Below are 72,089 nucleotides of genomic sequence, written 5' to 3' on the forward strand. Positions count from 1 at the left end.
CATATCTGCTTATGGTATTTTAAGAGTTATTCAACACAACATTTTCTGCATTTGATATTACTGAAATCATAATGATTCTCCAGTGAAGGCAGCAATTGCTGCAAGCCTCTGCCTACTTTAATATTCCCTCATGTACAGTTGTGTCTTACCTTTTCTGTACTGAAATACAATGTTTAGAATTATTTTTCTTTTAAAATTTGTAAACTTTATTAAGAAAATGAAGAGATTTTAAAATTATGAAAGGGGTTCCAAATCATAAGGATAATCATGTCACTTTATAATCAGTCACCTTACAGTTGATTAGATTATGATAATGGACTCCTAACTAATCACAAGAATAATCAAGATGATTAAATTCCTAAAGTTGCAACTCTCGACAAAGGGGTCCCACCCAGTCCGGATTCATTTATATATGAGTTCTGTTTGCTGTCACTCACTGATTCACCAAAAATTGAGTTAATAATAACCTTGCTTGTTTTTATTAATTTTTCTTAAATGTATGTATGGCTCACATTTATTTCAATGTAAATCAGATCAGAGACATGACTTTTGTCCCTGGTGCCATGCCAAAATGTATCTATAAAGCAATATATTGTATTTTTCTATGTCCTTCTTAAGGTGATTCTTACATTGCAAATACAGCAGGTTATCAAATAACATCCTTTTTTTTTTCTTTTTTCACTTTGAGACAGGGTCTCACTCTGTCACCCTTGTTGGAATGCAGTGGTGCCATCATGGCTCACTGCAGCCTCAAACTCCTGGGCTCAATCATTCCTCTCATCTCAGCCTCCTGAGTAGCTTGGACTACAGGTGTGTACCACCATGCCTGAATAACTTTTGTATTTTTTGTAGAAGATGGAATTTTACCATGTTACCCAGGCTGGTCTCAAAAGCCCAGGGGCTCAAGTGATCCACCCACTTCAGCCTCCCAAAGTGCTGGGATTACAGGCATAAGCCACTGTGCCCAGCCTCACATAACATCATTTTATTATAACATTAATGAGAAAATAATTTGACTTCTGGTGGGGCACTGTCTGTGTGGAGTTTGCATATTCTCCCCGTGTCTTTGTGGTTTTTCTCTGGATACTCTTGTTTCCTCCCACATCCCAAAGATGTGCACATTAGGTGAACTAACATCTCTATGGTCCTAGTGTGGGGTTGTTCCCTGAGCTCCAGATGGGGTCCTGTCCAGCGTTGGTTCCTGCCTCACACCTTGAGCTGCCGAGGTTGGCTCCAGCCACCTGCCACTCTAAAGTGGAATCAGCGGGTTGGAAAATGAACAAATGAGTACAAATTATTGAAAAATAAAAATTCATAAAACGTTGGGTAATCATACAAATGCAAGACAATTACGATGAGAGTACAATATAGATCAGCCTGCCATGTCTGTCATTGTTGGTTTTTAACTGTGTAATAGTAGGAAAAGCTCCTTATAATTTTTTCTTTGCAAACATTTATTCCTTGATTTAACTTACCACAGTTGCAGCTGCTGTCACTCACTGATTCACCAAAAATTGGATAAATAATAATCTTACTTGGTTTTATTAAGCTTTCTTAAATGTATGTATAACTCACATTTATTTCAAGGTTTAATATTCAAAGTGTGTTGAATCTTTATTTAGAAATTTGGTGATGTTTTTGTGACTCTTGTTCATATCAATTAACCTATGATAAAATTGATTTTATTATACATCATTTCACTTGAAGTCATTGTTTTGAAGAACCTATTGACCACAGTTAGTGTGTGCTTACTGTATTTTTTAAATCAGTAAACACCTTCAAGTTTCTCAAAGTGTGTGCTCAGACTAGCAGCATTAGCATCAATTGGGAGCTTGTAAAAGAAAATGCAAATTTGGACCTCAAAACACAGAATCAGAAACTCTAGTGGTGAAGCCCAGAGATCTGTGTTTTTCAAAGTCTTTCTAATAATTCCAAAAGCCAAAATTTTAGAAGAACTTCCCTAGAGATTTTTGAAACTTGACTAAACATTAGAAGCACCTGAAGAACTGTTAAATGCACTGCTTCAGGCATAGAGAATGAACAGGATTTTCTTGCAAAACCAAATGAGAGGAAACATTCAACATAAATGAAAAGCTAGTCAGATCTTAAATATATTGTGAAATGTCTTATTAGACTCAATGACTGAGACCTAAAGAAATCTAACAAATGAAAAAAAGAAAAATCTCAGAGACCAGCTGTAAGTGTTACTGAAAAGGAAGATGTTTTGAGTGTTCCAAAATAATTGAGAAACAGTGTTAAACCAAACCTTGAAGACTGGTACACAAAGTGGTTGCACATAATTTCAACAGAAATAAAAGGATAATACTGGGAGGATCAGTATGAAATACTAAATGTATCATATAAGTGAATTTCTACTTGAAACATGTATTAGAGGTAGTACTATGGGCACTGGCTATGTCCTCAGGGGAAATGTCAAGGGCTTTTATCATGTTCTGCCTCCAAATGAAGGCACAAAGTGAGACAAACAAAAAAATCCAGGGAAACAGTATGTGGTTAATTGGATTAGATGTTGAGCTGATGGTAGAGTACCAACTCAGAGACATAAAAGTAGACATAATTTATTTAAACACTAATTGCTTTTCAAAGCACCAGACTTCTTGCCTACATAAGTCCAAGTATAGGGGAACACACACAAGACAAAACCTGGAGAAGTGTGTTAGAAAAACAATGTGACGTGACAGAGAAAAATGTTTCCACTGCTATTGCGATATCACAAGTTATTCAGGATCTGAACAAAAATAAATCTGAACAAAAATAAATAAATCTCAAGATTCTGAGGGAGAACATGGCAAAGGTATTATGGCTTCTAGGCACCTCGAGACATGGGCGTCAATAACAGTTCCAGTTCTGGAATCTGCTAAGAGTGATTTTCTAGTTCAGTGGTTGTTAACTGTGGCTGGATGTTTCAAGACCTTTCTACCAAACTTTTATAAGATGCCAATGTCTGGGACCTACCCCAGATCAAATGAATCAAAATCTCTGGGCATGGATTATGTTCATTCTGATTTTATTTCTTATTCCTGTGATCCCTTCACCCAACCACATTTCAAAATTTATTTAATGCTAGAATTTAGTCCATACGCATTTGGTGTAATGACTTTTTTACTGTACATTCCTTGCATCTTGTTTATTTTATATTGTTATTTCTGCCCTTGGTTTTTATCAAGTTGTTATATACTCCATTTTGTACTTAACTTGAAATTCTACTTGGATTACCCACCCCATTAAATTGTTACCTGCGCTTTCTCTGCCTTCCTGATCAGAACACATTTCTCTAGTACTTATTTGAAAAGAAGAGTTTTGCAATGCTCTTAATTCTTTTTCACTTTTCACTGATCCCCTATTCCTAACTTCCAGGTTTTGCCAGGATATTTTGTTAATTTTAGTTCAATAGTCTTAGTCAAATGTATCTCACAGATAGTTCCTTCAATTTCTGAGTCCTTATGTAAAACTGAGAATGAACTTTACCTGAAGTCTAAACTTCTTTTTCTGTTAGACACATAAGAAATTATTGAAATATTTAGTCCCAGCCTCAGTAAATGCCTCCATTTCCTTTCTTTTCTTCACGTTCCCACCAATTGTTGTTCAGGTTCACATAAGAGATAATGTTTGGAAAGTCTTCTCTCAAATAGGTTTCTCTGTTGGGGGCCACAGGAGATAAACTGTCTGAATTGCTGTGTATCTTTCCTTCACCCTGACAGAGGGGCCACATCTCGGCTGGGTACAGGATTGTTGGGCTGTAGTCCTTCCTCTCAGTAGTCCTTAACTGCTATGCCACTCTCTGTTCCAGCGTTGGAGATAAAAAGTCTAATTCCAGCATCATTCTTCTTCTGTAGATAATATGCTCTTTTTAACTGTATGTTTATAAGATTTTTCTTTCTCTTTAGAGTTCAAAATTTGTACTGACAGATGCCTCAGTGTTTCTTTTTTCTCATCACTCTAGTCCAGTATTTCTCCATTTTTTATCAACCCCCACTTAAGGAGCCTTCTTAGACATTTTTCCCTAATTGCTTCCCCATAAAATTTTAATAGCATAGATATATTGTGTATTTGTTTATGCACAGCATCTGTGCTCTGTACATAAAGGGAGTGAGATTTCTGTTCACTCCCCCAAGAACCAATTTCTGCTCCATTAGGGACATTATCACTCCTGTTGAGAAAGCATGGTTTAACCTGAAACAGCGAGCCTTTTATTACATTCAAGAAATAATCTACTATTCTTTAATTATTGTCTTACTTCCACTAATACCTTTTACTCCTTGTGAAATTTTAGTAATTTACATTTTATTATTCTTGATTTATCTGCCACATCCCTTCTTTTTCCTCATGGTTTCTTATATTTCTGCTTTTTGTTTTGAATTATTTGTCATATCAAATGTGGATCTCAATTCACTCACTAAATTGTTTATAAGAGAAATCGTGTTTTGGCCTCAGAAAGTGTTGGCCCCTCAAATTTTTTTTTAATAGAATTTACTTTTTGTCCAAGTTGTCATCTTTCTCCCCTCCCCTCTGCATGTCACTGGTAAGTGTTCAGTTTGTTCTGACTGATCATTGCTGACTGCTGGGCCTGCTAACACAGAATTTTTATCACTGAGGCTCAAATTGCTCCTGAACCCCAAATGGGAGTGTTACAGGTAGTTAGACAGACATGAACCAGGCAGGACAGGGCTCTACCCCCAACCCACCAGGAATGTCAGGCGACCATCAAGTGATGGTTGGGCAGTTACCACACTGCCTCTCTAAAAATGAGAACTTGGCAGCCAGTGAGGAAGGACAATCTCCTGATGGTCCATAGCTGCCACACTAAAGTGTTAATTGAACTCAGGCACCAGGGAGAGGCAACTTCCCAAACAGATAAAAACACTTGAGATTGGTAATCAGCTTCCAATAAAATCTCAGGATTTGGGCAAGTGAGTCCAGGCATGTGCATTAAGAGACAAAATTGCAGAGTATGACCTTCTGGAGGCATTCCACCAGAAAAGGAAAGAAAGCCTCAGATGGACATGAGTACAATTTCCTAAACACACTGCACATGCTCACTTCCCAAGCATAAGGAGGGTGTTAGCAGGTGGGCAGCCTACCCTAAGGGAAGAATCATAGGAAAAAGGTGCAATATGCCAAAAATGGGCCAGAATATAAAGTCCCAGGATCAAGATTAAGCAGGGCACTTGTCCTTCAAGTCACCCACTGGAGTCTCTTCCAAGTGTACTTTATTTTCTGCTCTAAAGCTGTTTAATAAGCTTCCACTCCTGCTCTGAGACTTGCTTCAGTCTTTTTTTGCCTTATGCCTCTTAGTCGAATTCTTGCTGCTCTGAAGAGATAAGAACTGAGGTTGCTGCAGATCCATATGGATTCACCTTAGGTAACTCAGATACATTCTTCCCCTAACAGGAGCAGTCCCAGAGATGCTAGAAGACAAAGTGGTCTCTATTGGCCCAAGTCTGGTAGTGAAGAACAAAGCAAGCAACAGATCTCTTCAGATGCACCTAAAGAAAGCCTTCAAGTTTCCTGGTCCCCTACAACCCACTTCAGGATTTCACTTTGGCTTCCTGGGTCCATGAAGAATCTCAGGATACCAAAATCAGCCTCTCTCCTCTTCCCTCCTCAGATCACAAGCCCAGGGCCTGACAACACTCATAAAGCACCCCCTACCACTTCTCCCTTCAGGCCCTCAAGCAACCAATTTCTCTTGGGTGAGTACCTAAGACTGAAATGTCTGGGCTATAGGATAAATATATGTTGAACTTCCTAAGAATTGCCAAATATTTTTTTCCAAAATGGTTTAATCAGTTTACATTCCCAGCATCAGCGTCCCCATTGTTCCACATCTTCACCAACATTCATTCTTTCTCACCTTTTCTATTTTAGCCATTTAGTGTTTGAGTGGAATTTTGGGATTTTAGTTTGCATTTCCCTGATGACTAAAGATGTTGAGCATCATCTCATGTGTTTATGAACCATTTGTACATCTTGTTTTGTGAAGTCTTATTTATAATAATTTATAATAAAATTTATTTTCTATTTTGAAGATTGTTATTTTTCATTTTATGTATTTGTGCTATTCTTCTCAACTCTCTAAAAAAAATAGATTTGCTCCTGTTTCTGTTTTGTTTGGTGTTGTTTGTTGTTGATGTGTTTCAAACAACCTGGTATGTTACTGTTTGGCAGGGTTGTCTCCTAATAGACTGCAAACCCCTTTAGGGCAAATGGTAGACTTCTTTATCTGCCCTTCCAGATCCACCAGAACAGTTCCTAGAACATAGTAAATGCTCGGTAAATGTTTCTTGTGTCAGTATTGACAGACAATGACTTCCTATTACAGCTCATTGCTGACTCTAGCCCAGCAAGGGGATTGTACTAACTAGGCCCATGCCATTATCTAGGCTCCTGTAGTGTCAGGGGCATGATTACATCATAAAAATTACAACTTTGAGGTTATCTTTAATAGTTCTATCATCCTCATTATACTAGACTCAATGACCAGAACTGTGCATATTCATCTTGGCTCACTGCTCATACAGTACCTGGACACTTTAGGAATTCAGTTCTTAATTTTTGTTTTGTTTGGTTTTTAGAGACAAGGTCTTGCTCTGTCACCTAGGCTGGAGTACAGTGGCACAATCAGAGCTCACTGCTGCCTTGAACTCCTGGAATCCAGTGATCCTCAGCCTCCTAAGTAGCTAGGACTATATGAGTGCACCACCGTGCCAAGCTAATTTTTTTTTCTAGAGATGGGGTCTCACTATGTTGGCCAGGCAGGTCTCAAGCTCCTACCCTCAGGCAATCCTCCCACTTGGGCCTCCCAAAGCATGGCTTGCCAGTTCTGAATTTTTGAACCAAGTCTGCAGCACTGTATGTAGACAGGGGAAGCCAGAAGGCATAGTTTATTATCTGAGAAATGTATACTATAAGAAATTTTGGAAAAATACAACAGATGTATCATTTTCCTGAGATAGCATGGATTGAAAAGGGTAAGCCTAGAAGCAGAGACCAGTTAGAAGTCAGGTGTGATCATCCAGGTGACAGAGGATAAATCCTAAACCAGTCCCTTGGGGCTTTGGGACACTTGTGGATAAGCAGAAGCTACATCCAACATCTGAGCACAATGGAGGAGCCTGTACTAACCTTCCGATCAATAGTAAACATAGAAGCTAGGTAAAAAAGCAACTGAAGTTGTTAAAGAAAAAAACAGTCCAGGTGGGACTTGAAGGGAAGATTGCTGGAAAGAATGTACACTAGTGCAGCTATGCAAGCCCCACATCTGCCTCTGCTTTTTCCCTCAGAGCATTTGCTAAGTCCTGGCATGTGCAACAAAGACCAAGTTGAAAGGCAGCAGGAGCTTGTAGCATTCTCAGTGTCAGGCCTCTGAGCCCAAGCTAAGCCATCATATCCCCTGTGACCTGCACGTATACATCCAGATGGCCTGAAGCAACTGAAGAATCACAAAAGAAGTGATATTTAAATGGCCTGTTCCTGCCTTAACTGATGACATTCCACCACAAAAGAAGAGAAAATGGCCAGTCCTTGCCTTAACTGATGACATCACTTTGTGAAATTCCTTCTCCTGGCTCATCCTGGCTCAAAAACTCCCCCACTGAGCACCTTGTGACCCCCACTCCTGCCCACAAGAGAACAACCCCCCTTTTTCCTTTACCTACCCAAATCTTATAAAATGGCCCCACCCCTATCTCCCTCCGCTGACACTCTTTTTGGATTCAGCCTGTCTGCACCCAGGTGAAATAAACAGCCTTGTTGCTCAAGCAAAGCCTGTTTGGTGGTCTCTTCACATGGACATGAATGAAATTTTGGTGCTGTGACTCGGATCGGGGGACCTCCCTTTGGAGATCAATCCCCTGTCCTCCTGCTCTTTGCTCTGTGAGAAAGATCCACCTATGACCTCAGGTCCTCAGACCAACTAGTCCAAGGAACATCACACAAATTTTAAATCAGGTAAGTGGCCTCTTTTTACTCTCTTCTCCAACCTCTCTCACTAGCCCTCAACCTCTTGCTCCTTTCAATCTTGGCACCACACTTCAATCTCTCCCTTCTCTTAATTTCAGTTCCTTTCCCTTTCTTGTAGAGACAGGAGACGAGTTTTATCCATGGACCCAAAACTTTGGTGCCAGTCATGGACTCGGGAAGACAGTCTTCCCTTGGTGTTTAATCACACAGGGACACCTGATTATTCATCCACATTTCAGAGGTGTCTGACCATGCAGGGATGCCTGCCTTGGTCTTTCACCCTTAGTGGCAAGTACCGCTTTTCTGGGGGGCAAGAACCCCCCCACCCCTTCTCTCCATATCTCTACCCCTTCTCCACTTTTCTGGAGGACAAGAACCCCCCAACCCCTTCTCTCCATGTCTCTACCCCTTCTCCACTTTCCTGGGGGGCAAGCACCCCCCACCCCTTCTCTCCATGTCTCTACTCTCTCTTTTCTCTGGGCTTGCCTCCTTCACTATGGGCAGCCTTTCACCCTCCATTCCTCCTTCTTCTCCCTTAGCCTGTGTTCTCAAGAACTTAAAACCTCTTCAACTCACACCTGACCTAAACTTAAATACCTTATTTTCTTCTACAATGCCACCTGACCCCAATACAAACTCAACAGTGGTTCCAAATAGCCAGAAAACAGCACTTTTGATTTTTCCATCCTACAAGATCTAGATAATTCTTACCATAAAATAGGCAAACGGTCTGAGGTGCCTGACATCCAGGCATTCTTTTACATATTGTTCCCGCCCTAGTCTCTGTTCCCAATGTGACTCATCCCAAATCCTCCTTCTTTCCCTCCCTGCTGTCCTCTCAATCCCAATCCCAAGCATTGCTGAGTCTTTCTAATCTTCCTTTTCTACAGACCCATCTGACTTCTCCCCTCCTCCCCAGGCTGCTCCTCGCCAGGCCAAGCCAGGTCCCAACTCTTCCTCAGCCTCCACCCCTCCACCCTATAATCCTTCTATAACCTCCCCTCCTCACACCCAGTCCAGCTTACAGTTTAGTTCCATGACTAGCTCTTCCCCACCTGCCCAAAAATTTCCTCTTAGAGAAGTGGCTGGAGCTGAAGGCATAGTCAGGGTACATGTACCTTTTTCTCTATCAGACCTCTCTCAGATCAGTCACTGTTTAGGCTTTTTCTCATCAGACCCCACTAAATATATACATGAATTCCAATATCTAACTCTGTCCTACAATTTAACCTGGAGTGACTTAAATGTCATCCTGACTTCGACCCTCTCCCCAGATGAACAAGAAAGAGTTTTTTCTCTAGCCCAATCTCATGCTGATAACCACCAGCTTCATGAGCCAGACCTCCAGGAAGGCATTAGAGAAGTTCCCCGAGAGGATCCCCAATGGAACTATCAGGTCGATTCCCCAGGTATAGCTAGGTGAGATTACATGATTTCCTGCCTAGTTGAAGGGCTTTAAAAGGCAGCTTACAAAGCTGTTAATTATGACAAGCTTAAAGAAACTACCCAAGGTAAAGATGAAAACCCAGCCCAGTTCATGGCCCACTTAGCAGCAACCCTTAGACACTTTACCGTCCTAGACCCAGAAGGGCCAGAAGGCCGCCTTATTCTTAATATGCATTTTATCACCCAGTCCACTCCTAACATTAGGAAAAAACTTCAAAAATTAAATTCTGGCCCTCAAACCCCACAACAGGACCTAATTAACCTTGCCTTCCAGGTGTGCAATAATAGAGTAGAGGCAGCCAAGTAGCAACATATTTCTGAGTTGCAATTCCTTGCCTCCACTGTGAGAGAAACCCCAGCCACATCTCCAGCACACAAGAACTCCAAACACCTGAACTGCAGCTGCCAGGGGTTCCTCCAGCACCTCCTCCCCCAGGAGCTTGCTACAAGTGCCAGAAATCTGGCCACTAGGCCAAGGAATGCCCACAGCCCAGGATTCCTCCTAAGCCATGTCCCATCTGTGCGAGACCCCACTGAAAATTGGACTGTTCAACTCACCTGGCAGCCACTTCCAGAGCCTCTGGAACTCTGGCCCAAGGCCCTCTGACTCCTTCCCAGATCTTCTCAGCTTAGCAGCTGAACACTGACACTGCCCAATCACCTCGGAAGCCTACAGGACCATCACAGATGCTCTGGGTAACTCTCACAATGGAAGGTAAGTCAGTCCCCTTCTTAATCAATAAGGAGGCTACCCACTCCACATTACCTTCTTTTCAAAGGCCTGTTTCCCTTGCCTCCATAACTGTTGCAGGTATTGACAACCAGGCTTCTAAACCTCTTAAAACTCTCTAAATCTGGTGCCAACTTAGACAATACTCTTTTAAGCACTCGTTTTTAGTTATCCCCACCTGCCCAGCTCCCTTATTAGGCCGAGACATTTTAATTAAATTATCTGCTTCCCTGTCTATTCCTGGGCTACATCTCATTGCCACCCTTCTTCCCAACCCAAAGCCTCCCTTGCATCTTCCTCTCGTATCCCCCCACCTTAACCCCCAAGTATAAGACATCTCTACTCCCTCCCTGGCAACTGATCACATGCCCATTACCATCCTACTAAAACCTAATCACCCTTACCCCCCTCAATGCCAATATCCTATCCCACAGCAGGCTTTAAAAGGATTAAAGCCCGTTATCACTCACCTGCTACAGCATGGACTTTTAAAGCCTATAAACTCTCCTTACAGTTCCCCCATTTCACCTGTCCTAGAACCAGACAAGACTTACAGGTTAGTTCAGGATCTGCACCTTATCAACTAAATTGTTTTGCCTATCCACCCTGTAGTGCCAAACCCATATACTCTCCTATCTTCAATACCTCCCTCCACAACCCATTATTCTGTTCTGGATCTCAAACATGCTTTCTTTACTATCCCTTTGCACCCTTCATCCCAGCCTCTCTTCGCTTTCACTTAGACTGACCCTGACACCAATCAGGCTCAGCAAATTACCTGGGCTGTACTGCCACAAGCCTTCACAGACAGCTCCCATTACTTCAGTCAAGCCCATATTTCATCCTCATCTGTTACCTATCTCAGCATAATTCTCATAAAAACACACGTGCTCTCCCTGCTGATTGTGTCCAACTAATCTCCCAAACCTCAATCCCTTCTATAAAACAACAACTCCTTTCCTTCCTAGGCATGGTTAGTGTGGTCAGAATTCTTACACAGGAGCCAGGACCATGCCCTGTAGCCTTTCTGTCCAAACAACTTGACCTTACTGTTTTGCCTAGCCCTCATGTCTGCATGCAGCAGCTGCTGCCACTTTAATACTTTTAGAGGCCCTCAAAATCACAAACTATGCTCAACTCACTCTCTATAGTTCTTATAACTTCCAAAATCTATTTTCTTCCTCACACCTGACGCATATACGTTCTGCATCCCGGCTCCTTCAGCTGTACTCACTCTTTGTTGAGTCTCCCACAATTACCATTGTTCCTGGCCCAGACTTCAATCCAGCCTCCCACATTATTCCAGATACCACACCTGACCCTCATGACTGTATCTCTCTGATCCACCTGACATTCACCCCATTTCCCCATATTTCCTTCTTCCCTGTTCCTCATCCTGATCACATTTGGTTTATTGATGGTAGTTCCACCAGGCCTAATCGTCACACACCAGCAAAGGCAGGCTATGCTATAGTACAAGCCACCAGCCCACCTCTTAGAACCTCTCATTTCCTTTCCATCGTGGAAATCTATCCTCAAGGAAATAACTTCTCAGTGTTCCATCTGCTATTCTACTACTCCTCAGGGATTATTCAGGCCCCCTCCCTTCCCTACACATCAAGCTCGGGGATTTGCCCCTTCCCAGGACTGGCAAATTGGCTTCATTCAACATGCCCCGAGTCAGGAAACTAAAATACCTTTTGGTCTAGGTAGACACTTTCACTGGATAGGTAGAGGCCTTTCCCACAGGGTTTAAGAAGGCCACCATGGTCATTTCTTCCCTTCTGTCAGACATAATTCCTCAGTTTGGCCTTCCTACCTCTATACAGTCTGATAACAGACCGGCCTTTATTAGTCAAATCACCCAAGCAGTTTCTCAGGCTCTTAGTATTCAGTGAACTAATGGTCTTTTAATAACTCACCTCACCAAGCTCAGTCACCAACTTAAAAAGAACTGGACAATACTTTTACCACTTGCCCTTCTCAGAATTCAGGCCAGTCCTCGGAATGCTACAGGGTACAGCCCATTTGAACTCCTCTATAGATGCTCCTTTTTATTAGTCCCCAGTCTCATTCCAGATACCAGACCAACTTGGACTGCACCCCCGCCCCCAAAAAAAAAAAAAAAAACCCTTGTCATCCCTACTATCTTCTATCTAGTCATACTCCTATTCACCATTCTCAACTACTCATAAATGCCCTGCTCTTGTTTACACTGCCGGTTTACACTGTTTCTCCAAGCCATCACAGCTGATATCTCATGGTGCTATCCCCAAACTGCCACTCTTAACTCCCTCTTAAAGTAAATAAATAATCTTTGCTGGCAGGGCTATGCTGAACCTCCTTAGGCCCTCTCTAGTTAAATGTCCTGGGTCCTCCCAATTCTTAGTCCTTTAATATCTGTTTTTCTGCTTGTCTTATTCTGTTCTTTTTTCAATTCATACAAAACCATATCCAGGCCATCACCAATAATTCTATATGACAAATGTTTCTTCTAACAACTCCACAATATCACCCCTTATCACAAAATCTTCCTTCAGCTTCATCTGTCCCACTCTAGGTTCCCACGCTGCCCCTAATCCCATTCGAAGCAGCCCTGAGAAACATCGCCCATTATCTCTCCATACCACCCCCAAAAATTTTTGCTGCCCCAACACTTCAACACCATTATGTTTTATTTTTCTTATTAATATAAGAAGACAGGAATGTCAGGCCTCTGAGCCCAAGCTAAGCCATCATATCCCCTGTGACCTGCATGTATACATCCAGATGGCCTGAAGCAACTGAAGAATCACAAAAGAAGTGATATTTAAATAGCCTGTTCCTGCCTTAACTGATGACATTCCACCACAAAAGAAGTGAAAATGGCCGGTCCTTACCTTAACTGATGACATTACCTTGTGAAATTCCTTCTCCTGGCTCATCCTGGCTCAAAAACTCCCCCACTGAGCACCTTGTGACCCCCACTCCTGCCCGCCAGAGAACAACCCCCCTTTTTCCTTTACCTACTCAAATCTTATAAAACAGCCCCACCCCTATCTCCCTTCGCTGACTCTCTTTCGGACTCAGCCTGCCTACACCCAGGTGAAATAAACAGCCTTGTTTCTCACACAAAGCCTGTTTGGTGGTCTCTTCACATGGACATGAGTGAAACTCAGTAGTCTAGGAATAAAGAAGTTGCAGTTCAGGGATACCTTGGAGTCTGAGACCTGAGATAGAAGAGGCAGCCTTAGAGAAAATTGGGCCAAAATTCAGCATGCAGGTTCCCCTTGAGGAGTTTGCCAATTCCTAAGCTGTGCACATTCAGGGCAAGATTCTCAGCACGTGAATTGAAAGCAGCAGCTGTGAAGCTAAACAGTTATGCAAAGACTAGCAGTCTGATGGTGCTGGGGAGTCAGAGGCTGGAGGTCAGGGCTTGAGGAGGTAAAGCGACCCTTGTAAATAAACACTGAAACACTAGGAAGCTTTGAAACACTAGAAGGGCTGTACTCTAGGAGTAAGGACAACCCAGAAAAAGATCAACACTAGCACTAGCAAAAGTTAAGCTTCCTCTTAGATGGATCAAGATCTGCCAGTACCCTTATCTGCCTGAATTCTTTCTGGAGAAACATAACAGTTTCAGAGAACAGAGTCTCTAATTTTTCATATAAAATCACTATCCATTCACACTCACACACCAAGCATGCCAAGAAACTACCAAATAACTAAAAAAAAATGTGGAAAAAAATAGAGACAGAACCACAGGTGATCTAAACATTGGAACTATGAGGGATTTTAAAATAAAATGATTATCCAGATCCTGTTAGAAAATATTGGTTGCATCTTCTGAAAAACAGATGCCCACATCTAAGAACTCCAGGAGCTCAAGTAGCTGCCTGTTACCCTATTACCACCACAGGCTCAGCAGGAAGATACAGAGAGATGTTCCTCCTGAGCAAAATTTTTTTTTTATCATACATTAAGTTCTATGGTACATGTGCACAACGTGCAGGTTTGTTACATGTGTATACATGTGCCATGTTGGTTTGCTGCACCCATTAACTCATCATTTACATTAGGTATTTCTCCTAATGCTATCCCGCCCCCATTCCCCCACCCCACGACAGGCCCCGGTGTGTGATGTTCCCCACCCTGTGTCCAAGTGTTCTCATTGTCAAATTCCCACCTATGAGTGAGAACATGTGGTGTTCGGTTTCCTGTCCTTGCAATAGTTCTGAGCAAAGTTTTTAATACTAGCTGAATGTTGGTGCAAACTCTAGGTAATGTCATGAACTGAGCTACCAACTGTGAGCTAGGAGAACTCATTTGTATCTCAGACCTGAAGTCTCTATTAAACAGGCCTCTGTGGCCCCTTTTCCAATGGCCTTCATCCAAATATTTATCCTCTAGAGCTTACCATTCTAAAAAGAAAGAAATGATTACCCCATAGAAAAGTGGGCAAAGGAAAAGAAAAAAGAGCATTGATTCTCAGTATATCTTTGCTTAGCCTCTTTCAATAAGCCCTACCCCTATAACTACAAGACGATTGCTCTGCATCCTTGGACAGCTCATATTTGAATTGTTTTTCCTCTGCAAATGGAGTGATGAGAGGGGTTCCTTGAACTTGAACTAGAAGTTAGAGTGTACCATAACCTAGTGATGGAAAAGAGAATAGGTCTCAGAAACATTTAGGAAATAATCTTGTTAAAACTTCATGATTAATTGGATGAAGGAAGGTCCAGGTCCACGATGATTCCCTGGTTTCTAAATATAGGGTGATTGCACCTTAAGTCTTGCAACTAACCAAAATAGATAATTGAGGCAAAGTAGGAAGTTCTACTTTTGCCAAATTCAACTTGAGATATACAAAAGAAAAGTTTCCTAATGCTGTTTATATATTCAACTCTGAGGCTTGGAGAAGAAGACTTGGATAGAAGTTTAGATTTCAGTGGCATTGGTACCTGTAGGTGCACGATGAAGCCATCAGATGAGCGGGAGAAAAGCTTGTATCTACTCCTTATATGCTTATAACCCACCTCATTTCAAAATCAGATTTGAGTCAGCAGGAGAACATATAGAAAGAGAATTAGAATATTTGCCTAATAGACTCTAAATCTAGGGTAAGTAATGAAAGGGACTCTCCCATAAACAAGAGAACTCAAATGTTGGTTTTACTGAAGCAAAGGATACAAAAAAAATTTTTTTCAAGAAGTAGAGATTGATCAAAACTTGAATTCAGTAGAGCTCCAGCATGTGAAGAATTAGGGGTTTTGTTTACAGAATAGTTTCTTTCTAGTGCTCAGGTATAAATAAGTGAGATAGCCCTGGGCTACAGAACAAGTAGGGATAATGCTCCTTCAGAAAATAGGCTTGTCAGGGGGAAGGTAGATGAGATTTGGACTTGAGGCAGGGCCTGACATATGTAGAATGTTGTGCTGGTTGTTTTGAAGACAGGAGGTATTTGGTGTGTTTTTCATCTTGAGGAGACTTAGATGATATAAATTATGAAGGATATTTTATGTAGTAAGGCCCTAGATGGGATGAAATGGTTTGAAAGGGAGTAGCGGGTGATCTTGAAAAATAGGAACACTTTATTCAATAGCCAAGAATAAAGTAATAATTAGTTTACTGAGTTGGCACTCTTAGCTAGTATGTGTAATAAGACTTCAGGTATTTTGTCTCCTTTAAGAGCAACACCAGGAAATACATGGAATTTACCCACTAAGGGACTAAGAAATGAAGATATTGCCTAAGGTCATTACCACTCAGAACCGAGTCTGTCTGATTTAAAAGTCCTGAGCCTGGCCGGGCACGGTGACTCACACCTGTAATCCTAGCACTTTGGGAGGCCAAGGTGGGTGTATCACCTAAGGTCGGGAGTTAGAGACCAGCCTGGCCAACATGGTGAAACCCCGTCTCTACTAAAAATACAAAAATTACCTGGGAGTGGTGGTGCATGCCCATAATCCTAGCTACTTGGGAAGCTGAGGTGGGAGAATTCCTTGAACCCAGGAGGCGGAGATTGCAGTGAGTCAAGATCGGGCCACTGCACTCCAGCCTGGGTGACAGAGTGAGACTCCATATCAAAAAAAAGTCCTGAGCCCTTAGCCAGTAGGTCTCACTGCCTCTGTGGAGAATATAGGTGTTGATGAGTCCAAGTTGGAAGGTGGGGTGGTGGGATGTTGAGGAGGGCATACCTGATACCCTCCAATTTTGATGCCATTGGTACAATGTTAGCTACCATTTGAATAGAGGGCTTGATGAGATAATAACCTCAGAAAGGAAGAGATGAACAATATGAATGATGAAGATGCTGCTAAGTGAGAAGCAGCCACGGGGTGGGATGAAGGACACGACATTATCAATGTTGATCAATGTTGAAGGACATGACATTATCAGTGAAGATGATGGTGAGCGAGAGGAAGCAGTGGGATGGAGACATCACAAGTCACTTGTCGATTAATGGTTTTTTCACACAGCATTTTTTGAGCACCTTACGTGTACTCCATAGTGTTCTCAATGTTGGGCCTACTTAGGTATAAGACATTCTGTCCCCTCAAGCTGTTCACAATCTAATCAACACAGTGGTAAATACTAACATGGGGTCATCTTGGGATGGCAGAACTTACAAAGAACAACCATCCTAATCTCTGGGGATCAGAAAAGGCTTTCTGGGGGAGGTAATGTCTAACCCTAACCTGGGGGCTGAAGTGTGAGTAGGGGTTTACTAAATGAAAGAGAAAGACTTTCAGAGAAATGGAAGAACAGCTTATGGAAATTTCAGACAGGAAGAGAAAGAAGGGCCTATTCTTAGGTGCTTAAGGGAAGGTGAAACATTGAAGGGAAGTAATGGCACTGAGGTTGGATGGGTCACCTGAGGTGAAGCTATCAGAACCTACTAAATTTTGCTGAGAAATTGTGATTTTATCCTGAGGTGCTGAGGATTTTAAGAAGTGAAATGAAATAACTAGATGTGCATTTTAGAAAGCTTACTATAGCCACAATATAAAGAATTCATTGCAAGGGCAAGAATGGGGATTGGGGAGACCAGTCAGGAGCCTGTTCAGTAACCCAGGTGGGGTCAGGAAAATGGCAGAGGGCATGGAGAGAAGGAAGTCACACAGCTGATTCCAGAAGCCCTTTCTCTGACTAGAGAGAGGGTGACTTCTCTACTAAATCATTCTGCTATTTCTTCAGTTCCCTCTAGACTCTATTGCCTAAGGCCAACCTTGGAAAGGCATGGCCAAAGCACCTGCGTGAGCCGCTGCTACAGAATCTGGAGGAGCTGACATAGAGAAGAAACTCGGGTTTCGCCTGAAGGACTCATCCACGGAGAGGTCCTCCCAGATACCCTGGGGCGAGGTGATGAAGGCCTGGGACAAGGCCCTCAGCCACAGGAAGAAGATGACCATGAAGAGCTTGGGGAAGCAAATGCCGAGAAAGGCCTGTGTGCTTGGTAATTGTGGGAAGGATCTGTGGTTGCAGCAACTGCCCTCTGCTGTTCTCCCTTTGCATCCTGCCTTCTTTCAGTTCTAGTTTTCCCTTTAGATCCTTTTTTTCCTTTCACCTCCTCGTCACCCACCCCTTCACTTCCCTCCACTGTTTGCCCACCATCCCTTTTCCTCCTGTTTCTCATTAGCGTGTGTGTGTGTGTGTGTGTGTGTGTGTGTGTGTGTGTCCTTGATTACCTCCACCTGTTCTTTCCACTTGCCATTTCAAAGGTGAAATGTCCTGCTCTCACTCAGAGATAATGTAGCTCCTCACTAGGTGGAAAGCCAGCATATTTTCACATGTTCAGTGACCTTGCCTGGAGGGAAGTAAAAGTCAGTTGACCCCAAACAGCCCATCGCCACCACCACCACCTCAAGACCAGAGTTCAGGGGCCATATTCTGGGTCAGTGACCTACTGGTATCACCAGAGTGAAGCTGAAAGGGGCCAAGAAAATGTATAAGCAATTCCAGGAAGGTCTGTAATAAGAGTTTGAGGAGGGCCAGAAAAAACTTTCCCTTCCTTGGCCAGAAGCAATGCACGCCACAGAGTTCTGAGGGAAAGGGCCCTAGCGCTGCTTTCCTGGGGAGTGAGGCACACACTCCACACCCACCTGAGTCCCCTGTCCACTGTTTCCTGGATCGGGTTTTAGTCTGTTGTGCAGCTTCCCTAATAAGGGGGAAGTGTTCCTTTGGCTGGCTGAAAGAGGCTCACTCCTTTCCTGGTGCTATGAATCCAGGTGGGACTGCAGTGGCTCTTCTATGGCCATTGACTCCCACAGTAAGGCGGGGAGGAGGCAGGACAGGATGCAGGCATCCAAAGACACCACAATGAGCTCTCTGGAGGATCAGAAGACACAGAGAGCCATCCCTTATCATTTAGGAAATTCTGAGTTATTGACAATAAATGTGGCAGGGAATAGGAGGAAAGAGCTCTTGTAATTAAGTGATTGCTTCAACTATATCACCGCCCTCTAGAGATGGGAAATACCTAGACCAAGAATTCTTTCAGAGCCACATCTCAGATACGACAGGACTTCCTGTCGTAAGATAATAAACAGTACCATACTTTAAAAGCCAGCATTTCTAGTATCATAGTATTACTGTGTTTCTCTCTGGTTATCCCTGAGCCCCAGGGAGGTCTTGTTAGAGTGTACCAGCATTGTGACAGCTGGCAGATGGGGCACTGAGAGCTGGAGGAGGTGAGGACTGGTCGCTCCATAGGCCTCCCTGATGTCTGCAGCGCTTGTAGGGACATCTAAGGGGCCAGTGTGACTTAAATGCACTGCGTAAGTTTGAAACGCATGTAGTTTTAGCTTTTGTTAAAATGGTTTTTCTTTATAGTCAGTTTTGAGGGTTTTTTAAATGTTATAAACATCTTTTTTATTGTTACTACTTTTTTTCTGTTTTCGTCTACCCTAGAAAAAAAAAATGTTGCCCTCAAAATTACCTTATGTCTTTCTGCAATTGCCTTTGTTAAGGCTCATCTTCTCCAGACACATTATCATCTGAAATCAGTAGACAATCTTGTATTCTGTGACTGAACCCAAGTTTATTTCATCCAAACAACTTCAAAAACCCAAGCAACAATATATACCTAGTAAATTTTAGGACATCAGTAATGTCCTTTAAAAAGTGAATCTTTTTTTAAGCTACATTTTTTCATGAGTGTTCATTGAGGTTCTTACAGAAAGCTGCACTGCACAGTTGTCGGGCCTTTTTAAAGTCAACAGTTGACTCAGAAATAAAATATACTTTAAAATCTTATTATTTCTTATATTTTAAGTTCAGTTTTTAAAACTTTCTAAAAAATGTTACCAGTCATTTTTAAGTAGCCATTACAATCTAGTTAATAAATTTTCATAAACAATTTAAACGATGTTTATAAATAATTACACAGTTTTGATTTCCTTAAATATATAGATTGATTTTCATTTTAAAAATGTTTTAATAAGTTTCTAACTAGTTCTTATAATCTAATAAAATAAATTTAGAATTATAGTGGATGTGAGGTTCTCATACATGTTGTTAACATAACTTGCTGAAATATTATTATACATTTCAATTTAAAATTACTTCTTGGTAATTATTTATATGCACATTTAAAAGTTGACGTCAGGCATGGTGGCTTACTCCTATAATCCTAGCACTTTGGAAGGCCGAGGCAAGAAGATCACTTGAGCCCAGGAGTTCTTGACTAGGCTGGGCAACAGTGAGACCCCCAACTCTATTTTTAAAAATAAATACATAAAAGTTGAAATCTGTTAAGCACTATATCTGGTAGGTACTATAATATGCCAAATTATCTAAATATTGCAAGATCATAAAGTAACAAATATATGATTATTCTTATACATAATTCAAAAATATAAATACAATGGCTTTGATCTACTTAACCATCTCTCCACTAAGCTTTAAGTCTTACTAGGGATTTTTTTTGGAAGGGAGAGAAAAACACCCACTACAGAAACAGTTTTATTATTCCAGCAAGCTGGGGTTTCTGTGGTGATACACAGAGAATCCTCATCTACCAGAGCGAGCCCTGACTGGGATGCAGGACTGGTTACAACGTCAAGATCCTTCTCTGTGACCAACTTGATGTCTTATTTGTAAAATTCTTCCGAGGAGGAAACCCTAAATTTTTTTTTAAAACTTTTCTCACTAAAAACCTTATGTCCATTGCGGAGCTGTCTGCGGTGGCGGCGGCGCCTCTCGTCTCCCGCGGCCCAGAGCCGGCACCACCGCCTCTCCCTCCCTGCCGCAGCCGCGCAGCGGAGCAGCGCCCCAGACACACGCCGGCGGGCAGGAGCCGCTCGCTCTCCGGAAAGTGATAACAGAATTCATCGAAGTGAAGAATTTTTTAAGAAGATAACAAAAAGAGAAAGAAAATGCCGAAACCAATCAACGTAACAGTAACTACAATGGATGCTGAGCTGGAATTTGCCATTCAGCCCAATACAACTGGCAAACAACTTTTTGACTAGGTGGTGAAAATAGTTGGTTTGCGTGAGGTCTGGTTTTTTCAGCTGCAGTATGTAGACAGCAAAGGTTATTCTACATGGCTTCAACTAAATAAAAAGGTGACACAGCAAGATGTTAAAAAAGAGAAGGATCCTTTACAGTTCAAGTTTAGAGCTAAATTCTTTCCTGAAGATGTTTCTGAGGAATTAATTCAAGAAATAACCCAGAGACTCTTCTTCTTGCAAGTTAAAGAAGCCATCTTAAAGGATGAGATATATTGTCCGACAGAAACTGCAGTTCTTCTGGCTTCCTATGCTGTTCAAGCCAAGTATGGAGATTATAACAAAGAAATTCATAACCCAGGCTACCTGACTAATGATAGACTCCTACCCCAACGTATTTGAACAACACAAACTAACAAGAACAGTGGGAAGAAAGAATACAGAACTGGCATGAAGAACATAGAGGAATACAAAGGGAGGGTTCTATGATGGACTACCTGAAGATTGCACAAGATCTAGAAATGTATGGAGTCAACTATTTTGAAATAAAAAGGAAACTGAATTGTGCCTAAGTGTTGATGCTTTGGGTCTGAATATTTATGAGCATGATGACAAGTTAACACCTAAAACTGGTTTTCCGTGGAGTGAAATCAGAAATGTTTCATTTAATGACAAAAAATTTGTTATAAACCCAATCAACAAAAAGGCACCTGACTTTGGTTTTTATGCCCCTCACCTGAGAGTCAATAAGCAGATTTTGGCCTTATGTATGGGAAACCATGAACTATACATGCGAAGAAGGAAGCCTAATACTATTGAAGTATGACAGATGAGGGCTCAGGCTAGGGAGGAGAAATATCAGAAGCAGTTGGAGAGGGCACAATTAGAGAATAAAAAGAAGAAAAGAGAAATAGCAGAAAAGAAAGAATAGAATGTGAAAAGGAAGAGCTAATGGAGTGTCTAAAACAAATAGAAGAACAGACGATTAAAGCCCAAAAATAACTAGAAGAACAGATGCAAAAAGCTCTAGAACTGGATCAAGAATGAAAATGAGCAAAAGAAGAAGCAGAGTGGCTTGAAAAGGAGCATCGAGCTACTGAAGAGGCGAAGTCTGCCATAGCAAAACAAGCTGCCGACCAGAAGAAGAATCAGGAGCAGCTAGCAGCAAAACTTGCTCAATTCACTGCCAAGATTGCACTTCTAGAAGAAGCCAAGAAGAAAAAGGAAGAGGAAGCTACTGAGTGGCAACACAAAGCTTTTGCAGCCCAGGAAGACTTGGAAAAGACCACAGAAGAGTTAAAAACTGTGATGTCTACCCCCCCACCCCTCCACCACCACCAGTCATTCCTTTGACAGAAAACGAACATGATGAACATGATGAGAATAATGCTGAGGCTAGTGCTGAATTATCAAATGAAGGGGTAATGAACCATAGAAGCAAAGAACATGTAACAGAAACACAGAAAAATCAGCGTGTTAAGAAGCAACTTCAGACATTAAGTTCAGAATTAGCCCAAGCCAGAGATGAAACCAAGGAAACACAAAAGGATGTTCTTCAGGCTAAGAATGTTAAAACAGGCTGTGATAAGTACAAGACTCTGTGACCGATTTGACAAGGCAATACAAAGCAGCGTATCAATGTCTGAAGCAATATGAGAGCTGTTATTTTGCATATATGTTCTTCAAAAGCTGAACTACCAACAGAGAAAAGGAGGCCTTTGCAGATAGGATGGAATGCATCCCACCTTGCAAAAGCACTTACACCAGTTTGACTGTGCTAGCTAAAAGACAAATTTAAGGGGAGCTCTTCAACATTAAGGCAGTCTGATATCATGCTTTTGTTTTCTTTTTCTTTTGGTCCAGGAATGGAGAATGATGTTCCATTGCCTTTTTTCACATTTTTTTTTCTTTTTTTTTCTATTGAAGATTAACACTAATTATCATGTCTGACAAATGTGTATCTGTGGTTTCAGTTTCACGTACATTTTAAAGGATAATGGTGAACATTTTAATGGGTTTCCCTTGCCCCTTCCATACTTAACCTGTATATATTTCCACATTCCCTCTCACTCACATTTTCTCAGTGTGCCCTTCTCTTACCTGCCAAGCCCATAGCCATAATTCTGCCATCATACAAATCAGGCAGTGTTTAAAATGATAGTAGTAGCACAGTGGACAGTCTTTGATCATTACATAGAGTATGGCTATGAATCAGGAAAGAGATTAGAACATTTAATAATGTATGTACAGCTGATGGTTAGTTTTTTTAATCCAAATTTAATTACCTTACTGGATATTTGATATTTGATTATTTAATCACAGTCATCTTTAACAGCTACGTTGATTGGTGTTTTATCTCCTGTAATCCTTTGATGGGTTTTTTTGCCTACCATTTCACAGAGGTTTAGACAACAGTAGTAGTTCCCTAGGAGAGTTTGCTGATGAAACAGCCTCTGCAAGATTTTAAAAGTTTTGTTCTTTTATAGACTGATTTAGAAAAACAGATGATTAATAAAAGAAAGTATGCATTTGTTGGTAACTGATTTTAATTATTTTTTAAACCTGGACATTTCTGGAAGGGCAGCATATAAAAACATCAGTCCCAAGGAGGGGACGACAATACTACCTCACTACTACACCTGCAATGACTGGTTGTTCAAACACAATGGAGTGTGTAAGCTATATGTTTTATAATTCATAATGATAGCCTCAATCATCAAGAAATACTTCTGAAATTTTTATTTTCCCTTAGAATATCTAGAGTGCTAAATTTTTAACTGCCTTTTTGTTGAGTCAAACTATGGGATTCTGATCTGTATTAAACTTGTAAGCTCCTCACTGGTGTACTATCATCCTGGAGGGGTGTTGTATGGCTGAGGAAGAGTGAGAGAGAGAATGAGAGAGAGACTCTGTGTGTGTGTGTGTGTGTGTGTGTGTGTGAGAGAGAGAGAGAGAGAGATGCTAACCTTGTAGCATATGAAGAATGTCTGTACCTTGATATGATAGTTACATAATCAGTATATTTGGTTTCTAGATCACTGTGCTTATTTTTTTAATCTCTAACTAAAAATGCTTAAAATTTGGTTTGTTAATTCTATTTTAGAAATTATAATTTTAGTTTATATTAATTTCATTTATATGTTACTGAAGAAATCTTTCCAGTTAGGAGGAGGTTCTAATATTCACATGTTCTAATACTTCGTTTATTGTAAAACAGCTAAATGTGGAGATATGTAAAGCCTTGTTTTCTCTGTGTGGTTAGCTACTTTCCATTTGGAATTACACACTCAAATTTACATTTATCTATTAAAATTCCCTTTTATTAAACATTTGCATGCACAGTAGATTCAAGTTGTGTCTGAAAATATCTCTTGTGCTTTTTTGATTTTGCTGACTTTAAAAGGATTAATCTGGGCAGACATTATGAAAAGGAAAGGTTGCGTTTAATATATTCTTTGAACTTTGTAGGACAAAACATAGCTGGTTAACCTTGAAGTGACTGTTGTACCATGGTTGTGCACATGCTTCAGAATCCTATAGAAGAGAATGTTCCTACTTGCAGGACATCAGGATGGTGGACCCTGCTATTCATGTTTTGAAACATAAATGTTCACTTTAAAGCAATTGCTATAATAGATAAAAACCTGAACTTTCATTGGATTTTTGTTAATTTTCATTTTGAATTATGCACACTACCATAGCTATATCAGCTTGATACAGTATTGAAAAATTATCGGTTATATTTTGCTGTTTATGATCTATTTGTAGATTAGGATTAAAATGGATTTAATCCATTTTTAAGGCTGTGTGAATTTTTCTAAAAAGAACCATTTAAAATATGGATTTTCATAGAGATTAAACCAATTATAACTCATCATTAGCAGTCACAAGCACATGTTCATATAGTCAATGTAAAAATACGCTAATGAGTATTTGGTAAATCCCAGGAGGCTTTTACCATTAGCATAATTTTGTGTTGTACAATTAAGTTACAATTATAGCTCTAATTTTGGATAATATTCTAATATTCATTGGTTAACAATACAGTGACAAAAGCTAAAAAAAAAAAAAAAAAAAAAAAACAAAAAAAACAAAAAACACCTTATGTCCAGAACTTACAGGCTAGCTGGATTGTTTTTAACAAGATCAAAGTAATCAAAGCAAAAAATATGTAAGACTGATGAGCAAGGTCTGTTTTCTAGGATATTCTATTTTCTCTAACATACCTTTTTAGTAAATGTAGTTTACTACTACAAACGTACATACAAGCTGTGAATCCTGAGATGAAGTGTTACATTTCACAACAATTATTTTTAAATTTAGTGACATATTTCTGAAAACTTCTTGCAGAAAAATTAATCTAGGAATAAATTTTATGCTAACAAAAATGAGAATATGCATATATCCAATATAAATAGGGTCTTTGCCCCACCTCAGGAATGTTGTAGTCATTGTTGCAGTTTTTTAATTAATCTGTAACTTCCTTGTTGTCACAACAAAGGATAATGTTAGCCCAGAAGATTGCATTTCAAAGCTGCTTATGTTGACTACTCCTTTTTAGGTTTTTCATTATCTTATTTTGTATGCTCTTTTCTTTTTTGTTTGTTTGTTTTTTGTTTTGAGACAGAGTCTCGCTCTGTCACCTAGGCTGGAGTGCAGCGTCAAGATCTTGGCTCACTGCAACCTCTGCTTCCCTGGTTCAAGCGATTCTCCTGCCTCAGCCTCCCGAGTAGCTGGGATTACAGGCGCCCGCCACCATGCCCGGTTAATTTCTGTATTTTTAGTAGAGATGGGGTTTCGCCATGTTGGCCAGGCTGGTCTCGAACTCCTGACTTCAGGTGATCTGCCCACCTTGGCCTCCCAAAGTGCTGAGATTACAGGTGTGAGCCAGCATGCCCAGCTGCATGCTGTGTTTTCAACTAAAGTTTTAACAAAGGATGTATTAAAGTGTTTAGGGCTTATACATTTTGCAGCATCTGGTTGGTACCTTGATAGGGGGAAGCTCAAGAGGAATGAAAATGGGGGATGGTATGTGTCCGTCTCCCACCGTGGTCCCTCAAATGAATGTGAGCCCCTCAGACATTGGGAAAGGCCGCACATGCAGCGGGTGCCTGTGCTTTGGTGAGGTGCTGACCGTCACAGCCATGGCCCTGGAACAAGAGAGGCCAGCAGTAGAGTTCTACCTGACAGCCTGTTCTGAACAGCCCCTCTGCTCCTTCAAGGTGTTCTCATAAATATCCCCTTAAAGATAATGCTCTGTTACTGCCACCCTTCTGAGGCTGGAGGACTGCTTGAGGACAGGTCATCCCATGGATCGTCATGGGGGCTGCAGAGGTTATAGGGAGGGGCACAAGCAGAAGGTGAAAATGAGCACCCTATTTCTGCTCCAGTTAGCTGGAGATGGCCTATGTTTGTCTTTATCTCTCTTTGCAACCTACAAAGCCCTTTCATCTCTAAATCTGATGATCTTCACAGTCAGTTTAGAGAAAGCACTGCAATACGGAAAGAGCCCTGAGCTGAAATTTGTACTATCTGGGTGGCCTTACAAGGAATTGGGCCGGGGGCGGAGGGGGGAGGTCCTTTGACCACATGATATGGACATTGTTTCTAAGAAGTGATGTTTATTGAACCGAATAGGAACAGTGCCTTACATAGTTCTCATTTCACTCTCTCAACATTGCAATGATATCTTAGTTCCATTATCACATTTTGTAGAACTAGAGATTGAGGCTTACCAAAGTAAGTCAAATTACCCCCAAAACATGGGGGCAAAGCCAGGACTTCATCCTCAGTCTGTGTTGAAAGCTCATGTTCTTATCTCTGGTCAGATTGTCACCTTTTGAATACTCCATTCTTTCCAGCAGGAAAAGGTTCAACATCACCAGGAGTAGGTTATCTCTTATGGAGAGAAATGTAATTTTTCGTTATAACTCAAACATATCCTACTTCTGAAAGGTGTTTAAGGCAATAGCCAAAAATAATAGGATGTATAGGACAAAAAAGTAAAATACAAATCTGGTACCACATATGGGAAGGCTGTAATTGCACAAATAATTGTTCTGTAACAGAAAAGTTGTCTTCTGTGATTATACGTAATATTGAACTCTGAGCTACCAGGTATCCATGACAACAACAGGAAAATAAAATAAATCTAAAAATGTTGCTTCTCAGGACAAAGAGCCTTTTTTTTTTTTTTTTGACAGAGTTTTGCTCTTTTTGCCCAGGCTGGAGTGCAATGGTGTGATCTCAGCTCACTGCAACCTCTGCCTCCCAGGATCAAGCAATTCTCTTGCCTCAGCCTCCCAAGTAGCTGGGATTACAGCACCTACCACCACACCCAGCTAATTTTTTATTTTTAGTAGAGACAGGGTTTCACTAAGTTGGCCAGACTGGTCTCGAACCCCAGGATGGGAGGCAAGAGGTTTGCAGTACAGGCTGGAGGAGAGGTGCTGAGAAGGGTGAGGCCAAGAGGATATGAATGGTGCATAAAAGTTATCTGATTCAGTCATCACAGGTATTCATTTACGCATTCATAAAATTACATTTCTTGAACAACTCAGTGGCAGGCCTTCTAATTCTTTCATATTCCATGTTCTTTATTAACTCGTCATTACAAAGGTACTGTGTAAATGATGCTTTTTTTTTGAGACGGAGTCTCGCTCTGTCTCCCAGGCTGGAGTGATCTCAGCTCGCTGCAAGCTCCGCCTCCCAGGTTCATGCCATTCTCCTGCCTCAGCCTCCCAAGTAGCTGGGACTACAGGCACCCACCACCATGCCCGGCTAATTTTTTGTATTTTCAGTAGAGATGGAGTTTCATCGTGTTAGCCAGGATGGTCTTGATCTCCTGACCTCAGGTGATCTGCCTGCCTCGGCCTCCCAAAGTGCTGGGATTACAGGCATGAGCCACTGCGCTTGGCCTGCATGCTTATTTTTTTAAACCAGAGGTACACGGGTATACAAAATAAAGCATGAAAGGCCCATTTCATCCTCTTCCATCACTCTCACTCCCCTTCGCAATGGAGTCCACTTCTACCCGCATGGAGGGTGTCCTTCTAGAATCATTTGCAAACAGTACACACACACACACAGTTTTGTTTAGTTTTTATTTTAACTTAAATGGGGAGTTAGTTTATCTCTTCTACAAAGGCAGCGATGTCCAAAAATATTTTCCACTTCATGACTCTCTTACAGTTTGAAAAATGTTGATGCCTGTTGTCAGAATCTTTCCTCTACTCTTAAGAACCCTTAGCTTCTGGAAAAGTTTAATCTGAGGTATCGTCTCCTCAGAGAGGATGGAGTGAGGCATCTGTGTGAGGCCTTTGGACACCACTCGTGTAGCCTGATAAACTGAAGTAAGATTCTGTCATTATGTCATACCTTGAAATGGGGAACCTGAGGAATCAGCCTGAGACGTTGGAGAGAAAGTGGAAACAGAGCGTCTGAGTTGGTCTCAGGGCCAGTTTCCTGCCCACATCCCTCCAGGATTCTGGGACATGGGCTTTTGTGTTCCCTCTGTGTCATCCTGGATGCTGAGAGTGGGGCTGCTCAGATGGATGCTGGTAGTCCCCCGCCTGCCCAGCGAGGCCGCCTTGCCCTCACTGGAGCCATTCCCCGGTATTGACACATCTCTCCTTCCCCACCCTCAGGGGGACAGATATTCTTGTAGTTGAGGCAGAGGCCATGGGACAGACATGGCCATTTTATTTGGGAGGGAAGGAGAGTTTAGAGAAAATGTGGAAAGCCTCTGCTTCCTTGAGGAGGTGGGGCTCTTCGCTCTGGCGTTCCCCTGCACTCAGGATGGTGCAGCTCAGAGCTCACTGTGGGAGACACTCACACCGTTCCTCTCAGCCCTACCGCCTCTGTGCCAGCCACTGCCTGTTCTCTGGGTTTCTCTCTCTGTCCGTCTCGTTACTGTGTAAATCGAGTCCTTGTCCATTTCTCACAGGTTACTTCCTCAGCCTCACTTTCTAGTTAACAGTTTTCTGATTCTCTGAAATTATTTCCCATTATTCACTGTGTCTGATGATAACCTCCTCGTTTTCTCTTTCTGCAGCCAGGTTTGTATTGTGCCGTCTACAGGTGGCATAAACACAGGAACCCCTTCCCTCTTCCTGGCCTGTGGACCTTTCTGTGAGGCTTGGGGTAGCAGGAGAGAACAACAATGACAATGCCCCTTCAGGGTCCCTCTTCTCATGAACAGCCCCCTCTACAGCACAGAGGACAGTCTCTCCAGCTCTCTCCGGAAAGCAGCATTTTAAATTGCCTCACTCCAGCTCCTGTCTAGAGTCCAGCCGAACAACAGAAGGAAAGTTCACCTTTACCAGTAAGCATTACAGATTTTTTTAAACCCTTTAACATATATGCTTACATTTTACCCATCAATCCAAACCTGTCAGCTTATTCTCAAAAAATAATCATACAAGTTGTAAAATGTATATTAAAAGATAATGATCATATCTGTTTTAATATGAATAAATTAAAAGAGCACATAAATACAAAATTATATTTAAAACTGGCTAACTTCATTTTAGTACATCTATCTAATAGGCTGCATGAATACATTAGCAGTGTATTAAAGGAATATTTATTGATATGGAAACATCTACTTCCTATATTACAGCAGGCAGTGCAAGCCTGATGTCTACTTTGGTAGCATCTTAGTGGGGCACAGATTGTATGGAAACAGAAAGTTCATTTTAGCATAACAGCTATGAGTCAGAATTTTTTGTGGCTGTTCTTGAGTACAGTTAAACAGTTTTTGAGAAGCAAGCCAGAGTGTCTCTGAAGATTGAACAGAGTGGTAGCTGTAGCAAGGATAGTCCCATGTCAGTGCTCACTCATGACAGCCAGGTTGTGCTGAAAGGATTGTGATGACATTGTCAGAAGCATTCCATTGATGTGACATCAAGCTCTAGTTTTTACAGGACTGAAGGTTGGGATTTGTGGTGTAAGGCAAACTTAAGTACCAGAAAAGGCCTGTACTTCCTTCTGAAGTGTCTGAAGTGATACTTACTAGATTTTGTCAGTAATTAGTTAAATTCAGGGCAGTAGCTGTGGTTTGAAAAAGATGCACAAGGGAGTTTTGGTTTTTTAAGTGGTAGAAGGAGACGACAGAGGTCAAAATTAATAAAACAAAGATCAAGTTGATCAAATAAGCATTCTAGAAGGTGTTTTAATGTTTTAGAGGGTATCAAAGTGTGATAATGGAAAATAAAAAAGGTGCTGAAGAATACAAAAGTTATTAATCTTGTTCTGCCATCTTGAGCAGAAGCTACCAACTTCTGCAGTGAGCACTTTTGGAGGATTTCTAACAGCTCTCAGTTTAGCAGCTCCTGGTGGGTTGGATGCCCAGTGGTCAGGAAGGAGTGATGTGTGTCTCTGAAGTTGAGAAACATGAATCCAAGGGTCAACACCTTGGAGTTCTACTGCTGTGTCAGTTAACAGAGGCTTAAGAGCAGTTTTTCTCTAGTGCCCTTTTCAGAAGACCAAATCCCCAGGTTACAGAGCATGCAGGGCCTGCACAGATGGCTATTGTAGAAATGCAGCGTTTACCTGTTGGTGATAAAGCTGGAGTTATTGTGAGTACCCTTCAGCAATGAATCATATCAGCTTGTACTCATAATGTAGAACCTAGGATTGCAAGTAGTGAGGCAGCCTGTTATGAATTCCAAAGGTGGCCACCTGTAGGTCCTGAAGATACTTCCATCAATAGCACTCCTCAAGCCTTAGGAGATTAAGGGTTTTAAGAGCTCTGATAATTATACTTTTAGAATTTTAGTTCTGTCTTTTCCCTGAAGTTTGTGGATGATAAAGGTCAGTAGAGATTCTGAGCAAAAAGTAAAGCATTGCAGGGTTCCGTAACAACAGTACCAGTGATATGTGTGTTCCTCTTAACTGCAAAATAAGTTGGGATTTTCCAAGTCAGAAATACAACAAAATTAAGCAAATTTGTTCCTAGCACTATAGCTACCACTCTCCAGTAAGGTAAAACATCAACTAACCCTAAGAATAAACAACAATAATCAGAATGCACTCATAGCACATTTGGAGATGTTCAAAGGGGCAGTGAGACTTCGGTTCCTGTCCATGACCTATCCTTAAAATCTTGCCAGGATTGTGTCATTGTCAGGTTGGACATATTTTGGAAATATCTATGAAACCTCCTAAAATTATCCCCATCGGTGTTGGTTCAATATCATGATAAATAAAAAAGAACAAGGTCATGTCCTTTACAGGAACATGGATGGAGCTGAAGGCCATTATCCTTAGCAAACTAACACAGGAACAGAAAACCAAATACCACATGTTCTCACTTGTAAATGGGAGCTAAATTATAAGAACACATGGACACAGAGAGGGGAACAACAGACACTGGGGCCTACCAGAAAGTGCAGGATGGGAGGAGGGTGAGGATAAGAAAAAATAACTGATGGATACTAGGCTTAATACCTGGGTGAAAAAATAACCTGTACAACAACCCCTGTGACATGAGTTTACCTATATAACAAACCTATACAAATACCCCTGAACTTAAAATAAAAGTCGAAAAATAAAAAATAAAATAAAAATCATGGCAGATTTATCTCTTGTATTATGGGTAATATCATGAAGCACTTTTGCTGAATTCTACATTTATCATGGCCATTTATTTAGGTAATGGAAAACTTCTCAGGGTTCCTTAATTTGCTGTCCATTTTATAAGGATTCCTGTAACAGTCAGAAAATGTCCTTGTTTTTTAAACCATTTCAAAATCATGGGCCAACCCAAAAGCATACCCACCATCAGGACAAGTATTTGTTTTTTATCTTTTGTTGGCTGGCATGTCTGGACAAAGGCAATTTAGCCATCTGAACAGACTTCATTTCTTTGAGAAGCCTAAAGGTAAATTCAAGTCTGTGATAGCATAACATAATTGGCAACTTTTAGTTTTTCTTTTTAGGTATGAACCATCTACAAACAATTAAATGAGGGGTGTCCAAAAAATAAAATACTTGGGAATATACCTAGCCAAGGAGGTGAAAGATCTCTAAAAGGAAAACTACAAAACACTGCTGAAAGAAATCATTGACAACACAAATGGAAACACATCCCAAGATCATGGGTGGGTGGAATCAATATAGTAAAAATGACCATACTGCCAAAAGCAATCTAAAGATTCAGTGCAATTCCCATCAAAATACCATCATCATTCTTCACAGAACTAGAAAAAATAATCCTAAAATTAATATGGAACAAAAAAAGACAATGCATAGCCAAAGCAAGACTAAGCAAAAAGAATAAATCTGCAGGCATATTATCCAACTTCAAACTCTACTATAAAGCTATAGTTACCAAAACAGCATGGCACTGGTATAAAAATAGGCATGTAGACCAATGGAACAGAATAGAGAACTCAGAAATAAACCCAAATACTTAAAGCCAACTGATCCTTGATAAAGCAAACAAAAACATAAAGTGGGAAAAGGACACCATCTAGAAGAAAGAAACTGGATCCTCATCTCTCACCTTATACAAAAATTCAACCATTGTGGAAGTCAGTGTGGTGATTCCTCAGGGATCTAGAACTAGAAATTCCACTTGACCCAGCCATCCCATTACTGGGTATATACCCAAAGGACTATAAATCATGCTGCTATAAAGACACATGCACACGTATGTTTACTGTAGCATTATTCACAATAGCAAAGACTTGGAACCAACCCAAATGTCCAACAACGATAGACTGGATTAAGAAAATGTGGCACATATACACCATGGAATACTATGCAGCCATAAAAAATGATGAGTTCATGTCCTTTGTAGGGACATGTATGAAACTGGAAGTCATCATTCTCAGTAAACTATCGCAAGAACAAAAAACCAAACACCGCATATTCTCACTCATAGGTGGGAATTGAACAATGAGAACACATGGACACAGGATGGGGAACATCACACTTCAGGGACTGTTGTGGGGTGGGGGGAGGGGGGAGGGATAGCATTGGGAGATATACCTAATGCTAGATGACGAGTTAGTGGGTGCAGTGCACTAGCATGGCACATGTATACATATGTAACTAACCTGCACATTGCGCACATGTACCATAAAACCTAAAGTATAATAATAATAAAAATAAATAAATAAATAAATAAATAAATAAATAAACTCAAGATGGATCAAAGACTTAAATCTAAGACTTGGAACTATAAAAATTATAAAAGATAACATCAGTAAAACTCTTCTAGACGTTGGCTTAGGCAAAGAGTTCATGACCAAGAACCCAAAAGCAAGTGCAATAAAAACAAAAATAGATGGGACCTAATTAAACTAAAAAGCTTCTGCACAGCAAAAGAAATAATCAGCAGAGTAAACAGACAACCCACAGGATGGGAGAAAGTATTTGCAAACTATGCATCAGACAAAGGACTAATATCCAGAATCTACAAGGAATTCAAGCAAATCAGCAAGAAAAAAAAAAAATAATAATCCCATCAAAAAGTGGGCAGAGGACATGAATAGACAATTCTCAAAAGAAGATATACAAATGGCCAACAAACATATGAAAACTGCTCAACATCACTAATCATTAGGGAAATGCAAATTAAAACCACAATGAGATACCCCCTTACTCCTACAAGAATGGCCATAATAAAAAAATCAAAAAAACAGTAGATGTTGGTGTGGATGCAGTGAACAGGGAACACTTCTACACTGCTGGTGGGAGTGTAAACTAGTACAACCACTATGGAAAACAGTATGGAGATTCCTCAAAGAACTAACAGTACAACTACCATTTGATCCAGCAATCCCACTACTGAGCAGCTACCCAGAGGAAAAGAGTTCATTATATGAAAAAGACACTTGCACATATGTTTATAGCAAAACAATTTGCAATTGCAAAAATATGGGGCCAGCCTAAATGCCCATCAACCAAAAAGTGGATTTTAAAAATGTGGTGTGTGTGTGTATATATATATCACATTTATATACACACATATATGTATATTTATATACACATATATATATATATCTTGTGAAATACTACTCAGCCATTAAAAGGAACAAAATAATGGCATTTGCAGCAACTTGTATGGAATTGGAGACCATTATTCTAAATGAAGAAACTCAGGAATGGAAAACTAAATATTGTAGTTCTCATTTATAAGTGGGAGCTAAGCTACAAGGACGCAAAAGCATAAGATGATAAAACGGACTGTGGAGATGAGGGGGGAAGTTGGGAGGGGGACGAGGGATAAAAGACTACACATTGGGTACAATGTACACTCCTCAGGTGATGGGTGCATCTCAGTAATTATCACTGAAGAACTTATCCATGTAACCAAAAATCACCTGTTCCCCAAAAACTATTGAAATTTTTAAAAGGTTAAAAAATAAAAATTTAAAAAAAATCTGAAAGAGCATGGTAGTTCCTTAACAGAGATAAAGCCACCTCCTTTAAAAGAAGGATAGGCAACTAGCAAAAAGTGGTGAGGATATTCTGTGAATATAAGAGTCCGCAGAGCATGGGGAACCACTAAGTTTAGCGGAGGCGTCAGAACTAAATCTACTGAAGTTGAAGTTTTCTCATATTTTTCTATCGCTATTATAACTCTTAGGGAGGTGGATAACCAAGAAGCGCTGACTGTTTTCTCTCACTCAGTAAAACAGTGTTCACTATGGGGAACCATTAAGTTTGGTGGAAACTCTAGGACTAAGTTGGTTGAGGCTTCCACAAGCTTTGCTGCTGCTGTCATAGCTCTTGGACAGATATGTTTTGGCTACTGGCTCTAATGAAAGACTGAGATGGCCCAAAGGCCTCTGCTCAGTGCTGCCCTGAGACGTACTGGAGACAGAGACAAAAGGAAAAATGTGTGTCCCTGTGTACATGTATTTCTGTATTTGCTAGTGGCTATTTTTTCCAGAACATTAAAGAAATATTTAAAATACTGAAAAATTGAAAACTAGGTTATTAAAACTCATATTAAGTTCACATATATAATTTCACTTCCCTGGTTTTAATGGAAGTGAACTCATTCAAAACAATAAAAGGCTGATAAATTGTATTATATAAAAATAAAATTATTTTATTATACAAAAATAAAATTATTTTATTCAAAAAAAAAAAAAAAAAGAAAAATCCTGGCCAGGCGCCGTGGCTCACGCCTGTAATCCCAGCACATTGGGAGGCCAAGGCAGGCAGATCACCTGACGTCAGGAGTTCAAGACCAGCCTGGCCAACATGGTGAAACCCCGTCTCTACTAAAAATACAAAAATTAGCCGGGCGTGGTGGCGGGCACCCGTAATCCCAGATACTCAGAAGACTGAGGCAGAAGAATCGCTTGAACCTGGGAGGGGGAGGTTGCAGTGAGCCGAGACTGTACCACTACCCTCCAGCCTGGGCAACACAGCAAGACTCTGTCACAAAAAAAAAAAAAAAACCAAAATAAATTACACACTGAGAGAAAAGATCAGTAATATATAACACAGATACATGTGTAATATCGCTAATGTATAAATAACTTTTTCTACTCGATGGAAGAAATTTTCAAAAACCTGATATGAAAATGGTCAAATAGTCAAAGACATAAACAGACCATTGACTGAAAAAAGCATTAAAATGTCCCTTAAACATGTGAAAAAACATTCAGCCTCAACCATAATAAGAGAAATGCAAATTAAAATAACACTGAGATATCATCTCTCACCTAGCAGATTGGCAAAAATGTAAACAGACACTAACACATTCTGTTGGCAAGGCTTGAAGAAAGTAGACGCTCAAGCATTTCTGATGGGAATGGAAATTAGAACAGCCTTAATGGGGGAAAATTTGATGATATCTAACAAAATGGCACATGCTTTTCCCCCTTTCTATAATTTATCCTGGTAATACATATTCAAATATATACAAAAATACATATGTTTAAGGATTTTCATTGTAGCATTGTTTATAATTGAAAAATATTAGAAACAACCAAAATGACTTTACATAGGAAAATGGTTGAATGAACTATGGTACATCATCGAATGGAATAGTCTGCAGCTATAAAAATGAATGAGGATGACATCTATAAACTGATATAGAATGGCTTCCAAGATATGCTGTTAAATTTAAAAAGCAAAGTGTGAGAAAGTGTTTATGGTATGCCACATTTTGTGCAAGAAAGAAAGTGGAATAAGAAAATATATACTTGTCTGCACAACTATACAAAAAGAAACTTAGGGAAGGAAACCCAGAAACTAATGAGATTGGTTCCATATAGGAGTGGGTGGAAATGGAGTGACTAAAGTTGCAGATAGCAAAATAAAGTCACTTTTGTCAGACCCAAGCAAACTGGAGCCGGAACACACAAAGGAGCACAGCTCATGCTTCCACGTCTGAGACAAGGACTATTTCAAGGACTTTCTAAAATAACCCCATGAGAAATTCCTTCATCTTTTATACATCTCATGCTTTTCATGATCTACATTTTACATGCATTTTACATTTTACATGCATGCACATATTTCTATGACCAGGTTTATCACTATACATTCTTTAGGACTGTAGCAATTCTGATAAGATGCTAGGCCGATGCCTAGCAATGGCATCTCCACCAATGAACTGATGCTAATTCTAGCTTTGAGCCTCCAGAACCAATGAACTCTGTCTCCAAGCAGCTCACATAGCTTCTCCTTGCCAGTAAAAATTTCCCTTTACCTTTGGCTTGATGTACCTGTACCTATGGCTTGCTACAGCTGTGCTTCCCAGATTATAATCCTTTTGCTTACTCCTGAATAAACTCAACATATTAGGACATATTTTTCCCTGATGTCTTTTTTAGCCTGATGGGGTGAAAAGAATAAGACGGTGGGAGCAAGGTAGAGAAGATGGAGGGGAGTGACACTTCTCTGAGTTCATGTTTTTGTACAGCTCTGTTCTGACTTTTAGAACCATGTTAATGTTTCATGTACTCAGTTTTTTAGTAAATACAATCAACAAGGATAAAAGGAGGAAACACAACATTGAATACATATGGAAGCAAATGTACCGAACTGTAGGTTAAGTGAATGACAAAACACAGTACGGGTAGGGGGTGATAACAGAAGTTTTGAAGCCGTACTTTGCCTCTGTATTCTCAGGCTAGGGCAAAAAGACAGTAGCAAATACTGAACTCTGTTTAATAGATTTGTTTCCCACACCAGCATGAGTTAATAATTCTGAAACTACATTCTGTGTATTCTAGGACTAAGCAAATAAGTAAATATACTGTGGGTAACTGAAACCAGGTTTTTCACTGTTGGAGAAGGAAATTATATATATGGAAAGAGAGCAGGTTAAAATGAACTCTAGAGTGTTGGATTGGAACTGGTAGTATCAGTATGAACTCATGGTTTTTAAGAAAGATAGGTAGGTAAGTAGGTAGGTAGATAGATGAATGGATGTGCATGTGTGTGTGCATATTTACATAATACATAGACTACACACACGTGTGTATATGTATGACAGGGCCTAGAAATAACAACACTCTGGCAATGAACAGACCTATTCCAGGTCTTGGTTTGTTTTTATACACAATTCTCTGCTAAAAGGAATCAGGGTTTCTTAGAAAAATACCAGATTACAGGGTTTGAGCCAGGAAAGTACAAGATGAGCCTGGAATATCTTGTAGTAACAGAAAGTAAGGAGGTGCTCAAAAAGTGATAGCAGTGTGTCAAGAAGACACAAGATTCAACTTGGAGGAGCTCTCACAGGACTAATCTGGGATAATTTTGATCATCAAAATCACCAATGCTAGTAACAAAGCATAACTAATTAAATAAAATAAATATCTATGAATCCAGACTGACTGAATGGAAGATGGGTGGGTAGGTAGATGGATGGATGGATGGGTGGGTGGGTGGGTGGATGGATGGATGGATGGATGGATGGATGGATGGATGGATGGATGGATTGGGAGGGAGGGAGGTAAACTCTTCTTTACAGTAGAGTAACAACTAATAAATGTATGAGAAATAATGGCAGCAGAAAATTCACCATTTTACAACCATTATACCTCAAACACTAATCATCAAAGGATGCTAAAATTTAGTGGGTAAAGTCTGATGAGAAACAGAATATTTATATCATCTCAAAGTATTTCCCAAAGCTTAATTACCAAGTGAAAATATTAACTTTGCAATGGCAGACAGAGCCTGGCAGACACCACCTTATCCAAGTGACCAAAGTTATTATCTCCAGCAGTGGAACAAAACCCAACATCATGTGCCTCCTGATAACAATGCACTGAGAAGGACACAATATCACTTCTGTGGCATTTCTGCCAGAAATACATAACTGGAATCTAATCATGAGGAAACATCAGACAAACCCAGATAAAGTCATTCTACAAAATAATTGTCCTGTACCCCTCAAAAAAGAAAAGTGAAAGAAAGACCAAGAAAAATCGGCTTAAAGAAGACTAGAAATGACTAAATGTAACATATGATTCTAGACTAAATCCTGGACAGAAAAATATGTATTTTTTCCTTCTCTGGCTATAAAGACATAACTAAGACATTCGGTGAAATTTGAATAAGGTTTGTAAATTAGATTATAGCATTGTATCTTCTTAATTACCTGCTTTTGATAACTGTGTGATAATTTTATAAGAGAATATTTTTATTTCTTGGGAAATACACAAGGATATATTTAGGGGTAACACAGCACATATATGTAGATCAGTATTAAATAGTTCAGAAAAAAATGATGTTGGGGAGGGAAAGAATTATAAGGTATATGTAGTTAAATATTAATATATATGGAACTTGAGAGGGGATATATGGAAATACTGTACACCAACTGTTACAAATTTTCTATAACTCTGGAATTATAAATAAAATTAAGTTTTTAAAAGAAAATCATGTAAGGCAGGAGGAAAGTAAAGTTAAAATAATCCAAGTTCCTTGAATGGCTCAGGAAAAGGAGTAAAGATTTTACTTATTTAAGTCAAAGAAAAATGTGGGAAATTGTAGGATAACCACTAAAGGAGTGGAATAAGGCAGTAAATCTTCCAAAGAATAGAGAAGAGAACTAGCTAGAGAATCTCTGGAAACCTGGACAAAAGGGCAGCTTTGGCACCAGCTTGATGATGGCCATCAGCTGCAGCCACAGTCTAGCTTGTGGCCAGACACACTCCAGTTGTTGCCAGCCCCTCCCTCACCCCACTCACTATTCCTTGTCCTCAGGACTGACCCAGGAGTTTGTCCCTTTGAATCAGCCAAGGAAGACTGGCTCTGATGTAAGTCCTACCCAGGGGGCCCAGAAGAAAACAGAGGATGGAGGCCTCCGAACACAGTGGGCAGCACTGTTGCATTTTTCCGATGCTGTGCTGGGCCCTGAATCAGGAAGGAGCCAGCTTCCAGGAGGTGAGCCTTTCAAGACAGCAGAGAGGCTGATGTGAGGGAAGTGTCCTCAGACTCAGAAGTAAATGCTGGGTAGGTTGTTGTGGGGGTCGGAGGGGAGGTTCTTGGCCAATCGTGAAATTTTTTTTAAATTGCCTGAGGCAAGAGGACCACCTGAGCCCAGGAGCTGTGATCACACCAATGTACTCCGGCATGGGTGTGGGTGACAGAATGAGACCCTGTCTCAAATAAAATAAAAATAAAAGTAAATTGCCCTCCCCATCTCATTTTTCCACTATTGGTAGTAATGCTTCTGCAAGCGAGTACCTATGCAAACATTTAGAGGGAGCACAAATGGGAGAGGAGCCTGCCTTCTCTGCCTTGAGGCTGGCAGTGGTGAGAAGCAGCCCCAGATTCAGACTGGGGATGTGAGCATGGAAAGCAAAAGTAAGATTATAATCCTAAGAATCAAAACAATAAGCAGGAAGCCTTTGTACTCAGAAAGTTCTGGTAAATCTGAAGGACTCCCCGCTCTGGGGCAGCTGGACACTTCAATTTCCCTAACACATGGCAGAAGCTCACAGCAAAGAAGCATCCCTGCACCTGCTGGCCCGCACCAGTCTGCCCATATGTCTTCCTGGATGCTGGTGTAGGGGTGACGAGATGGAACCAGAGTTTCTCCAAATGTCTGCATGAGCAGCAAACCACCTCCTACACACAGACCCCTAAGAGCCCTCTGAATCATGGACCTGGGAGAGGAACTTTCATTCCTTTGTTTGACTATCGTAGTAAGGGCAGTGCACAGATTTCAAGTCCTGGAAAGCACAGAGTTTTAATTATGCTCCTCCACAGCCACAATAAGGCCTGGCACAGAGTTGGCTTCAGAAGAATCATCAGCCTCTACCCAGTCTGGATCTCACCTCCCTACAGAGGCCTTAGATCCAGAAACAGCCAAGACTCCTTTGTGCCCCATCCCCCAATTCAGGTCTCAAACCTCCCTGTCATCTCACTGACCTGCCAAACAAGTCTGACTTAAAGATCTAACCTTTCACTAGAGGGTTTTAGGGTTTCAGTGTAAATAATTCTGTGGCATGACCAGACTGAACTCAACTGCCCATGGCCCCCGCAGTCGCAGACCAAGCCTACCCCAAACCTGCACACACAGAAGTGTGCACGCACACAGACGGGGGGACGAGGGGAATGGGAGGATCTGTAGCTGAAGGATGACCCACAGCTGCTGTGGGACAGCAGTGGCTGCAGCATGAGGACAGCTCTGGAAGAAGTGACTCAGGTCAGCCAAGCCAAAGGCCAATCAGACTTCCTTACCAGGAAAGAGGCCGCTAGGAGTCAGTGGGGTGGACCTTTAGGATAATCACAATGGAAGGGAGGATTCTGCCCAGGAAGAGGAACCAAGGTCTCACTTGGACTCACCACCCCATGGAAGGGAAGTCTCTTCCAGCAAAGAACTGCGTCCTGACAATCCCGTCTTCCTCCCTGAGCTGTCACCCCCACCACAGTCTGCTCCCAGTCACCCTCATGAGAGTCCTCTGGACATTGGAGTCTTCCTCGCACCCTGGACACCAGCACCTGCCAGAGCCACAGCCCTCAGCCTCTGGGCTGCTAATTTCAGGCCACACGATGCTATTCCCCTCTCTCAAATTTATAACATCAGTTGCTTCAGAAGAAATTCTTCCCATGCCCCCTGCTTAAAGGAACACAGGGAGGCTGAGGGAGGAGCAGAGGTGACAGGAGGAAGAGAGGTTGTCTCCTGGAAGTATGCTCCAGACCCCCAAAGGGCACGTCAGCCCTCAGGTGAAGGACTCCCACACCACCAAGCCCTCTGCAGCCCTGAGGCCCCCCAGACCCACTGACAGCAACAGGCAGCTGAGCTGGGAGAGCCGAGGCAATCCCAAATTACCACTGAGTCTTGATGAAATGGCCTGCGTGGAAAACGTCTTGCTCCAAACCACCAAGAAGGCATGGCTTGTTCACCAGCTCTTACAAACTTCAATTTACCTCCATTTTTGGAAAACAGTTTTTCTCCAAATTTAACAACACAACTTACGGACCAGGTAGCTGATTCCAGCCCCATCCCCTGTACCCAGATTCCTCCCTAGGGGCTCCCCTTCATCACATAGCTTCCTGTGCCCACTCTAAGCCAAGATCGAATCCACGTTGCCCAGCTGGGCCCCAACCTCCCCAACCCTTTCTCACTGCCCCTACAGATTAACCCAAAAGCTGTTTCTCTTCTAAGAGACTTTTCCTATTGGTTTTTGATCAGGGTACCGGGGCCACAAGAGGTTACATAGTCTCCTGACCCCTCTCTGACACCTTCCCCAGAAGAGGCGGCCCGAGGCCGCCTCCTACTGAATTGCCACCTGCCCCACCGAGAACCTGAAGATTCGGTCTCACAAAGGCCTCTCCACTGGCCCAAAGGCAGAGTCAGAGCAGATGGTTCAGGATATCTGCCCACTCCAGGGCTCTGCAGGCTCAAGGGCACCACTTGCTGTTTGAGGGGCTGCTGAGCATCTAATGAGATACAATATGAAAGTGCTTTGTGAACTGAAAAGCACCCTGCAGACACCGGAGGAGTTCAGGGGGAATCCAGGAACGTGATCAGGTGCTGAACCAGCAAGGGAGGCACTCAGGAACCTCCCGGGAGAATTCTGCCTGGGATTGTGCCACCCAAAAAGGATTCTTGGGAAATGGGGTCCATGCCAGCGATGGAAGCAGGCCTGCCCGGCAGAGACACCCACGTGCAACCACTGCCAGGAACAGGCCGCAGGGAGATTAGCTTTGGCAGGAACTGGCAGAGGGAAGCAGGGACCTCAGCCTGCCAAGTGCCCACAGAGGGGAGAGGAGGACTGGATCCCAGCCTTGGCAGGAACGAGCTCCCAGTAGGACTCGGCTCCCAGGAGTGAGGCGGGCAGCGGTGCCAGGTCTGGTGAAGGAAGGAGGATAAGAAACTGTTGGTCTGCAGTGCCGCACTCATGGGTCTGTCCTCTGGCAGAGGAGGTGCCAGAGTCTCCTCTGGGATCTCTCTATGGGATGGGTTTGGCACTTACAACCCTCTTCACGATAGCCGAGGAAGACTGCAGGCCTGCCAGGTTTTGCCCTCTGTCCCCGCTGCAAAGAGGCCAGGCACACAAAACAGAATTCTTCACCCTACTGTCCCCTTCCTTTACCAGGGGTGATTGTCAGCATACATAACGACTGATACTGTTCACAGTGCAGGCAGCGTTCCCACAAGCCACCACGGGACAGTGACACTGGGGAGGCACCATCCAGCAGACACAGCCTCAGGGGCCAGAAGTGTATATGGGGATTCCAGCACTGTCCCTGGGGAAGTGAATTCCCACTGAGGTCCAGGTGCACACCCTGGTCAAGAGGACACATAGGGACCGGGGTCAGAACCCAGGGAATACGCTGGGCAGACAGTGTATGGGCCAGTAAGCACCAGCAGGGTTCCAGGGCCAAGGTGGCTGGGGGCCTCAGGGAGCCTGGGGCCTCAGCCATTTCCAAATGACACCTAGTGTTTCAGTATTTTAGTAACTGGCCCTGCCCTACTTGACACGTAGTCTAAATATCAAGCCTGCCCTTCCCACCTCGAGCTCTTCCTGACATCCACCACCTGTCTCCCACATGAGGGGCTCCCAGGGCACAGGACCATAGACTGAGCCATCCAACCATCCTGTGACCCGCTTCCTCAACCCCCACACATTAATGACACTCCAGCCTTGGCCATGACCAAGTGCCTCTCCCTTCCTCGTATTTCTACCCTACTTACACTTTCATGACCACAAGTTCATATGAGCCTTGCCACAAGAGCTGAGTTTGTACCAACAAGTATTCCCTTTCAGCAGGGACACTGTAGCCAACCCACCCATGGCCCTGCTCCCACCTCTGTAAAGCCTTGAAAGAACCTGAGGTTCACCAGGTCATCTTCCCACCCAAACCACACTCTGTTCTGTCCCACACCCTGGTATATCACTCAGCCTTTCTTATCCAGGGCTTTCCTGCAGGCTGTACTGTGAGGCATACTACACACTCTGCACCCAGACTTTCTTTTCTTCCTTCCTGCCTCACCTAGGCCTGATTGCAGAAAGTGGTGGGGGGATGGGGGTACTCAATACTTGAAAGATTCCTTAAGGATTATTCCACCCAAGATACTAATAAGGATGGAGAACTGATCTGCCCAAGGCCACAGTGAATTAGAGACTGAGCAAGAAGGTAGCGCCCACATCTGACTCCTGTCTAGTTTGTTTTCTTCAGCAGGATAGACAAGAAGCCTACCTCTGCAAACCCAGGACAGACCCTCCTCCCCTGAGCAAGAGGAAATCGTCTCTTTTCAGCTCCTGCCAAGGTGTGGGCCCTTAGCAAGCAATAGGCCAGCTGAAGGCCTTGGAAACAATGCAGGCTAAAGAGAGGGTCACCATGAGCAGACCTGCAGGTCTGTCTACCTGGAGAAGTGGTTTTGTTTGCTCTATTTGTCTTGTTTTTTGTGTGTAGGGGTGGGGGAGGTGAGGAGGTGGTGTCGGAAGGGCAGTACCACCAAAGTGGCTAACATTTTCCAGACAGCAACCTGGCCCCAGTGCCACCTCCGTACCTTCAGGAACACAGCGGCCATGATTGGCGCTCAATGTGCCCAAGTTTACTGCATTGTCATGTGTAAGAAGATACAATGATGGTTGCAGTCTTAGAGGGTAGACTAGGTGCAAAGAGGGACAGGGGACTTGGGAACTGCCTCCCACTACCCCTATAAAAATATCTGCCTGATAACAATTTGGGCTGGGTGACTTATAAAGGAAAAAAGAAAAGAAAATCTCTGCCTGACAGCCACAAAAGAGCTGCTGCTCATGCCAATACACCTCATTCCCTAATTCCAAAATGGCTAGCAAGGTCCCAACATCAGCCTTTCCCAAGAAAAGTCTCCTTCAGAGTTATCATCCTAGTACAGGGTTCAGAAGAGGTCCTCAAAGCAGCCAATCTTGGCTTTAGATGATGATAGTGATACTTTAAACAAAAACATGAAAGAATTCAAGTTCCTTTGTAATCTAAGCAACCCACACCTTGAGGTTGGCCTGCACATCTGAAAGGGAAATCGAAAACATTTTATAAAATACAGCGTTTTAAAGAGCCAGGGAGGTAATTTTGAAAGAGGGACCAGAAACTTCCCTTTTAGTTAAGACTTCTTGCCTTTTTCCACACAGTGGTAAAGTCTTCTCTATACCACTCCAGTCTAACGTGACCCTGACTACGAGCACTCAGGGGTGGATGGGGAGTGGTTACTACTGTCAGGAATCCATCTGTTATGGATTAAAGGCTTCTGTGCCCCCCAAATTCCTATGCTGAAGCCAGAACCCCCAATGAGGTATTAGGAGGTTGGGGCTTTGGGAGGTAATTAGGTTTAGACTAGGTCAAGAGGGTGGGACCCTCGTGATGGGATTAGTGCCCTTATAAGACAAGAAAGAGATCTCTTGCCAATGCAATCTGACCACACAAGCATCAGGCATCACAGTCCAGAGGGGGCACAGTATAAAGGGGTGAGGACCCGGGTATTGAGTAAAGATGAGCTATTTGCAGGCAGGTAGCATCATAGCTTTCTGGGCCAAAGCAATAACGATACCACAAAAAGGAAAGGCAGGCAGCAGATCCTGGACAGTTTGGGCCAAAGGGACATCACAAGCACAGCCCTGCTCTATTAAGCAGTGAGCGCACGCTCCCACCAGGCCTGCTCGGCACAGCAGCTGAGGCTCCCTTTCTCAGGAAAGAGAGGCTATTCAGAGAGCTACTGCACTGCCTGAGACCCTCGGCTACTTCCACAGATGCCGCTAACAAGTGAAAGTAGACTTTAGGATGCTGCTTTCATAGTTAAGGATTAATTGGGTTTAAGGCTAGAACTGGAATTGGTCATTGAGTTTTAAAGACTGTCGCCAGATAATAAAGTTGAAAAATACGAAGCATCCAAAAATCTGAACGCCCAAGACCTTTTCCTACAGCTGTATCAGCCTCAGAGCACTCCTTCAAGATTCCATTGCTATTAAAATAGCTGAGTGAGGAAGAATCAGGACCAGCGCGGCCCCGCAGTCCCTCCCTACTGGCTCCCCGCCCACTAACTTGCAGATCAACTGTGATTTCCTCGTTGGCACCCACTCCAGCCCCCTCTCTGGCCCCGGCAATGAGACCAGCGAGCGGCGGTCAGAGTGGCGCCCCCGCGCTGTCGAGCGCCCCCGGGCTGTCGAGGGAGGAGCCCCCTGCTGTCGGCCCCGCCGGGCTCATTCGGTGGACTCGGGCGCCCCCGTGAGGCCGCGGGTGGGCGGTGCACCTGCCTGGTGCGCCCTCGGTCCCGGCGGCAAATCCTCGCGGCCAGGCACTCCCCTTGCGCGCCATCCGGACTGCCGCCCTCTTCCCCCGAGCCTCGTCAGCGCACGGCGGATCGGCTGTTTGCTAGGTCGCCGGGGTCCCTAGGGCCGAGTCGGCGGTGGCCGGCCAAGCAGAGCTAACGAGACCCTTGGGAGGGCAGCTGCGGCAGCCGGGCCATGGCAACCTGTCGCGCTGCCGCCGCCGCCGCCGCCGCAGTGTAGGCTCGGCAGTGCCCCCAGGCCCCGCACCAGCCCGCGACCTGCTCCGCCGCCGCCCTTCTCCCAGTCCCTGCCAGCCTGTCAGCGGAGGCCCCCACGAGCTCTACACTGGGCGCCGCCCCGCGCTGCCCCGCGGCGAAGTCGCCGTAGAGGAAGACCGGGCTGGGGGCAGAGGGGCGTCAGCCCAGCCCACTCCCAGTGCCATCCCCGAACGCGCCCTCCCCGGCCCCTCCAAAAACCTGGGTGTGGCCATCTCCTGCCTGGGGCTCTCATTGAACCGAGGCCTCATCCATCTAAAAGGAAACGGGGAGGGAAGGGAAAGAGCCAGTCGTCCTCTGGCGCCCAGCCTGGGATGTGAGGGTGCTCCACTGACACACTAAAGGGAAGGGCCCCAGAACTACCTACTGAGCTCCCCCGCATCTGGGTGGGGAGAATAATGGTGTTATTTCATAGGGGTGTCACGGCGATAATAATCTAACGTTTATTGTCCATTTGCCAGGAATTAGGCTGTGTACGTTACTCCAGTGACCTCATTTAGTTCTTACAACACTGATGGCCCCATCATGAGTGTACCTTTATTCCCATTTTACATATGGGAAAACTGAGGCCTAGGTTCATATGACTTGACCTGAAGGCGCACAGCCAGTGACAAAGCCAAAGCTCTTTACCCCAGTGTTTTCTCTTTTTTAATTATTTTTGGTACAGACAGGGTCTCTCTATGTTGCCCAGGCTGGTCTCAAAGTCCTGGTCTCAAGTTATCCTCCCACTTAGCCTCCCAAAGCACTAGGATTATAGGCATGAGCCACCACACCCGACCTACCCCAGTGTTTGAGAAAGTGTCTTCCAGGAGTCACAACTCCTCAGAACAAAGGATTCCATGGCCCAATAATTTGGGGAAACACAGCATGTTGTATTTCCCTCTGCTTTTGTGGGGTCTGACAACTCAGCTTAGTGAGTTTGAGTCTCTCCAAGAAGAAAAGTGTTTAACTTGGTTTGATTCAGTGTTTTCCAAACTTACTTGAACAGAGAACATTTTTTAAAAAGACATCCCACAGGATGCTAATAAGAATGTCTTTTTAAAAAGTGTTCTCTGTGTACACTTTTAGACACACTTGTCTCCTCAGTCTCAGATGTGGAAGTCTTTGTACCCTAAAAAGTGCTGTAAAACTATGAGGGCATGTTTTATTGTTGCTAGTGTTATCATAATCATCTTCATTATTTTTAGGAATTCTGTCCGTAGCCTCCTGGGACTCCACTCTGTGGTGCTGAACAAGAATAACTAACATTTACTGAGCATTGCCTGTGTGCCAAGCACTGTTCTAAGTGCCTTCTGTATATTAACTAATTTATTCCTTAAAAGTACCCAGGTATTATGGCCACCTGAGGAAAAAAGACATAGAATCTGAGGATCCTATGAGTAATAGATGTAAAATCCTTAAAAGAAAGCCCTTACAAGTGCTACGCAAGTGCTTGCCATTATTATCCCCATTGGACAGAGGAGGAAACTGAGGCATAGAGCAGTTAAGTGACTTGCTCTAGACCACACTAATAGTAAGTGAGTTGGAACCCAGGCAGCCAAGGGCAGGGCCTGTCCTGGTACCCACTGTGGTATCCTGCCTCTGTACCAGCCACGGAAAGTAAACCCCAGGTTTGCACCCTAATCAGCAAAGCCAGAATTTCCTGTGAGTGCCTCCTGTCTGCGTAGGACCTCCTCCCCCATCTGTCCATCATAATCACCGCCACAAACACCCTCATAGAAAAAGCAAAGGGACAAAATTTGGGGTTAGACAACCCTGGATTGGACCCTGACCCAATAATTTACTGGCTGAGTGACCTTAGACAAGTAACTTAACCATCAGTTTCCTCTTCAGTAAAAAGAGGGCCTCATCTACCTCACAGGTTTGTGTGAGGATAGACTAACAACGTGGATATAAAGCACTTAGCACAGGGCCCTATGCCTACCTCCACTTCTGCCTTCTCTGAGAAGCCTTCCCTGACTGTGCCTCCCTCCCCCTAGACAGGATCAAGGCCCCTCCACTGTGTTCCCCTGCTTATCCCCCACCTCAGCCTGCCAAATCCTTGGTCTTGAAATTATGGCTTGGTGTGTCTGTCTCCCTCACCTTCACAAAACTGAGCTCCAAAAATCAGTCTTCTTCACTGCTATATCCCCAGGTTCTAGCACTACCAAGCTCAGCACACAGTAGGAGCTCAATAAATGTTTGCTGACTGAATGACTGAATCATAACCAGAAGGATAGCTGCTATTAATTATTGAGAGCCTGCACTAGGCCATGTTGCATACATTTCATATGGATTCTAACTCATTTAATACAACAATCATATAATGTAATTAGTAGTGTTTTCTCATTTGAGGAAACTGAGGCACAGAGACATGCTTAGTAAATAGTGGAGACAGAATGTCCACCCAGTCAGTCTGGCTTTAGAATCTGCAAGCTTAATAAGTGAGTGGACAGATGGGTGCCAGCCTACCTACCCTCACAGGGCTGCCGAGAAGGCCAGACACTAAAGTACTGCATACGCATGAAGCTTTCTTGTGACTAAGCCCCGGGAAAGGAAGGAGTTCCAGCTCAGTCCCTGCTTCTCCCTGGGCTTTTGTTTCCCATCTGTGCAGTAAGGACTGGACTTGATAATATCAGGGCTCTTAACACTCTCAGTGGTGCCCGTCTGCAGGCCTAGGGTGTTAACAGAGCAGGAGAAAAAAAAGGTAGTTGAGCCAAGAGAGATCTATAAACAGTGTGGTTGCTAGGCCAGCCCAGCCTGGAGCAGAGGGCAGGCCAGTGGCCAGCAGAGCCAGGAGGGGCCACGCAGCTGCCTCTGAGCAGCCGGGTCAGAGCTGGCTCTCATTCACCAGGAGTGAGGGTCAGAGTCAAGGTCCTGGCCAGGCTAATATGATGCAATAATTAAGGACAATAATGATCATTTGAAAGGAACCAGCACTTTACAGTTTGTGTTATTTTCGTCTGGGCCTCACGCCAAGCCTGTGATTATTATCGCTGAGAACTAAGACTGAGAAAGGCCTGGGGCTCAGTCCAGGGTCACACAGTGGGGCAGCGTCTAGACCCCACATAACCTGTTGATCAGCTGATCACTTAAACTGCAGCAAGTCATATTTTAGAAATTGCTGGTTCTTTAAGGAGTGAGCAGGCAGGACCCAGGTGGCACGCCTGAGCTACCAGCAAGTAAGAGAAGTAGCCATTTTCACTCATTAAAAGTTTGGCCATGCGAGCAAAGTGGGCACATGGGGCAGGCCCATATCCTTGGGGCTCAGGCCGCAGCTGGACCTGGCATCAGCCCAGGCTGCTGTAATTGGGCCCCAGGTGTCCTGTTGAGCCCAAGTACCCTTGGGAGTCTCTCAGGCCACTGAGGTCCAGCTCATTATGGCCTAATTGTTGGCAAATCACTCAGCTGACCTCAGGGACAGAGAGCCATAAGCTCCCATTGAGAAAAGTTCAAGGAGCTACAACTTTTTCCCACGCGGCCCACAACTTTCTCCACACTGGCCGAAACTTTTCCAGCCCTTGGGGGGCCCAGAGCTTTCTCCAGGTTGCCCAGGCCCAGGTACACCATGGATACACTGCTGTCACCGCTAGGGCTGGCACAACCCTCAGCTGCAGCCTGGCAGTCTGAGGCACAACCGGGCTCCCCAGAGCCTCAACGATGCTCTCAACCTGGCAGGTGGTGCCCTAGCCCTATCTTCTACTCCTCCTAGCCCATCCTGGGACACTAGGTGGGACTTAGTCACAGCCAGGGCCGAGCACTGCATGCCTGAAGGTGCAGAGATGTCTGGTTGTCAATATGATGATGGGCCCCCAGCCCCACTGCAGTTCACAGAGGCCGTTCACCCACCTGAGCCCATCTTCAGGCATGCAGTGCTCAGCCCTGGCTGTGACTAAGTCCCACCTAGTGTCCCAGGATGGGCTGGGAGGAGTGGAGGATACGGCTAGGGCACCCCCTGCCAGGTTGAGAGCATCATTGAGGCTCTGAGGAGTCCAGTTGTGCCTCAGCAGAAACACAGATCTTGCTATGGAAACTCAACTTCAAGATGCGTCCCACAACTCCCTTTCAATCAGATGGGGGCCCACAATCTCTCTGAGAGAGAAATCCTCGAATGCTCCCCATGCTCCCCCTCACAGACCCTTAGGAAAGGGCTGAGCTCAGTGGTCCCAGCTAAGTGTGATGGACATTCATGATGGGACCAGGGCCAGGTGGCTCTGGCCTCCATTTCCTAGCGGGTCTCAACCCCAGGTGGTAGCAGGAGGGAGCTGGGCCTGGGACCTTCTTACAGCCCTGAATCACTGGTCTCTTCTTGATGACCACTGACTTTCCCAGCCAGTCCCTGCCAGGACCAAACCTGCAGGAGTCGGGGACTCTGGGGGAGGAGGAGGAGGATGAGCATTCAGATGGGGAAGGCCTGAGGAAGTGACCCAAGTTGATCCAAGATCCTCTGGAGAATATTAAAGGGAGCTCAGAGGAGCCACACACAGCCCCAAATTAAATGTGGGAACCAGCAGAGTGGGGTTTAGAGTTAGGCAGCCCAGATTCAATCCCAGCTCTGCTACTTCCTGGCTGTGTGGCCATGGGCAATACCTTTCTCTGTTTCCTCTTCCGTAAAATAGGGATAATCATAGGACTAACCACAAAAATTAGACATAAGGTTTTAGCTAATATTTATATAGAGTCCATAATGTATGTTAGTAACTGTGCTAAATGAATTATAGGTATCACCTCATTTAATCCTCTGAACACCGCTGCGAGGCTTCACTTGTTTGGAGCTGTATGATACACCCTAGCCTAGTAAGTGCTCAGTAAACATGTGCTGACTGAGTGAATCCATGAACGAAGATGTCAGTGCTATTTTTATGCCCATTTTTCAGAAGAGCACTCTGAGGCTCAAAGACAGGAAGCAACTTGCCAGGACCACACAGGGCCAGAACAAGATCCCAGGTCTCCTGCCTTAGGCCCTGACACCAGCATGGCCCCACAGACAGTCCTATGGCCGGGGCAGAGGGGTGCACCAGTGATGTCTGAGGATGAGGTGCCTCAAACTAACTACCCACAGGCACAGGCTGCACCTTCCTCAGGCTCAGTCCCTCCAGCAAGACATGAGCCCGGGTGGCCTTGGACACATGTGGTGCTTGGGTGCCACCTTATGGCTCTGGGCAGTGCAGGCTGAACCTGTCCAGACCAAGCAGCCTCAAGCTGCTGAGAAAGGCCAGTCCCATAGCCAGGAGAGGCCAGAGAGCCACCAGTCCACAGATCCTGTGCAGGGCCCCAGCCTAGTCATGGATAGAGAAGGACAGACTTCTCCTAAAGCTTCATTCAAAGACCGAAAAGTCCCTGAAACCCAATAATTTGTGTATGGGTGGGAGAGGGGCTAGGGTTATACAGCTGGGTTGCTTCCATGTCCGACAGGGGCCTGAGGCCTCCTGGCTTTCTGGGGTGCCGAACCCTGAGGGCCTCTCGTCTGCCCCTCCCACACAACACACACGCAAGAGCCGTATCATGCCTCTTGCCAGATTTCCCACTGCCTACAGCCTGAGGTCGTTGGGTCTGCAGCCTAGTTTCTTAGGGCCAGGATGCCCAGCCTGAAGTCCCATCTAGCAAATAGTTTCCACCTCTCCTTCCTGTACATTAGACCCATAAATAGGTGGGCCCTGACCAAGGTCACACAGCAAGGCCCTGGAGGGTGGGCTCCACGCCAAGGCCTTCAGATTGTCAGGCCAGTGGATTCTCAGTAAGGCCCCTTCTCTCTTAAAATTAAACAGCACAGCAAGTGCTGTAATTCAGTCACGCATTCATTCAACCTGATGATCCCTGCCCCCATGGACTCAGAATAGAGTGTCCCTTCCCATGTCACAGTCCTGCAGGGGTCTAGGGACTACCACCCACCTGTGCCCAGGCCAAGCTTCTTACAGGAAAAAGAGTGTAGGGATCAGAACCAAGCTTGATTTCAAGTCCCAAACCTGCCACTTACTAGTGCCAAGCCTTGACTAAGGACAACCTCTCTGAGCCTCAGTTTCTTCATCTGTAACATGGGCTTGATATTTGCTACCTTGCAAGGGGTTGTGAGGTTTAAGCAAGATATGGCATATAACACCCCAAATGAGGGACCTGGCCAGGGCAGGAGCTGGTTAAATGGGCTCTTCCTTCCCTGTAGCCCCTGGCCTGCCAGAGGTGGGGCCAACTGAAGGAGACTAGAGGAGCCTGAAGCCCTGTAGCCACAACTCATAACAGGGACCTGATGCCCAAACTTCCCAAAGTCAGACCCCAGGCTCAGGCAGATCAGGGCAGACTCTTCAGAATCAGGCAGTTGGTGCCCCTCTTCCTCAGGGCCCTGACTTTTCTTCTTTGGGGCTTAAAGAATGGATCCCCAGGTGAGTCTGCTAAGGAGGAGAAGGCGCCTGGTGCAGGGAGGCTACAGGCAGGGGTCAAGGGCCAGCCTGGCTCTGCTCATCACCTCTCACTGAAAGACCTCTAATCAGGCCCCTTCCCCTAACTGAGGCAAGGCCAAGGCCCTGAAGCTTGTCTGGAGGAATTCGCCCCCTCCCTGCATGGGAGATTTGAGAGCTGCCTCACTGAGAAAGGGAAGCCTCCTCATCTGGACCAGGGGCCTAATTGCCTGCCGCCTCATGGAAGGTATTTAGTGTTTTGTGCCGCTAACAGAATACCTGAGACTGGGAAATGTATAAAGAAATTTATTTGGCTCACAGTTCTGGAGGCTGGGAAGTCCACAGGCATGGTGCCAGCATCTGCTCAGCATCTGGTGAGGGCCTTCGTGCTGTGTCATCCTGCGGCAGAAGTGGAGGGACAAGAGAGCATGAGAGAGGAAGGGAAAGGGGACCAAACTCATCATTGTATCAGGAATCCACTCCCGTGATAATGGCATTAATCCATTCATGAGGGCAGAGTAATCCATTCATTACACAATCACCTCTTAAAGGTCACACCTCTCAACATTGTTTCATTGGAGATTAAGTTGCCAATACACGAACTTTGGGGGACACATGCAAACCAAACCAGAAATTTTCTTTGGCCCCCTTTCCTAGAAGAGCAGCTAAGGTTGGAGAGGCCAGAGGATCCCCCTGAAGGGACAGAGACCCATTTTTAAGACTGGATACAGCAGGATAGGAGTATTAGCCTTAGTGAGTAGGGTGGGCAAGAGGAGAGGGGACCTGGCTTGCCCTGGTCCCATGCCTGCCTCATTTGGAGAAAACAATCTGCCCCCAATGCTGAAAGCTCCTCCAGGTCCCAGCAATCAGGGTGAGCTCAGGAGATAGGAGTCAGGGGGCCAGCTCCAGACCTGGTTCTATTACCAATTGGCTATGAGATTGCTCACTCCAAAGCTCAGTTCCCTCATCTGTAAAGTGGGGTGGTACCACCTGCCTCCCAAGTGTTCGAAAAATCAAGTCAATTGGGGAACATGAAAGAGCTTTCTAAACTATAATCATACAAAATTCACTAGAAACATCACAAGTTTGATGCAGGAAGGGAAAGGCCATGAGAGGCAACCAGTCCAACACCTACCTTCTATGGAAGAGGAAATAAGAGTCCCTGGCCCAAGGGCACTTGCCAGAACCTGTGTCAGATCTCAAGCTTCTTGACTCGCTTCTCCTCTCTGCTTCCTTTAGGTGTACCCAGGCTGAGGCCTTGTGCACTCAGCTTCCCAAGGCTGAGTGGTTGGGGTTGGGGTAGAAAAAGAGTTACAGATTAGAAGCTCTTAGAAGTCCTGCCCAAAGTCAGAGTGGATTATGCAGGCTGCAAACCAATGGTTAGCAGAGGAAGGGGTTGACTGACAGCATCAGCTTGCAACTCCACCCCCCACCCCCAACAGAGGGGTGACAGTACATTTCATATGGCCTGAGGAAAGGCTACCCAACCTACAGCCTCTGCAGCTGCTGGATGATCCCAGGGTCAAAACAGAAGCCATTGGCAGGGATTCCAGTGCTCCCAGCAGCAGTTGCTGTGCATTTCACAAGCCCTGAGGACAGACTCCCCTGCCCCACAGCCACTGCCACTGCCACTGCCAAAGCACAAGCAAAGTGCATGCTCCCCAGCTCCCTGCTTACTGCTGCTGCCACTGAAAGCAACCCTGTGCTCCCCAGTGGCAGGGTGGCAGTGGCATCTCCACCCCAACATACCACCAGGAGCCTAGGGATCACCCTGCCTCTGCCTAACACAGCCAGTGCCTACACACACTACTAAGGGGCCTGAGGAGCCAGGCCTGGCTCCACTCCTCCTTCCCAGTGCCTAAGCATGTCATCTTTGGGTGTGGGAATCACCCTACCCAGTTCATCACCTTTGGCACCCAAACACTTTTCCAGGGGCCTGAGATCAGGCCCACCCAACCTGCCTCTACCACCACAGCTGGCGCCAACACACATATACCCACTATGTGCCTAGGGACTGTCCTCCCAAGCCCAATGCAGCCACCAGAAATTATTTAATAAAATCATGTATCAATAATAACCTTGAATAAAAACAGACTAAACTTTACAAATAAAAGACAAAGACTGGCTGAATGAATTAAAAAACATGACCCAACTATATGCTTCCTAAAAGAAATTCATCTCATGTATAAAGACACATATAGATTTAAACTAAAGGGATGAAAAAGTCCATGCAAATGAAAACCAAAAGCAAGCAGGAATAGCTATACTTATAAGAGATAAGACAGACTTTAAGTCAAAAACAATAAAAAGAGATAAACACCATCATTATATAATGATAAAGAGATCAATTTGGCAAAAGAATAAAACAATCCTAAACATATATGCACCCGACATCAGAGCACCCAGATATATAAAGCAAATATTATTAGATGTAAAGAAAGAAGTAGACTCCAGTACAATAAGAGTTGGGAACTTCAACACCCCACTCTCAGCATTAAACAGATCATCTAGACCAAGCTTGTTCAATCGATGGCCTGCAGGCCACATGCAGCCCAGGATGGCTTTGACTGCAGCTCAACACAAATTCATAAACTTTCTTAAAACATTATGAGATTTTTTGCTATTTATTTTAAGCTCATCAGCTATTCGTTAGTGTTAGTGTATTTTATGTGTGGCTCAAGACAATTGGTCTTCCAATGTGCCTTAGGGAAGCCAAGAAATTGGACACCCCTGATCTAGACAGAAAGTTAACAAAGAAACATTGAATTAAAACTGCACATTATACCAAATATACCTAACAAAAATTTACAGAACATTTCATCCAACAGCTACAAAACACACATTCTTCTCATCAGCATATGGAACATGCTCCAGAAAACAAGTCTCCACAAATTTTTAAATATCAAAATCATATGAAGTATCTTCTCAGACCACAATAAAATAAAACCAGAAGTTAATAACAAGAGGAAGGTTGGAAACTGCACAAATATATGGAAATTAAACAACATGTCCCTGAATGGCCATTGGATCAAAAAAGAAATTTAAAAGGAAATCAAAAAATTTCTTGAAAAAATGAAAATCAAAACACAACAAACCAAAATCTATGGGATACAGCAAAAGCAGTGCTAAACGGTAGTTTATAGTAATAAATGCCTACATCAAAAAGGTAGAAAGAATTCAAATAATCTAACAATGCACCTCAAGGAATGAGAAAAGCAAGAGAAAACCAAAACCAAAATTAGTGGAAGAAAAAGTCTACACTGTATGTATCAAAACATTACTATGGATTCCATAAATATGTACTATCATTATATGCCAATTAAAAAAGAAAATAAGCTTTTAAAAATAAAATAAAATACCTAGGAATAAATTTAATCATGAGGCAAAAAACAAGGAAAACTACAAAACACTGATGAAATAAATTAAAGAGGACACAAACAAATGGAAAGACAGCCTATGCTCTTAAATCAAAAGAATTGATGTCATTAAGATGACTATACTGGCCAGGTGCGGTGGCTCACGCCTGTAATCCTAACACTTTGGGAAGCCGAGGCAGGTGGATCACCTGAGGTCAGGAGTTCAAGACCAGCCTGGCCAACATGGTGAAACCCCATCTCTGTTAAAAATACAAAATTAGCCAGGCGTGGTGGTGCACACCTGTAATCCCAGATACTCAAGAGGCTGAGGAAGGAGAATCACTTGAACCTGAGAGGTGGAGGTTGCAGTGAGCCGAGATCGTGCCACTGCACTCCAGCCTGAGCAACGGGAGTGAGACGCCATCTCAAAAAAAAAAAAAAAAAAAAAAAGATAACCATACTGCCCAAAAAAACTACAGATTCAATGCAATCACTATCAAAATACCAAGGTCAGTTTTGACAGAAATAGAAAAAACAACCCTAAAACTATTCTGGAACCAAAAAAGAGCCTAAACAGCCAAAGCAATCCTGAGCAAAAACAACAAAGCTGAAAGTTTCACACTAGCTGACTTCAGAATATATCACAAAGCTATATTAACCAAAGCAGCATGCTATTGGAATAAAAACAGACACATAGAACAATAAAACAGAATAGAGAATCTGGAAATACATACATGTGTTTACAGCCAATGATTTCCGACAAAAGTGCCAAGAATACACATTGAAGGACAGTCTCTTCAGTAAATAGTGCTGGGAAAGTTGGATATCCATATATGAAAGAATGAAACTAGACCCTGTCTCTCACTGTACACAAAAATCAACTCAGGATGGATTAAAGACTTAAATGTAACACCCAAAATTATAAAACCAATAGAAGAAAGCATAAAGCACAGGGAAACACTTTAGGACTTTGGTGTAGGCAAAGATTTTATGGCTAAGACCTCAAAAGCACAGGCAACAAAAACAAAACTAGACAAATGGGACTATATTAAACTAAAAAGTTTCTGTGCAGCAAAGGAAACAATCAATAAAGTGAAGAGACGACCTCCTGATTGGGATAAAATATTTACAAATTATTCATCCAAAAAAGAACTAATATCCCCAGAATATCCAAGGAATTCAAACAGCTCAGCAGTAAGAAAACAAATAACCTCATTTAAAAGTGGGCCAAGAACATCAGTAAACATTAAAAAAAAAAAAAAGACCTACAAATGGCCAACAGATGTATGAAAAAATCCTCAACATCACTAATCATCCAAGAAATGAAAATTAAAGCCACAAGAGATCATGTTACACCACTCAGAATGGCTATCATAAAAAAGATTTTTTAAAAAACAGATGTTGGTGAGAATGTGGAGGAAAGAGAACTCATACACTGTTGGTGAGGATGTAAGTTAGTACAACCTCTAAGGAAAACAGTATGGAGATTTCTCAAAGAACTAAAAATAGGAACACCATTTAGTCTAGCTATCACACTACTGAGTATCTACCCAAAGGAAAAGAAATCACATCAAAAAAGATACCTGCCACCTGCCCTTGCATGTTTATTGCAGCACTATTCACAAAAGCAAAGCTATAGATTCAACCTAAGTGTCCATCAATGAACGATTGGATAAAGAAAATGTGGTGTGTATATATACACAGCAGAATAGTATTCAGCCATAAAAAAGAATGAGATCATGTCTTTTGTGGCAACATGGTTGGAACTGAAGGTCATTAAGTTAAGTAAAATAAGCCAGGCATAGAAAGGCAAATATCATATGTTCTCGCTCATACATGAGAGCTAAAAAAGTTGATCTCATGAAAGTAGAGAGTAGAATGACAGCTACCAGAGGCTGGTAAGTGCAGGGCAGTGAGATAAAGAGAGGGTGGTTATTGGGTATAAACATACAGTTAGATAGAAGAAATTAGTTCCATAGCAAACAAGAGTGATTATAGTTAGCAACAATGTATTGTATATATCAAAATTACTAGAAAAAAGGACTTGAAATGTTTCCAACATATGAAAATTATAAATTCTCAAGATAATGGATACCCTAAATACCGACTTGATCATTACACATTCTATGCATGTAACAAAATATCATGTGTACCCCATAAATATATACAAATATTATGTATCAATTTAAAAAAAATTTTTTTTTGAGACAGAGACTCATTCTGTCACCCAGGCTGGAGTGCAGTGGTGCAATCTTGGCTCACTGAAACCTCTGCCTCCAAAGTTCAAGCAATTCTCCTGCCTCAGCCTCCTGAGTATCTGGGATTACAGATGTGTGCCACCACATCCAGCTAATTTTTGTATTTTTAGTAGAGACAGTGTTTCGCCATGTTGGCCAGGCTGATCTTGAACTCCTGACCTTAGGTGATCTGCCTGCCTCAGCCTCCCAAAGTGTTGGGATTACAGGCATGAGCCACCACACCCGGCCTTAAATTAAAACTTTTTAATTAAAAAATAAAGAATAGATGATGCACCCGAGACAGATTTCAGGGACTTCAAGAAGACAAGAAAATTCCTGTGCCCAAAAAACCTCCCCACCCACTCCATGAGCCAGAATAACCACCACTGTTCCTCCAGGAGTCAACTACAGCCGTTATCAGGCTTTCGTGCATAAGTGTGAAGGAGCTTCAGATCCCACTGGAGAGCAGGTTTTGACATAAAGAAGGGACAGAGAATATGAAGCCCCTGACCATCTTGATACAGAAAGAAAAATCTGAGGAGGAGAAGTTAGGGCAGGGATGCCATGGGGGCCAGGAAGGAGAAGGGAAGAAGAGACAGTAGACAAGTGGGCTGCCCCACAGTGCTGGGGTGGGGGTAGGGACCGCTAAGGCAGTTGCAGGCCAGTTGGGCTACCCAGAGTGTCCTCCACAGTGGGATGCAGTGTGAGTCCCAAACTCAAGATATTCCTCATGCTGCAGCTACTTGGAGTGGGCAAGAGCACTCAGGGAGGGCTTCCTGGAGTTAGTGGCATCTGAGGTCCTAGAGCAAGCACAAGCAGTATCATGTGAAGCTAAGAGAGGAAAGACAGGTCAAACAGAAGAATGGGCAGCAGAGTACAAGCAGTTTGGCCTTGCTGGAGAGGCAACCCTGGGAGGGGTGGCGGATGAGAGCCTTGAATGCCCAGTGAGAGAGAGCCTGGACTTTATCTGGTGGGCAATGGGGAGCTTCTGCAGGGTCTTAATAGGTGACAAGGTCAGGTTTGCTTTCTTGAAAGATCCTTCTGGAGGCAGAGGCAGACAGGGGCTGGAGGGAGTGGTGGGTCCTGGCCCAGCATGAGGCCTGGAGATGACCTAAGACAAAGGCCTTAGGAGCTAGACAAGAGAGGAGCTTGGCAGTGGGATGGGCAGGGTTGGTGCCCAACCAGATGAAGGTGTGAGGGAGAGGGGCGAGCAGCGTGGTGTCCTGGAACCTGGCTTGGTACATGGGGTGGACTCACTTGACAGGAGATGGAAAAGAGGAGTTGACAAGGTATGGGACAGTGGGACCAGGGCTAGTGGTGGCCACATTGCCCTTGAGACATGTGTGCCTGCCTCATGTCTCCCCTCCCTGGCTGTCCCTGCCATGGAGTCCTGGTGAGGACCTTTGGGACCTCCCCTCTGTGCTCTGCAGCCACAACCTTACCCTGGCCCTAGATGTTGCCTCTGTGAAAGGGTCTCCCCAGTTGAGGGGGGAGGCCCATCCCTGCCCTGAAAAGCCCTAGACCTGACAAGAGGCACAGCTGGGATCTCCTAGCATGAAAAAAGGCCTGAGTAGCATCTCTTCAGCCTGTACGCTCTCTCTGCACCCCTCAGCTGGTCTTTCCTCAGGCAAGACTTGAAGCTCATCTACCCCAGGGAGCCTTTCTGGCTTAGCCCAGCCCCACAGGCAGAGCTGAGTTCCCACCCTTCTGAGCTGAACCGTTGGAGTCAGGGATGTTATGACCAGACAAGACAGGCTTCCTGATAGCAGCACCCTTGCTTCCCCCATTGTGACTGTCACACACCCACCCCTACTACGGCCCTCTGCACACCAACCTGCCAAGGCCAAGGCCACCCTCACTGCCCCTTTCCCTCTCTCTCTCATTCCTTCACAATCCACATATGAAGGCTGTGGTAGGCAGAGGGCTGGCTCTCACAAAGATATGTCCATGTCCCATCCCTTGGAGACTGTGAACATGCCCTACCTTAGAAAAAGGTCTTTGCAGATGTAATTAAGGATCTTCAGATGAGATCACCCTAGATTAGCCAGATAAACCCTAAATCCAATGGCAAATGTCCCTATGAGAGATGGAAAAGAGGCCATGGGAAGATGCAGGTGGAGACTGGATGCAATCCAAGGAATGCCAGAGCCACCAGAAGCTGGGAGCAGCCAGGCGCGGATTCTCCTCTAGAGCCTCCGGAGGGAGTGTGGCCCTGAAAACACCTTAATATTGGACTTCCAGCCACCAGAACTGTGGGATAAGACATTTCTGTTGATTTAAGCACTCAGTTTGTGACAATTTGTGATGGCAGCCCTAGGAAACTAATACAGAGTCTTACGAAGAGAAGACAAACAATTCTTGGAAGTCTGAGTTGGCCTTGGTGTGAGGTGACCAAGTGGTGTGTCCAATGAGAGCCACCACCATTCTGAAGCAGCAATGGGGTCCATGCCAGGGCCAAGAGGTGAGAAGCCACCTTTGCATGGGTGTCTGTGCCCTGGCCAGGCCCCTACTGACAGGAGGATCATGGGAGAACTGGAGGGGACCACAGAGCCCAGTGAGAAAGGCACAGGCCAGGCCCAGGGAAGAGGAGAGAGTGGAGTCACAGAGGGTCACCTGAGGCCTCACCCAGCATGAGGGATCCCTCCTCTTGGCAAACCTCACAGCTGGGCCCAGGGCTGAGCAGTCCCTGGAGTGCTCCACATTCTTCTGGGGCCCTCCATCCCTGGTTGCCCGCTGGACCCCTCTGACCACCCTGCTGCCACCTCAGCCACAAAGCTGAAGCATACCCATCCGGTGCCCTTGGAGGATCTCCAGGGATCCAGACTTCACACTTTTATTTGGCTCCTGCCCTCCCCAACTTCCAAGACTTCAGGACCAACGTCACCAGCCCCACAACTGCCGGCATCACAGTCCCTACCCCACATGTTGAGCTCAGCCTCAGCCATCACAGGCCCTCCTCCTTTCTGCTTGGTATCTGCTTCCAGACCTTCCAGGCCTGGCCCAAATGTCCTCTCCTCCATGAAGCCATCGTTGAATCCCATCTGTTCCTCCCCAGGGCCTACAGCAGGGGTGAGACAGAGGTGTGAGTAGAGAAAGCCAGATTTGGATCAGATGACCATCCCAGCATTGCCACAGATCTGCTGAGTGACCTTGAACAAGTCACCCAAATTCTCTAACCCTCGATGCCTACTTCTAAAATGGGATGATAACATCCTCACTTCAACAGGCTCTCTCAAAGCCTCATTCTCCTTCTTCCAGCTCCCTGCCTTCTCCCACAAACGTCATAGATGTACCACTGATCCTTCAAAAATCCTCACATAGTAAGTGCTCAGTCAAAGTTGCACTTCCTTGGAACTCCTGGCTCCTCATTTCTGATATTTAGAACCCACCTGCTGGATTGACTGAGATCCCACAGTCCACTCCCTGATCCTGCTTTGGGCAGAGCTGCCCCTGGGGTAGTCTGCAGGTTTGGGGTATGAGGTGTGAATTCTCTGTCTTTGTTGAATCTTCAGCTCCAGAGCAGAGACCTTAGGCAACACAGACCAGTAGGAAGGGCCTGGCCTGGCTGTCAGGAGACCAGACTCCAGGCTGGTCCTGTTCAGTTCCTAGGAGACTGAAGTTAGGCGGCCAGCTCTTGTGCAAGGGCATTGCCCGTTGGCTGAGGCAGAGCCTGTGCTCCCCTGGGGAAAAGTAGGGGTGCATTTAACCACACTTAGGGAGCCCCACTGGTTCTCTGTGTTCCTGCTTGATGTTGCTAGCGTGAGTATCAGCTCTGAAGGTCAGCCCAGGAGAGTAGTGAGGGCCACTAGGGTGGAGGCTCTTACTAGGCAGGTGATGGCAGGAGTAGGGGATACGCAGGGAAAGCCCAAGGAAAGAGGGTGATTCACACCCCGAGCTGGTTAGCCTCTCTCTCTGGACAATCCCACCACTATCCCCAGTCCACACCAGGGTCCCTTCCTCCCCAACTCCTGGTCTTCTCGGGAGAAAAATCTTCTCCTAAGCCTAACCTCTAGCCCTCCTTTTTGAACCCGAGTCATCCACAGTGAAAAATGAGCAGGAATGTGAATTCATCCCCTCACTTTCACTGTCCCATCTTGTTTCTTTCTATAATTTGTTTATGGGACTTACCCAAGCCCAGATACCTCCCTTGAGGTGAGCTGACAGTGAAAGGGCACTTGGCTTTGGAGTTCTAATCCCATCCCCACCAACTCTCAGCTTGATGTCATTGAGCTCTTTGTACTGCACTTGCCCTGGCTGACTTGAATGTTGATTCTCAAGTTAGAGATCCTCTCCTCTGAAAAGACTGGCTTGTCTCTGGAGGCTGAATTAGAGACCTCCTCTGGGCTCCCACAGCACTCTAGTTCTTCTCCATTGGACTCTAAGTAACTTGGGCACAGAAACCACATCTAGTGCACCCATTAAGCCTCAGTGCCTAGCAGACTGCCTGGTACATAACAAATGTCAAAAACGATGGTGAATGAACAAATAAATGGAAGGGTAAAAGATGACCTCATGTGCCTGATGCTCAGTTCTAATGCCTGTCTAATAATAGAGGGGTTGGGGCTGCTGAATGAGGGGGAAATTGTAGTGGTGAAAGTACTTCACAGGGCCCAGAAATGGTAGGCCCTCAAAAACATGTTAATTCTCCTCTGCTCCTTCCTATTAAAACAACCCCAAGAAGCTCTTGGGGACAGACCTAGAACCAAGGAGATGACACCACAGGAAGAGAGATTCAGCCCTCAGTAAGGAAAGACATCTGGGTAAAGCCACTCACTCACAGAACTGACGGCCTCAACACACAGTAGTGAGCAACTCGTCTCTAGAGACATGCAAGTTGAGGGAGCTCATATCCAGGCAGGAGCTGAGCAAGGTGACCTCTACAGACCTCTGCTGTATATGGCTGTGAATATGTTGCTGTTCTTGCTTCCTGTAAATTCGTGATTCTGGATGTTCTACATTGTCCTAGAGGCCCCAAAAAAGGATGGGAAGAGGAGCCCATCTGCCCTGGTGCTGAGCATGTAGGGATCGTGGCTACCACCACCTTCAGCTACTAGCAGATTTGCAGTTCCTTTCTTCCTTAAATTCCTTGTGTGCAGACAAAAATAAAATCTTCTTCCTCTGATGGCCTATGTTTCTGAGATCCTAACCCTTCATCATCTGAGTTTTTGATAAGTCAGTGAGGCAAATGACTAGCAAGAGTGGGGTCTGAGCAGTGAGGACAGAAGCAATATTTTTGTTATGGGATTCAGTCTGTGGTAGAACCACTTCTCCAGAAGATGGTGTGTTTATGGAGTGTGTGTCTCTGAGTATTTTAGTGAGTGTGTTTATGGTATTTTCATACATACTGTAAAGAAATGCCTTTTACACCACAGAGTGATTTGAGATGAGCTAGGTGGAGCATGACTCAAAATATTACGAGCATTACAGATTTATTCTTTGGGTTAAGGTATTTAATTGCCTGGTTGAAATGCAAATCACCCTGTAGGAGTCTATGCTGATAAATTTATAATTCTTTATTAAATAGACAAATCTCCAGAAGGATATAATTTTTCAAATTTACTTAAGAAAAGATTAAAAACCTGAGCAGATTAATTACCAAGAAAGAAATCAAAAAGTATTAATAAATAATTATTACCTGAAAAACACCTGGACCCAGGTTTTATGAGTAAGTTCTTCCCAAACTTTCAAAAGATGAAAAATTCTTGTGCTATAAAAAACTATCCTAAAACATGATATTTAATTAGGAAATTGAGTGAATTCATTATGAAACTAGCATAACTGCTATTCCAAAACTTCATAACGATAGTTCCAAAAGAGGCCAGGCACAGTGGCTCACACCTATAATCCCAGCACTTTGGGAGGCTAAAGTGGGTGAATCGCTTGAGCCCAGGAGTTTCAGACCAGCCTGGGCAACATGCCAAAACCTCCTCTCTACAAAAATACAAAAATTAGCAGGGAGTGTGGTGTGCACCTGTAGTCTCAGCTCCTCAGGAGGTTGAGGTGGGAGGCTGTATTGAGCCCAGGAGATTGAGGCTGCAATTTAGCCTGGGTGACAGACCAAGACCTTGTCTCAAAAAATAATAAAATAAAATTTAAAAAATAACAGATGCTGGCAAGCTTCTGCAGGAAAGGGAACACTTATACACTGCTGGTGGGAATGTAAATTAGTTCAGCCACTGTGGAAAGCAGTTTGGAGATTTCTCAAAGAACTTATAACTACTATTTAGTCCAGCAACCCCATTATTGGGTATATACCCAAAGGAATAAAAATTTGTTCTACCATAAAGACACATACACACATATGTTCATTGCAGTACTATTCACAATAGTAAAGACATGGAATCAACCTAGATGCCCATCAACATTATACTAGATAAAGAAAATGTGGTACATATACACCATGGAATACTATGCAGCCATAAAAAAAGAATGAGATAATGTCCTTTCCAGGAACATGGATGCAGCTAGAGACCATTATCCTAACCTAAGTAACACAGGAACAGAAAACTAAATACCACATGTAATCACTTATAAGTAGGAGCTAAACATCAGGTACTCCTGGACACAAAGATGGCAACAGTAGACAGCAGGTCCTACTTGAGGGTGGAGGGTGGGAGGAGAACGAGAACTGAAAAACTACCTATCGAGTACTATGCTCATTCCCTGGGTGACAAAATGCTCTGTATGCCAAACCCCTGTGACACACAACTTACCTATATAACAAACCTGCACATGTACCCCTGAAACTAAAATAAGAGTTAAAAAAATAATCAATTATTGGCCCCACTTCAGACCAATTTAACCAGACTTTCTAGGAATGGAGTCCTGGCAGTACAATGATGCTGTTTAAAAACTCCTCTAGGGTTTCTACTGGGCATCCCAAGTTGAAATCATCAAGCTAGAAAGAAAATCATTTCCTGTAGAGGAGACAGGTCTTGAGTAAAGGTCTAGATCAATGGTTTCCAATTATATTAGAGTTTCCTGGGTAGCTTTTTTAAAAACACTAATGTCCAGACATTAGGAAATCAGAATCTTTGGAGACAGGGTCCAGGTCCTGGTATTTTTTTAAGTCTTCCTAGGTGATTCTAATGTAAACCAAGATTGAGAACCACTGGCTTATATTGAGAAATGGGATGAGCATTTAGGGAATATATTAGTTTCCTATTGTTACTTAACAAATTATCACCAGCTTGGTAGCCTAAAACAACACAAATTTATTATCTTACAGTTCTGAAGGTCAAAAGTCCAAAGTAAGTTTCACTGGGCTAAAATCAAGGTGTCGGCAGGATTTGCATTCCTTTTTGGAGGACTTAGGGGAGAACCTGTTTCCTTGCCTTTAGCTGCTTCCAGAGGCTGCCCAGATTCCTTGTCTGGTGTCCTCTTCCCCCATCTTTCTTCATCTTCAGTGCCAGCAAGCACATGACTCTAACCTCCGCTTTCTTCATATTCCCAGGGAAGTAGAACATGGGCATCTTTAGGGGAAGTGGGTCATTATTCTGCCTGCTACATGAATAATAGATAAGTTTGGCTAAAACACAGTAGAACAGATGTAGAGAAAGACACAAGTATTGAAGAGATGGTCTGGGGTCACATTTTGAAAGGCCTTGGAGCTACGCTAGAGAGTTTGTGTTTTATTTAAAGTAAATGCTGGTGACTTCAGATAACAGGCTTCAAGAACTACCACAACTGAAACAACAGAGGCCACAGGCTACCCTGGGAAGAAATAACCTTCCTCTTCCCATGAGGCTAATTGTTTACCTCTGATGTTTGCTGATAAGTAAAGACCACTATGATAAGATCAGAGAAGACCTCTGCTTCAAGGATTGGAGAAGAGTCACCAAGCACCAAGGATGGAAAGAAAATAGCGACTTGAGCCAGAAAAGCTATAACCATTCATTGGGTTTAGGGTATGTCCACCATCTCTGATTGTCAGGGCCCAGAAGGACAGAGATGGGACACTCAAAGGGGATAACTGGGGGGAGTGTAATGAGGGACTATTTATAAACACAGACGGGATTAAGTAAGCCAATGAGGGACAGGGCAGCACCCTGGAATTTGCACAGCAAAGAGCCAGGACCACCCCATGATCTGAGGGTCAAATGGAGAGAGTAGACACAGAAACCCAAAAAGTAGTGATAGAAAAACGTCACCCAACCAGGGATGTGGTCTTCAGCAAGGAATCTGTGACCTGGCAGAGAGGGAGCCAGGGGAACCAACTCCCTGACCTCAGTGTTCTCCCAACCTCCTACTCTAGTGGGGAGTGAAATTTGGCTGAAGCCACTGAAAGCCAGCAGGCAAGGTAATGTGCTGATGCAGTCTTCCTGAAACAGGCAGACAGCAGAATGGAAAAGATAGCAAGTAGATCTGGAGGGACAAAGGAAAAATACATGGCACAGCAGGAAACATTAAAAGTTACAAAGCCTCAAATTTAATATAGAGCTACCATATCATCCAATAGTCCCACATCTGGGTATTTACCCAAAAGAATTGAAATCAAGATATTAGAGAGATATCTGCACTCTCATGTTTATTGCAGCATTATTCACAATAGCAAGAGGTGGAAAGAACCTAAATGTCCATGAATAGATGAACAGATAAAGAAAATATGATGTATGTGCAATGTGTAAACCCAAAAATAAAAATCTAAGCCCCCAACTCACTGAATGGAGCCCTCTCTTGACCAAGGGGATCCCAAAGAAACCTGAAAAGCTAGTTCAGGCCATGATGAGAAGTGGGGATCAGACATGCCTGGTTATACCCTTCTCCCTTTGGAGTTTAGGTACAACTGACCAGCATTCACATTAAAATAGAGATCATAAGACTGAAAAAATAGACTCTTCGTAGCAAATAGACTCTACTCTTTGTAGACCCAACTCCAGACTCTGGTATAGCATCACTTGACAGATGGTAGGCCCTGAAGGAAATCAAAGTATTTTACCCCAAAATATATTTCCTTTGACGTATTTTGTAGTGACCCTGCAAAGCTCTCTCTCAGTGGGGAAATCTGTGTTCTGTAGAGAGTCATCTCTTCCCTTTACTAGGTATTTTCCAGAGAGCCTGACACCTTTTAAAGGTCAATAAAAGATGTTTACCATCTATCCTCTCTGAGGCCTGTTACTTAGAAGCTTTATCTACATAACAAGAACCTTGGCTTCCACAACTCCCCTTAATTCAAGCATTTCTTTCTGCTGACTTCAACTCTTTAGGCAAAGCTTAACCTTTTCAACCAATTGCCAATCAGGAAATCTTTGAATCCACCTATGACCTGGCAACCCCCACACAACTGCTCCCCCACCAATAACATCTGTCTCCCTAAAATGTATAAAACCAAGCTCAACCCAACCACCTTGGGCACATGTTCTCAGGACCTCCTGAGGCTGTGTCACAGGCCATGGTCACTCATACTTGGCTCAGAATAAACCTCTTCAAATATGGTCACTCATACTTGGCTCAGAATAAACCTCTTCAAATATTTTACAGAGTCTGTTTTTTTCTATCAAGAAATAGAATATTCAGGCCAGGCACAGTAGATCACGCCTATAATCCCAACACTTTGGGAGGCCAAGGTAGGTGGATCACCTGAAGTCAAGAGTTCAAGACCAGCCAGCCCAAAATGGTAAAACACTGTCTCTACTAAAAATACAGAAATTAGCCAGACATGGTGGCACACACCTGTAGTCCCAACTACTCAGGAGGCTGAAGCAAGAGAATCCCTTGAACCCATGAGGTGGAGGTTGCAGTAAGCCAAGATTACACCACTGCACTCCAGCCTGGGTGATGGAGCAAGACTCCATCCCAAAAAAAAAAAAAGAAAAAGAAATAGAAATAGAATATTCAGTCATTAAAAAAGAAAATCCTGTCATATGCTATGACATAGATGACACTTGAGGACATTATGCTGAGTGAAATAAGCCAGTCACAGAAAGATAAATGCTGCATGATTCCACTTACATGAAGTATCTTTTAGTCAGACTCATAGAAATAGATGGTAGAATGGTAGTTGCCAGGGACTAGGGAGAGGGGAAAATGGGGAGTTGCTTTTCAGTTGGGTATAAAGTTTTAGTTATGCAAGATGAAAAGGTTTTAGAGATATGCTACAAAATATTGTACTTGTAATAAACAATACTTTACTGTACACTTAATTAAGAAGGTTAATCTCTTTTTTTTTTTTTTTTTTTTGAGATGGAGTCCCGCTCTGTCGCCAGGCTGGAGTGCAGTGGCATAATCTCAGCTCACTGCAACCTCTGCCACCTGAGTTCAAGTGATTCTCCTGCCTCAGCCTCCTGAGTAGCTGGGACTACAGGTGCATGCCACCACGCCCAGCAAATTTTTTTGTATTTTTAGTAGAGACGGGGTTTCACCATGTTGGCCAGGATGGTCTCTATTTCTTGACCTCGTGATCTGCCTGCCTCTGCCTCCCAAAGTGCTGGGATTACAGGCGTGAGCCACCATGCACGACCCAATCTCATGTTATTTTTTTACCACAATAAAAATAAATAAATAAAAGTTACAACTTCTCTGACTAGTAACATGAAGATTTAAGGAAGTAGAATATAAAGCACATTCTTGGATATCAGAAAGGGTGGGCTCTTCTAGGGCTCCTAAAGAAAGCTGATGTGGCAGAGGGTCCTGGGACGCTGATGCAGTCAGCCTCTCTCTATACCCACTGCTTCACCTTGTCCAGCTGTGTCCACTAAGTGCAGACTGGGAAGCCCCTGGCCCACCCTGAAGCAGGTCAAGAACTGTGTCACTCCCCACCCCAAACCCCAGTCAGGCCTGGGTTCCTGTGAGGTCCTATAAGCCGGGTTCCACATCCACTGTGCCTTGACCAAGCCCTAAGTACCATGGAAGCAGCCCTCCCCTCCACAGCCTCATGATGTAGGACCCACACACAGGACTCAGGACCCACTGAGACTCCCTTTTTCACTATGTGTGGTTACTGAATCCAAGACCCCCAAGTATTCCACCTTCCTTTCCAAGACCCAAGCCACTCTCTGAAATTAGCATGTCTGGCCCAGGCCCCCTCCTGCTCCCTTTCCATCTCTATCTTGCCTGCTAATATATAGGAAATGATGCTAGAGAGCCAGGCATAAACCAGAGCTAAGAGGACTGTCTATTCTCTGCGAAGTAGTCGGCCTTTATTTTGGAATCAGCAGAATTCCAAAGAGGAGATTTAAGCCAGAATATACAATGCTGCCTTCTAATAAGTAGAAAAAAGATAAGCAGTCTGCTAATTTTTAAAAAGAAAGAAAAAGAACCCACCAGAAACATATGGTAACAAGGCCAACATTAATTATAACCAGTTTTAGATATTTAATAAAATACCATTTTTCATCCAACTAGTTAGCAAATACTTTGAAAAGTAATAATGTTCAATGGGTCTTCTCTCAGTTTGAGCTGAGTTTGGGTTGGGAATGAGGAGAGGAGAGGGAACAGATGGACTAAGAGGCACTAAGCCAGCCAGGCTAGAAAAGAGGTGACCCAGAACAGGGCAGCAACAGTGAGGCTGGAGAGAAAAAGGCATCCACAGAAATATTGACCAGACAGGACAGAAGGCATGAGCAATCAAGGATCTCATCCCTCCATCTCCAGGACCATATAAGCAAACTTTCTAGTTTAGCCTAGAAAAGACCTAGTAAAGGGAGGAGATAACTCTCTACAGAATGCAGATTTCCCCCACTAAGAGATAGTAACAGCATCCCTAAGATAAAGCATAGAAGATCACTAAGGTAAAGAATACAGGGAATGATGAGGGTACCAAAACAGCTTGATGGGGAAAGAATAGCCTTTTCAACAAACGGATGCTGGACAACTGTATATCCACATGCAGAAGAATAAAGCTGGACCCCTTCCTCACATCACATACAAAAACTAACTCAAAATATGTTGTAGACGTAAGAGCTAAAACTATAAAACTTTTAGAAGAAAACATGGAAGTAAATTTTTGTGACCTCAAATTAGCCAATAGTTTTTTATATGTGACATCAAAAGCACAAAAGAAAAAGAAAAAAATAGATAAACTGGACTTCATCAAAAGTAAAAACTTTAGTACTGCAAAGGACACCAGCAAGAAAATGAAAAGACAATGCACAGAATGGCATAAAACATTTGTAAATCCTATATCCAATAAGGGTCTACTATCCAGAAAATATAACAACACTTACACCTTAACAATAAAAGGACAAATAGCCCAATTGAAAAATGGCCAAAGGATTTGAATAGCTTCTCTAAAGAAGCTAAATGGCCAAAAAGCATATGAAAGGATGCTCAACATTGGTAGCCATCATAGAAATGCAAATTAAAATTATAAGGAGATACCACTTCACCACGATGGCTAAAATTAAAAAGAGACAATAACAAATGTTGATAAGGATGTGCAGAAATGAGAACCCTCATACGCTTCTGGTGGGTATATAAAATGCTGCAGCCACGTTGGAAAACAGTTTGGCAGTTTTTCAGAATGTTAAACATAGAGTTACCATGTGACCCAGAAATGTCACTCCTAGGTATATACCCAAATAATTGAAAACACATATCCATAAATATATACATCTTTTACTTGTCGATTTAAAACATAGATTTTAAAATTTTTAGAAAAAGAAAACATGTCCACACAAAAATTTGTATATGAATGTTCATGGCAGCATTATTCATAACAGTAAAAAAGTGGAAACAACCCAAATGTCCATTAAATGATGAATGGATAAATAGTATGTGGTATATCCATATGATAGAATACTATTCATCCGTGACAAGGAATAAAATACTGATACATGTTACATGAATGGACCTTGAAAACATCATGCTAAATGATTCCATTCTGTTGTATGATTCTGTTTATATGAATGTCCAGAATAAGCAAACCTATGGAGACAGAAAGTGAATTGGCGGTTTCTGGGGTTTTGGAGAAGGGGAGGCTGAGGAATGACTGCTAATGGGTTAGAGTTTCTTTTGGGGGTGATGAAAATGTTCCAAAATAAGATAATGGTGATGGTTGTAAAACCATGTGAGTATACTAAAAAGCACTTTAAAAGGGTAAATTTTATGGTACATGGGCTCTATCTCAATAAAGCTGTTATTTAAAAAATAAAAATAAACACTACTTCGAAAAAAAGGAAACAGGGAGAAAACATGCCATTGTGAAGACATGAATTCAGCTTGGGGCATGTACGTTTGAGGTTCCCCTGAGGCATGAGGTTCCCCTGACTGACAGGCTATTGGATACATGGCTCTGAGATGCAGGGGCAACATCTGGCCTGTAGGTAGAGACATGTGAGTCACAGGTGCCCAGGTAAAGATGGGAGCCATGAAGAGAGTGAAGTCACCCAGAAGAATGTAGGGTGAAGGAGCAAAGAGTTACAGAGAAATGCTAGAGAAAAATCTTTCTATTCCCCCAAACAGGACCCCTCATCACTGGCCCCCTAATATGCCCATCTCAAGGCCCTGCTCCTGCTCATGCTGTTCCTCCAGCCCACAAGGCCCTGAGAGGATGTGTTCACATTCTGGCTACCCCTGGGACCCTGCTGAGCTAAGCTAGAGCCTGGGAGAAAGCTCTGGTGAGTTCCCACAGGGAGGAATGGGATGGATTTAACTGCATTCAAGAAACCCAGGCCTGGAGCAGGCTGCTCCTACTACTCTCAGTCTAAGTCCTGGTAAGTAACGAAGTTAATGCTTGGCCAAGCAGAAGGTTTGGGGGAGGCTTTCACCTTAGTAACGTAGGGGCAAAGGTGGGCACAGGGTTTGAAGGCTCCCCAAAATGTTTTCAGTACCTGTAAATTCTCTTAGTAATCATACACAGTAAGCTACTTCACATAGCAGCTTAAATTAGAAAAGTGTTTTGTATGGCATTATAGGTGGGGAGAAGGAATCTTTGCCTTCTCCTCTCGTTTCCTTCCCATATCCAATGCTGGCAGGTTTGCTTTGTAAAGTTTTCTTCTAAATGGTTCTTAGATTCTCTCATTCTTGAGTCTCTGAGTTCTTGGTTCTCTGATCTTATGATCCCAGGTGGGGACCAGGGAAGAACAAAGGCTTTTTATCCCTGTGATTGTCCACCACCAAACATTTGTTGAGATCTAGGCCGTTTCTCATTTCCTTTTGACTCTATACTTGCCTGTGAAAGTCCAAGCCCTAGACTAGGGTGTCTGCCTAAGCCTTGGGCACAGGGTCCCCACTTCATACTCTGACCTTGTACCTCCAAGACAGCCTCAGAAGGGCTGTGGGGAGTGCTGCAGTCTGAGTGGGCCAGAATGGGGTTTTCAATAAGTTATTGGAATGAAGGAAAGGGGAAAAAACCAGAAGGGCTCTCTAGATCTTGGGCAGGTGAGTAATATTAAGAAAGAACAAAGAAATTGCTCATCTCCCACTTTATTTCTATCCCCATATCATGAGAAAATAGCTTAAAACCAGAAAAGGCATAACAAGGATGTCTGAAAGAACTAAAGCCCCTTCCCTATCATGGTAAGAGATTATAAGAGAGCATCTGGCAATGCCAGTAAAATTCAAATCTCTTGCTTAGACAAAGTACTTACACTTACTGAAAGAATTTGAACATGGGTTTGGGATTTCTCTGCAGTAC

General features: G+C 43.5%; 1 long non-coding RNA gene and 1 pseudogene across 1 annotated transcript; one reads left to right on the forward strand and one right to left on the reverse strand.

Moving 5' to 3' along the window:
- The first annotated feature begins 20,514 nt into the window (after positions 1-20,514).
- LOC129008682 (radixin-like) lies at positions 20,515-22,235 on the forward strand (annotated as a pseudogene).
- Positions 22,236-29,743: 7,508 nt separating this feature from the next.
- Positions 29,744-45,804, reverse strand: LOC129008995 (uncharacterized). The gene is made up of 2 exons (XR_008492602.1): positions 45,752-45,804; positions 29,744-30,141 (listed from the first exon to the last, which is right to left on the reverse strand). It is a non-coding gene; the product is annotated as an uncharacterized LOC129008995 (long non-coding RNA).
- Between the last annotated feature and the right edge of the window lie 26,285 nt (positions 45,805-72,089).

Source organism: Pongo pygmaeus, chromosome 9 (assembly GCF_028885625.2).
Source record: "Pongo pygmaeus isolate AG05252 chromosome 9, NHGRI_mPonPyg2-v2.0_pri, whole genome shotgun sequence".
Lineage (NCBI taxonomy): Eukaryota > Metazoa > Chordata > Mammalia > Primates > Hominidae > Pongo > Pongo pygmaeus.